The sequence below is a fragment of the Eptatretus burgeri genome, chromosome 16 (genome assembly GCF_056783735.1).
Source record: "Eptatretus burgeri isolate ZD-2024b chromosome 16, Ebu_testis_v1, whole genome shotgun sequence".
NCBI lineage: Eukaryota > Metazoa > Chordata > Myxini > Myxiniformes > Myxinidae > Eptatretus > Eptatretus burgeri.
The window spans coordinates 4832999-4905087 of NC_140976.1; the positions used below are offsets into that span (position 1 = coordinate 4832999).

At 41.1% G+C, this 72089-nt stretch overlaps 1 protein-coding gene across 1 annotated transcript; it reads left to right on the forward strand.

The window, feature by feature from the left end:
• The first annotated feature begins 9596 nt into the window (after window positions 1–9596).
• Window positions 9597–56903, forward strand: LOC147010364 (uncharacterized). Its single transcript, XM_085858869.1, has 13 exons — window positions 9597–9803; window positions 17055–17296; window positions 24313–24477; window positions 25129–25264; window positions 29525–29666; window positions 30158–30284; window positions 33554–33721; window positions 35743–35786; window positions 36451–36533; window positions 42327–42588; window positions 54402–54637; window positions 54771–54891; window positions 56294–56903. The coding sequence occupies exons 1-13, from the start codon at window positions 9681–9683 to the stop codon at window positions 56455–56457; spliced, it is 2013 nt and encodes a 670-aa protein (XP_085714995.1). The 5' UTR covers window positions 9597–9680; the 3' UTR covers window positions 56458–56903.
• The last annotated feature ends 15186 nt before the right edge of the window (window positions 56904–72089 follow it).

Genomic DNA, 72089 nt, shown 5'->3' on the forward strand with positions numbered 1-72089 from the left:
GCAGACTTCCTCTCCTGTCGCAGTCACCGTGTGGCCCTAAATGGAGTTCTTTCATCCCCTCTTCCTGTCCAGGCTGGAGTTCCTCAAGGTAGCGTTCTGGGCCCTGTTCTTTTTCTGGTCTCCATCAATGATCTCTCCGACTCTCTGGAAAATCCTCTATATCTCTTTGCTGATGACTCCACCCTCTACTGTACCATGGGTCATCCCTCAGACCGGCAAGCAGCAGCTTCTTCGCTCTGCAGATCTGGATAAAATCACAAACTGGTGCAACACGAGGAACATGTCTTTCAATCCAGACAAATATCACACTCTCACTATGTCGCTTCGAAAGGACCACTTAGAAACCCTCCCCGCCCCCATCCACTTTCTCAACAATCCTCTGGAAGAAGTCCTTTCTTTCAAGCTTCTAGGTCTCACTATCTGCCATGAGCTTTCCTGGGAAAGCCACATTTCAAACCTCGCCTCCAAAGCCAGTCGCCGACTGGAAATCCTCCATCGTGCAAAGTCCTTCCTCAGCCCACCTGAGCTCATGACCACTTTCAAAGCTTTTGTCAGCAGCCTGATGGAGTACTGCTCTCCCCTCTGAGCTGGTGCTCCTGCCTCCCACCTATCTCGGCTTCACGCTGTAGAAACCAAGGCATTTCGGATCATTAGCATCTCCCACAATGAGGCTGAGTCTTTGGGCCTCTCGCTCAATCACCACAGGTTGGTCGGTGGTCTTTCAGTCTTCTAACGTCTCCTCTCCAGCCTCGCCCCCCTGCTCTCTCTGCGATTTGTCCCCATCACATTTCGGCAGGGTGCTCTAGGTCCGCCATCAACCCCCTTCTGGTAAAACTACCAAATCACGAATCACTGCTCACCTTCACTCCTTCATTCCTCTTTTTTCCTGCCTTTGGAATAAACTCCCTCACTCTATTTAATCCCATTCTTCCCTCCAGGCCTTTAAAACAGCTGTTCACCACCACCTCTTATCATCCCCCATCAAAATCCTCGATCTTTTCTACCCGCGATAATCCACCCAAGCCCACCTCCTTCAAATTCCCTGATTTCCTTCCTGAAAGTCCCTGTAATGTCCATCTTCTATTCCCCATGTTCCTCGTCCCATCCCTCTCCCTTCTTCAGATCTCCTAATGTCTCTGTTCCCCACTGTTTTGTCCTTCCCACTCCCTCCCCTCTTGTCTCATGCTCCTCTTGATGTGCGTTGTGTGTTAGCTCTCACACGAGCCTCGACAAGGTATACCAAAAAAAAAAAGAAAAAAAGCGAGAGGCCATCGAATGAAAGGGGGGAAAGGGGAGGGGTCGGAGGAAGAGTGGTCGCAAAGAGAGAGAGAGAGAGAGAGAGAGAGAGAGAGAGAGAGAGAGAGAGAGAGAGAGAGAGAGAGAGAGAGAGAGAGAGAGAGAGAGAGAGAGAGAGAGAGAGAGAGAGAGAGAGAGAGAGAGAGAGAGAGAGAGAGAGAGAGAGAGAGAGAGAGAGAGAGAGAGAGAGAGAGAGAGAGAGAGAGAGAGAGAGAGAGAGAGAGAGAGAGAGAGAGAGAGAGAGAGAGAGAGAGAGAGAGAGAGAGAGAGAGAGAGAGAGAGAGAGAGAGAGAGAGAGAGAGAGAGAGAGAGAGAGAGAGAGAGAGAGAGAGAGATAGGGGTGAGAAGGATAGGTGTGCGAGGAATAGGGGTGGGGGAGAGAGGGGGTGCGAGAGGGATGAGAGAGGGAGAGGGCTGAGAGAGGGAGAGGAGGGGGAGACGGGAAGAAGGAGAGACGGGAGGGTAGAGTGCAGAGGGGAGGAGAAGAGGAGAGAGGGAGGGGGAGATTCTGGCAGATGTGGCGTCCAATTTCACGTCCATCTGAGAGACGGCACACATTGATGAATTAACCTGCCTGTGAAACACCAGGATGGCAATTCATAGCTGGGTCTGGATTCAAACCCAGTCTAGACATCTTAGAGCTGGCGTGCATACCTCTTGGCTTTCCTGCCATGATGTGCCAATTCATTGCGTCGTAAAAGCTGAAAACATTTTTTACTTATTGTAATCATCTCATATATTTTGCCTTCCTCACTCTGGAAATGTCCCCATGGAGAACCACACCACAGTATATGATGGGAAGATTAAGGGGGGAATGGGGAGGGAGGGAGAGTTTTTTTTTGGCTCCTCCCCTCATCCGGGGCTCATAAAAAGAGTTGTTCGGAGAGCGGTTGGATGATCAGAGAGCAGATGGAGATTGGAGAGCAGTTCAGAGTTGGCAGATCACTGGGGACAGGGAGAGGACGAGCCGGAGCAGCACTCGCCAGACATCGGACCTCACTCATCAGGGAGACAGGCGGTGCAGAGCGAGGGGCATCACAAGTCTGTGTGACCAAGTGTTGGGTCACGCGTCGCTGCTACGAGCCGGGGCTGCTCCATTCCAATCGACACTCATTATAGGATAGGGTCTTTCTTCTCATGCATCTTTCTTCGACCATCTATCTTTTGACTACTGTGGATGCAAAAGACCAATCAACGCAGGAAAGCCCGACCAACTGTTCTTTTCAGGGCAGGACCCAAGAGCAAACAAAAAGAGTGAACCAAACTGAATTGCACCTCACATTTTTCCTCTTGCACTACGCTGCACCCCTCATGTTGCATTACACTCGCACACCTTATACTCCCACACCCTAGACACCCTCAGTATTTCTGCCTCCTCTCCCTTTCATAAGCATTACGGGCTGCGTTGGTCTGCCAGCCAAGCCAGGTATCGATAGGTCTTTAATCCTCATCTGCTTCTTTCTCTCTGAGCTATCTCTAATTTTCCTCAGGTTGTGTGTGTGTGTGTGTGTGTGTGTGTGTGTGTGTGTGTGTGTGTGTGTGTGTGTGTGTGTGTGTGTGTGTGTGTGTGTGTGTGTGTGTGTGTTGGTGCCTATCATAGCATAAGTTAAGATTGTGTAAGAACTATCGGGATAACTCTGCACTGTCTCCTTTTGTTGTATTGTTTGGCTTTTGCCGCAACCCACAAATTCCTTTCTTTCCCTGCTGTACATTGCAAGAAACCCCATTTACTGTGCCACATAACTTTCCTCACATTCTGGTTTTAAATAAATGTGTTGTTTAGAAATGTTCCCAGCTCATTCTTGTCTTTTCTCCATTGGTCCAGCAGGGCCCGCACCCAAGCTTAGGCGGAACGTTATTCCCCAAGGATCCGTTCAATAGCCGCTACGTACTTGGAAGCTCCACTCGGTTGCACCTGATCCAATAGGTAATCTGAATAATGCAAGTACATACTGAGGGCACGATCCCCGGTAAGGAGGTCACATGTCCTTAGGCAAACAGTTGTTAGATGGAGGACCCTAAGTCACGTGGTTAAGTTATTGGCGTTCACGGTCGATCAGCAACCCACTGTGACACGAAGTTATTCGTGTGCAACAGCCTCCAATTCCAGAGAGGATCTTGAGACAGCCCCTCACTCGTGGTGCACCTGTGACGCCGGCGCCACAATAATATCAATAGGCTCACTAACTGTTAAGATCACTCAGGTTACTCGTAAAGGAAATCAATGGAAAGGTAATTATATGTTGACAGAATTCACTGAGTGTGTATATATATATATATATATATATATATATATATATATATATATATATATATATATATATATATATATATATATATATATATATATATATATATATATATATATATATATATATATATATATATATATATATATATATATATATATATATATATATATATATATATATATATATATATATATATATATATACATATACATATATATTTGTTGCGAATTCGCGCCCGCCGCCGTGTGAATGGCCACGTGACTCGAATCGCGGCACGTCGCCCACCGGACGGACAATTCTGTCGTGACCCTCTCGGACTAACGCCGGGAGCTAGTCACGGGTGGGCCTTTCGGCCTCACCACGATCGTGCCAATCGGCCACCTGCGTGGGATAGGGTTGTTCGCCAAACTCGACCTACCTAAGTACCGACGCGGAGGGTAGACCGGGCGATCGCACCTCGCCGCAGGTCAACTCTGTCGCTTAAGCGACCCGTTCCGTACTATCGGGATAACCGAGCGGTGTTATCGTCGGCCTCGACGGTTCCGATTAATTACACTGGTCAACAATTTTTTACTTTCTGAATGTTGTCTAGATTTCTACAAGTGAATTAGGGTATTCTGGCACTGCTGAATCAGGAAATGGCATCCGTTTCTCTCCATCAGGTCAGGTTTTTGTGCTAAGTTGATTTGAAAAAATCAGATCTTGTGACAAAATCAATTACATTTTTGTGGCATTATCAGCTGATTTTTGTCAACACATATCATCCTAAACATGTTTTTAAGAAAAAAAATGTTTTGCCAACAACATTTATTGATTACATGATAGAAACATCGATTACTGTCATCTGAATGGTGGGCATTGATAAAGGTAAGTACAAGTAAATTGCATGTTGCGTCACCACTGTTCAAACTTCAGGGCTTGAACTTCCATTTCTTCGAACTCCTGGAATGTTCAGCGGCAGGGAGGTCTCTCTTCAGATTCCAACAGTAGTCAGCCATCATGACTGCGTCCCAGCGACCCTGATACCTGGTCTCCATCTCCTTCATGTCCTGATGGAATCTCTCCCCCTGCTCGTCACTCATTGAACCCAGGTTCTCAGGAAACCGGTTCATATGTGAAAATAGGTAGTGCATCTTGATGCTCATGTTGCAGCCCAGGTTTCTGAAAGCAGTCAGCATGTTGTTGACAAGTTCTGCGTAGTTTCTGGCCTTATTGTTGCCAAGAAAGTTCTTCACTACCAAAACAAATGTCTTCCACGCTTCCAGTTCCACTTCGTTCATTGAGTTTTTGAACTCTGGATCTCTGATGAGCTGACGGATCTGAGAACCATCAAAGATGCCAGCTTTCAACTTCTCCATGGTCAATCCTGGAAAAGCCTGGCACAAGTAAGTGAAGCAGTCACCATCTTTGTCCAGAGCCTTGGTGAACTGCTTGATTAAGCCGAGCTTGATGTGCAGCGGTGGGAAGAGTATTCTGTCTCTGTCCACCAGAGGGTCGTTGATGACGTTCCTTTCTTTGCATGGCACCAATTCCTCCCGCACAGTTCCTTCTTCGTGTAATGCTGAGCACGGTCCCTACTATCCCACATGCACAGAAAACATGGGTACTTGGTGAAGCCAGACTGTTGTCCCAACAAAAAGTTCACCATCTTCAGGTCAACACAAATAAACCACTTATGCTGATCATAACCAATTTTCTCCAGCACGTACTTCACCGCTTCATACTTCTCCTTCAGTGTAGTCGAGTGAGCGATGGGTACAGAGGCAAACTGGTTGCCGTTGTGTAGCAGAACACATTTCAGTGATCACTTGCTGCTGTCAATGAACAGTCTCCAATCTTTGGGTTCGTACTGTGGCAATCCAAGCTTGAGCAGAAGCGCATGTCATAAATTGGCGCATGTAGGTATTGTACATTCTTCAGAGTTCGTTATTTCAAGAAATACAACTTTTTTGTATCACATTATTACAAAATCTGCCCCATTAACTTTAGTTTTGATCCACGAACTTTATGCTTTGCCTCACCAATTTTTGGAAGATTTTGAGGTTTTATGACTTCAAACTGATCCCTTTTCGACATAATCACCCAGAACTATCGTACCTGAATACTTCTTGTCATTAAAATAATTATTTCCAATCAAAACAATTATTTGACATGACATTTTACCCCCACCAACTTCTTCTAAAATGCTCCACACATGCGTACATGTGAACAAAAATGTAAAAACGACATGTGGCCATATCTCAAAAACTTGACCTGATTGAACAAAACTAATGTGAGTTTTGGATTCAGCGCATCAGATTCGTCCTAAATCAGCTTAAAAAATGCAGACAACAAATTTGTTGTTGACCAGTGTTATCGGGCGTATTAAGCCCACTACCAACCCTTTACGTGAAGCAAGATGGAGATTCAATTAAAGAAAAGACGAACCAAAACGGGAAAACAGTTCAACATGATGCACATTTATTCCGCGGCACACGGAGAGCACACATATACAATTAAAACAATTATGCACAAAAAGCAAATGTAACAAAAGAAACAATGACACAGAGATACTATCGAATAAGACCGACACACGGCAACACTTAACAGTTTTACTTTACAGACGGCGCCGACAACACATTTACTCAAAAGCAAAAGAAAGGGCCACCCTCAAAGACAAGGGGGGCAGACGGGGCCTGTGGGCCAATATTTGCGCGGGACCTGAAGGAGCGGTCAGGTCCGCGAGACCGGGTGGGTCCTACCCGCGTCTTTGTGATGAGCCGCAAATGTGGCAGCGCGGCGGTGCCCCGACTTCGTGCTCCTTCGCGGGTTTCGTTGGCACTGCTTGGAGTGCGGTGGGAACGGGGCCCCCTTTTCGCACTATCTCAGCGCGGGGGAAAGGGGGAATTGTTGATGCTCTGGGAAAGAGTATAGCTGGCTTGCTTGGGTCCCGTGACGAGCGATTCCACCGCGACCTCGCAGCAGACCGCCGTCTTCCTTGCCTCGGACCCGAGCTCCTCGGACTCTTCCCCCAATTCTCCTCAGCCGACTGCCGAAAACCACCGGGACGCCCTCGCCTCCCGACTCCACTCCGCTCTTCCAAAACTGACTCTGCCCAAAACTCTCTCCGCTTTTCTGCCACTCTCCGATCTTCCAAAACAGACTCTCCTTTTCTGCCACCCTCCGCTCTTCCAAACTGACTCTTCCAAACCGCCTTGCAACAACAACTCTGGCGCAACAACTCTTCTTTCTCTCTGCCCCAAAACTCTCTTCGCTTTTCTGCCACTCTCCGCTCTTCCAAACTGACTCTGCCCCGATTCGCCTTGCACTCAGCGCTTTATAGGCCGGCAGGAGAACCCATATGCAAATTTCCGGATCAGGACGAGCTCGGGGGTGGAGCCACGCTCGCCCATTGGATGGAGGAAAAGGGGCGTGAATCTCCCCTGATCCTAGAATTTGCATATCTCAATTCCACACAGACGCGCCTGGAGGCGGGGCCAAGCCGCCCCGCGCTTGCTGATTGGACGGATCAGAAATGGGCGTGTAGCATTCCTGATCCAAATTCTCCTCGGAAAGGCCGCATTTTGCACTCGCGGCTCGGCGCGTATCTTGAACGAGCCCAGGACAGCCCGACGCTCGGTGTTCACAGGTGGTGCGGGAATGGCCGCAGAAGGAGAGAGGTGAAGGTGGTGGAGGGTTTATGGTGGTGTTTTATGGCCATGGTGCCGTTTGGAATGGCGGTGATGCGATGTTTGCGGGAGCGAGTTGTGAAGGTAAAGATCGTGGCTGTTGGCGTTGTTTTTGTTGTGTGATGGTTGGAGCATGGTTGGTTCAAAATAAAGATAGAACAGAAAAACGGCTATCTCAAAGCGTCGCAGCCCAAATAAATCACATTTATTCCCTCTAAACAACGGGTTTGGGGCTAACTACACATGTACTTACAGAGATATCTCACCTCTGGGACCTGAATGGTGGTTTGCGAATTTCCACAACCGCAACAATATATATATATATATATATATATATATATATATATATATATATATATATATATATATATATATATATATATATATATATATATATATATATATATACATATATATATATATATATATATATATATATATATATATATATATATATATATATGTTACGACTCTGAGCACCACAAACCACATGTTACATACACCACAACCCCTCCCATCTACTTTCTCAACAACCCTCGAAGAGGTTCAATCACCAAACTCTTGGGTCCCACTATCAGCTATGATCTCTCTTGGGCAATCCACATTTCAAAGTTGGCCTCCAAATCCAGCCGCAGACTGGGCATTCTCAGTCATACAAAGTCCTTCCTTGGCACACCTGAGCTCACATCCACCTGCAAGGCTTTCATTCATGGCATGATTGAATGCTACTCTCCCCTCCATGCTGGCACCCCTGCCGCAGACCTTTCTCATCTTGATGTCGTGGAAACCACGACCTTCACTATCATTGGACTCTCTTGCAATGAAGCTGAGTCGATGGGACTATCACTTCGTCATCGCTCTGTCTTCTTCTGCCTCCATTCTGGTCTTGTACCCTCTGCCCTCTTCGTGCATTGCCTCCCCCCCCCCAAGGTATCTGTGGGACACATGCAGTCCACCAGCAACCCCCTCATACTGAAAGTGCCAAAATTCCCAACCACTGCTCAGCACCACTAATTTGTTCTTCATTTTTTCATGCCTGTGGAACCAACTTCCACACTCTCTTCAATGTCATTCTTCCATCCATGTCTTCAAGGCAGCTGTTCCACGATCATCTCAGATCGTCCCCTCCCCCACACCAATCGAAAACCATGATCTTTTCGACCCCCATTAAACCACCCCAACCCCTCCCATATTTTCCTTTTGATTCCAACTTGTCCACTCCTTGCGTTTCCCATTAAATTGTCACCATTACCCACCTCCCTCGTTTGTGCCCTCATCGATTTTCTCCCTCCGCTCCGCTGTTGGTATTTTCCCATTCTCATTCTGCTGTTCGTATTGTTATGTTGTGTCCTGATCCATTATGTGCTCTAGCTCTTCCACGAGCATTGACAATGAACACCACAAAAAGAGGAACAAAGGAGTGGAGATATTGAAGTTACTTGGACCAAAGATGAGACCTGCAGAACTGTCTCGAGCATACAACTTGAGAGATCTATTTTATACTATTCCCCACTGAGTCATTCGTTCCAAAACTGTTGTATTCATTAATTTGTTTATGAACACCTGATTGCGTGCAAACGTGAGTCATATGATACCAGATTATCAGGTGCGGAATTTTTACCAACCTTACACTGAATGACCGTTTGGGTTTGCGATAGAATTACTCGTCTCATGAAAGGGATGTTTTGTTCCACTTCCATGGTTGAGAGTTTGTACCTGTATCACCCCACCCCTGTGTCCTTCTCCCCCTCTTGTTACTCTCGTTGTTCCCCATGTCCTTCCTTCCTCCAGGTCTCCCATTCTATCATCTCTCCTGCTGTTGGTGTCTCCTCCACCCCCCACTCTTACCCCAGGCCCCCCATTTCCATTCTTCTTTTTGTTTTGTTTTGTCCTCGTTTGTTCTGTATTCTTGCTCTTCAGAAGCCAAGAATCTGCACACAACAAAAACCATTACAAAAGGTCATGAGGACAAAATGATGTGCATTCAGAAAGAGCATCATTTGAACAGGTTACCTATGATATTGTGTATGACATGCAACATGAGCCCTGGTTCTAGTGCTTGAGTTAATGTCTTTCAATGTGTTATAGGTATTCAGTGAATGAATGCTTTTGTGGTTTCAATGGGAAATTGCTCAATCGTTTGAGATTTTTATTTTTTTGATGAAGTTTTTTTTTTTTTAACGACATGGGTATTCCAGATTACAATGAGTTCTTTGTTGGGATTTCTCTGCTTTCTTTTTTGCATTAAATGTGCATATTTCAAAATGACACCATGATGATTAGATTCCAATTCGAAGGCCGGGGGGAGGAGAAAGAGAGATGGGGGTGTTTGATGTCAGGGTAGTAAAGGTGTGACCTGTCTTGTATAAAAGAGACCAAACTCTAATAACCACAGCTGGCTTGTCCAGACACCACTACTTCGTCTCTCGTTTTGTTCTCGCAAACTGAAGTAGCAATTGGAGTTATGGAGAGATCAGGGAGAAGCCTCGTTCTCCTTGTCATTGCACTGCTGTGCTCTGGTCATCTGGTCCTTGGAAGCCATTTTCGTGGTGGGACCATCAGCTGGGAACACATTGGTGGAAACAAGGTTTGAGATTTTTCTGAGTTTGGTTACTGAGTTAAAGTTCCGGTTTACTTTCTTGCAAACTATTGAGCGAATCACTTCATCTCTCAAATGTTTCATGGTTGGAGTCACATTCGGAATAACATTTCAAGAGATTTGAAACTTCTTTGTTCTAAAAGTCAACTTTCGATGTATTCACCCAGAGCCGACATGACGTCATGCAAAATAAAACATCACACATGTAGCTTTGCATAACAATGAAGTCGGGTTATTAACATCACATTTAAAGAACTTGTAAATTATAAAATGTGTTTTAAATCTTCATTAATCAGGAGGTTGCAATCAGTGACTCGTGTGCTCGGGGTCATCTTGGAAAATATCCCGATGAGACTTTTCTTTGTTAAATACTCTTGTTATTATAATTTTTATTATTATTATTCGGATTTTAAACATTATTTGGGTCCTCCTGGATCTGTGAACATCTCATTGGTTATAAATGTGCGAAAGGGAATGATTACATAATAAATAACTTTGAATGTTTTACATCCACAACCTCATGCAATCAAATTAATTAAATTTATTTTTCCCACAATGCAAATTGAAGTTTGTTTATCAGATATTGTTAATTACCTCCACCAACGAAGGTTGTAGGAGGTTCTATTTCCACTTGTCTGTCTGTGAGCAGGATATCTCAAAAAGTTGGGGACAGATTTGGACGAAACTTGGACGGGTTGTTGTGTGATGCGGATTAATCAATTCGATTTTTGTGATTATCTGAATCCAGATCTGGATATTAGAAATATTTTAAAGTGATTCTTCACCATTGAGAGAATTGGACAAAAACGATATATAGCGTGATGTCTCAAAAATTATGAACAAGTTATGACAAAACAAGGTGGATCAGTTGGTTAGGTGACAAGAACAAGTGGATTAGATTTTGGTTAAGGTCCGGATTCAGAACCGACCTATCAATGGGATTCAAAATGTAGACTGTTCAGCCTGGTGGAGGTATGTTCTCTCCCGAGTTCTGTTTTAGTTTGTTTGTGTGTCTATGAGCAGGATATCTTAAGTAGTGGACAAATTCGGACAAAACTTCATGGAGAGTTTGGGTGTGTAACAAGGACGAATCTATAAGCTTTTAGTGAAGATCCTGGTCTGCATCTGGATACTAGAATTTCTTAACTGATTCTTCACCATTGAGAAATGGGGCCAAAACCGACATATAGCATGATATCTCAAAAAGTTGTGGACGAGTTTTGACAAAACTTAGTGGATGAGTTGGTTAGGTGAAAAGAACACTCCGATTAAATTTTGGCTAAGGTCTGGATTCAGATCAAAATGTAAATTGTTTAACCTGTTAGTGGCATAGGTCTTTAAAACAGCTGTTCACCACCATCTTAGAGCATCTTCAATCCAAAACAACGGTATATTCGACCCTCGTTGACCCCACCCCAGTCTCTCCACCTTCAAGATCCATAATTGGGGGAGGGGGTGGATACGTGGAGTTGAGAGAGTGGGACGGAGGGATGAGGACTTGAAAAAGAAAGCAGTTGAGGACTCAAAGTTTCCTTTTACTTGCCGTAGTAGTTCCACTCTTCCCTGCCATTATTCCGTCAAAACACATTCCTGTCAAACTCCTTAAATATTCCATACTCTATCGGAACCCAATTCCCTTACAACAGCCTGGTGGAACCGGGTTCTCTGCTACTATACACAATCAAACAGAAAAAGGATTTTCATGTTTCCTTGATCTCAAAAATTGGGATTTGCAGAGTTTAGTCAGGATTATAAATGATGGATGTAAACCTTATTGAAAGTGAACATACCAATGGACACTGATCAGAACAGACAATCCATTATTCATTTCAGGTGAACTCCATTCATTGACGCACATCCTTTATCTACACACACAGTTACCAGGTTTGCACAATGAGGTCGTGACGTTGCTTGTCGAGATTTTCACCAAGGTGTTGGAGAAAGTGGAATGAAGAATCAGAGAATGTTCAGTTTGCACAAAAACAAATGTGCATTCTTTATAACTGCGAGCAGTTATGGTCGGGTACCAAGTCGTCCGGCTTTCATACAACCTTGCTTTGATCGGACACTTGACCCATGACATAATCTTTATTAAATTTAATTCAGAATGGGTTGTCAATCACATCTTTAAAGTTTCACATTGATTGAATAAGGTTTTTTTTGTTTTTTTTTTCATCTACAAGACCATGCGACCTGCGCTGTGAGACCATGTGACCGATGATGTTGAAATTTTCATCCAATATTCCCCATGCCCAGCTTAACATATTAAAAAAAAATTCTCTAAAACTGCTTAACGTATCCATGTGATACTTCACAAATATTATCCATTACCCTGTGTGCATTTACTGTATTGTGATGCATTTCATATCAAAGAGTTAAGCGGTTTCAGAGAATAAGGTTTTTAAGGGATCTATTTTTTCAAATTAATATGGCTGCCCGACCATTTGACCTATGACATCATAAATTTACACTGAGCCTCTTCTTGCATAGAGGATCACTTTTGTGAACTTTCATGTTCATCGGATAAGATTCGTTTTTTATACAATATGGCTGCCAAACCACGTGACTTTTGACATCATCGTTGTAATACGATATGCTGTGATGGTATTGGACGATATTTGTAAAGTTTCACATTGATAACCTAAGTGATTTCAGAGAAATAATTTTTAATACTTTCCTTCAATCCAATATGGCTGCCACAACATGTGACCGATGGTGTTTTAGTAATCACCCTTTAATCACCACGCATAGTAGATGATTTACATTTAGGTTCATGTCAATCGGTTGTCCGGTTCGAGAGAAGATGTTTTTTCAGGGTTTTAGGTTACTCCAATATGGCTGCCAGACCATGTGACTGATGAGGTTTAATTTTACACCCTATATTTGCCAAGGCTAATTGATCATGGGAATACAGTTTTGCATTGATATAGTCAGTCGTTCTGGAGAAAGAGGGTTTAAAAGCTTTTATTTTCAATCCAATATGGCTGCAAAAACACATGACTGATGTCGTCATTGAATTAATTATCTCAACCACTTTATCCCTGGATCTCCCTCAATAATTTTCATCCTGATTGGATAAAGCATTTGACGTACTTAATAATGACGTCATAATGAAGGCCAACCAATGAAATCATCCTCCACAAAACTTGTTCCCCATGGGGAGTACTTGACATGTACTTCGGAGATACAGAGGTCCAAAGTTTTTCATTTTGTCCAACATGGCTGCCACACCACATGACAACACCACATGACCTCATGACATAATAATAATTTTAAAATTTACATAAATAGTCACTCCTATGGTGAAAATTGTGTCAATCCAATATGGGGTTGCAGAGAAAAGCACACGTTCTGTGCGGACAAACAAACAAACAAACAAACAAGAAAAAGATGTCATGCAGAGCACGCTACTTGCAAAATCCACCCCCTCTCCAAAGGTTTCCATGGATATATCAAATTGGCCATTTCATTCAGATTTAAATTCACAATTTCAATCAAAGCTCAGGTCAATCAGGTGAAAATTGATTATTTTTCAGATTGAAATTGATGATTTTAGAAGTTTGACCTTTTGACCTCAAAAATAATTGCTTTCCCAATTCAGTAATGGACTATGGAAATCTTTTTCAACTTTCAAGTTAATAGGATGTAAATTGACGATTTTTCAGTTGAAAATTGATTTTAGAAGTTTGACCTTGAGTTGACCTTTGACGTTTTGATCTCAAATATAGTTGGTTTCCCAACTGAGTAATGTACTATGCAAGAGTTGTTTAATTTTCGAGTCAATTCGATGTAAATTGATGATTTTAGAAGTTTGACTTTCAGTTGACCTTTGACCTTTTGACTTCAAATAGTTTCCCATCCAGTAACGCAATATATAAATTTAATTTTCAAGTCACTCAGATGAAAAATGACGATTTTTGAAATTTGAAATTTGACCTCAAAATCAATGGGCTTCTCAGTTGAGATGACCTCTCCAACTTTCATGACGTGGTAAAGTTTCATGACGATCGGTTTAGAATTGTGACCTGTAGGCAATAAACAGACAGACAGACAAACGGATAGAATAACAAAATCGACGGACCAATATACTTCAAAAATCTTAGATTTTGCAAGTTACAAATGAAGAATCACTCATAGAGTGACACTTGGTGAAACGGGACGGTACTCGGTGGACCGCATACCTCCGCCAGGCTGAACAGTTTATATATTGTATCCAACTGATAGGTCGGATCTGAATTGGTAACTTAACAAAAATCGAATCGGCTTGTTCTTGTCATCTAACCAAATCATCCACCTCGTTTTGTCATAACTTGCATATAACTTTTTGAGATATCATGCAATGCATAGTTTTTGGCCACATCTCTCAATGATTAAGAATCACTTTAAAATTCTGAGATCTGGATCCGGACTCGGATCCTCACCAAAATTAACCGCTGTTTCTCTGTTTGTTTCTGTGACCGCTGTTTCTTGACAACCACTGGTCCGATCTAATTGAAACTTGCCAGGTATATTGCTGGGGCCCTGTGGATGTGCCTTTTCATGGTTTGATATTAATCGGACAAGCGGTTCCCAAGTTATGGCCATTTATTTACCAAACCAATGACAGTACATGGTGCTATGACGTCACGATTGACGTCACAATTCTTCTTCTTTTTTTTCTTTTTTTTTTGCACGTACGGGCCCGCACTAGTATTTACAATTGCTATGCACTCCCTGTATGTGTTCTCTTCATTGTAAAATCGTACCTTCAGAGGTCTGTTAACTTATGCACCACCAAATATGGGGTGGATGAAGAAGAACATGCGAGTTTCAGTGAAATAAGGCAAATTAAAACATTGTAAAATGTTATTAATAGTATTTAAAGTAAGAAGCAAATTAATTCAATTTTGAGGAATGTTGGTTCAATTGTGAGGCAATTGTAACAGTAGCCGAACACCGGGAATGATTCACACCACAGCCATGAGCTCAGTGAGCAACCATGATGGAACTATTTTATTATACATCCGCCAAAAACCAACACGTCATCAGCCCCTCATTAACATATGTATGAACTGTACTTCCACAACATCTCCCCCAACAAATAAGCCTGAAAAGCTTCAAAAACCCAAAACCGAATTAGTCATATGCAGAACAATTCCTGGCTAAATCGATGAATAAATGGCTATTTCTCATGTATCAAACTACAAACGATTGGCATTATTCTGGCCCAAGAGCCTCTTTCTTCCTTTAAGTGAAGATCAAGTCTTTCAACTGGTTTGACTTTTCTTCCAGAGTGAGTTTATTTATACTCGACAGATTTCCCAGAGATTTCGCTTCCAATATCAATTGGAGTTTCATTGACGGGCTCTTCAGGAACGTCTTCTGAATGTGGTGATGCAGAAGGTGAAGAAAGTATGGTAGTATCAGTTTTGAGGTGCCATCTGTTCTTTTTGGGTGTAGGGGCAGAATAGATGGTACCAAGCTGTTTCCAGGTCGACTGATGACCAGTTCTGACTGTAACTTTGTCACCGACCTGAAGTTTAGGGAGAAGTTCTCAGGGAGAATGTCTCCGATTGTAGTAGTAAGCGTCTATTTTTTCCTTGGTCTTGTCATAGTTGCTCTTCACGATATCAGGGTCGATCTTGTCTGCGTTAGGGAGAAGATTCTGGGACAAGGTTGGCATAGTTGTCTTCAACCTCCGACTCAGCATCAGACTCACACCAAATACAATCATTGGCTCAGCATCGACACTTCGACACTCCCTGAAACGTGGTATCTTCCTCATCAAGACCAGTCAAGACCTCAACTGCCCTCACACCACAACACCTTCTACAGTGCCTCATTTTCATGCACATTTTGCACTTTGCCTTGGCAGCTGGACAAGTCTGACTGCTCTGATGCGCAAAACCTCCACAGCGAGTTCACTTGGTCCTGGAACGAGGCTGAAACGTTTTGTGTGTTTTTTTTCCCGTTTGTCTGTTCACCTCTTCCACATCGGTTGAGTGGTCCTCTTTGAGACCCGTCTGATCTATATAATGAGTTCTCTTTCTCTTGCCACCTGAAATGCCATTTCTAGACGGAGATCTGCCCTCAGTTGTAATTCCAGGGTGAGTTTCTTGTCAGCAAGTCCCAACACGAGTTGATCCCCGATTTCCTCATTGTTGTCATGGAAACCACAGTGCTCAGCACCAGTGTACAGGCATCTCACAAATTTCTCCACAGACTCGTAAGCTCGCAGGAAGAAGATCATCGGTTTTGTGTCATTTATTGTCACATCTCTTTTCCACATATCTCGTGGGATTGTGAGATGGGCAGGTGACCATACTGGATGGGGGGGAGGGGGGAGGTGGGGAGGGGTTTTGAAGGCTTGAAGTGGGGAGGGCATTCTCCCAGGCAGGGGTTAAACCCATGTCATAAAAGGGCTTTGTCTGAGGTCATTCTTTAATTTTAAATTTAAATATATATATACACAGTTAAGCCCAAAATTATTCATACCCTTACCAAATTTGGAGTATTTTGAATCGTGTTACTTGAGGAATGAGTTTCTTCTGGCTTAAGTTACATAAGAATGTGACAAACGGCTCAAAGAATCACTGCAAGAGACATTTCAAGAAATACATTGTTTCGGGGGTATTTTATTGATAGCTTTACAAAAAAATGTGATGTCCAGGATTATTCATTCCCTTGCTTGGATCAGTTCAACACAATTCCAATTCAACACTCTGTGCGGCACATTACCGAGTGTTTCAAAATGATGCAAAAAACGTTTTTGAGCCTGTAACTTGTGTGCGTGCGTGCGTGCGTGTGTGTGTGTGTGTGTGCGTGTGCGCGTGCGAGAGAGGGTTTGTGAGAGGGGTGCAGGAGGAGTTGAGGCCTTGAAATCACATTTTGCACTCGGTGGAATTTCCAAGGGTCCCTGCGAGTAATATCGAAGAATATAGAAAATAATATAGAAGAATATTGAAAAATATAAAAGAAGCATAAACACAAGAAAATCAATATGGTACCAGCCGGAATGGGTCCCCTAAAAATAATCAAACAGAAACAATGGAGTTCCTTTGGGACCCTCGTCTAATTATCTTGTCATGGAACAGCGTAGAGAATCAGAATGAATCCTCTTTCAGTGTCCCCTATTAAGTAAAGAAAACCGAAAGATTTCCCCATTAAGCGTTTACTCTGGAACAAATCTCGGGTTAGTCAGGTTCACTTTCCTTCCTTTGCAATGACGTCATATTGAGTGTTCTTTGTGTTCTCCTGCAGGTGCATTTTGACTACATGGTCGGATGGCGTAGAAACTCTGGTGAAGGTGGAGATTGTGATGAACAGGATGTGAAGTCTCAAACAATGATTGCAGTTGGCGGCGAATGGAGATGTGTGCAAGGTTGCAATTCACAAGAGTCCCTGAAATACCGATGTATCGGTTACGACAAGCTGAGCAACTGGATGGTTGGAACTGGCACCTTTGAAATGAACGTTACAACAGTCGGAACCAGTATTGTTGAGTGAGTTTTTTTTTTAAACCATTATCTATCTCTAACATTTCTCTTCAATGACATTTTGTATTGTTTAATTGATATTTAATGAAGGGATCGTTTTGTTATCTACACAAATGAAACTGTCTATACAGTTATCTATCCTCAGCCCACCTGAGCTCCTGACGACATACGAAGCTTTCATCCGCAGCCTGATGAAGTACTGCTCACTCCTCTGGGCTGGTGCTCCTGCCTCTCACCTTTCTCAGCTTCACGCTGTAGAAACCAAGGCATTTCGGATCATTGGCATCTCCTGTGATGAGGCTGAGTCTTTAGGTCTCTCACTCTCTCACTGCTGGAAGGTTGGTGGTCTTTCTGTCTTCTACCTTCTCCTCTCTGGTCTCGTCCCCCCTGCAGTGTCTGCGATATGTCCCCCCATATTTCCGCAAGGTGCTCAAGGTCCATCAACAACCCCCTACTGGTAAAACTACCAAAATCACAAATCACTTCTCACCTTCACTCTTTCATCCCTCTTTTTTTCCTGTCTTTGGAATAAAATCCCTCACTCTGTTCAATCCCATACTTCCCTCCAGGCCTTCAAAACAGCTGTTCACCACCACCTTTTGTCACCCCCCCATCCAAATCCTCGATCTTTTCTACCCCCGTTAATCCATCCCAAACCCACCTCCTTCAAATTCCCTGCTTTCCTTCCTGAAAGTCCCTGTAGTGTCCATCTTGTATACCCCGTGTACCCCGCCTCATCCTTCTCCCTTCCACAGATCTCCTCATGTGTCTGTTATACACTCTTTCATCCTTCCCACTTCCGCCCCTCTTGTCTCATGCCCCCCTTGCTGTGCGTTGTGTGTTAGCTCTCATACGAGCCTCGACAAGGTATACAAAAAAGGCAATGTGCGTGTGTGTATGTGTGTTTGTGTGTTTGTGTGTGTGTTTGTGTGTTTGTGTGTGTGTGTTTGTGTGTGTGTGTGTGTTTGTGTGTGTGTGTTTGTGTGTGTGTGCGCGGGTGTGTGGGTGTGTGTGTGTGTGTGTGTGTGTGTGTGTGTGTGTGTGTGTGTGTGTGTGTGTGTGCCGTTGATTGGTATCTACATATGGGGTTTCTGAATGTGGAATGGAGTCCTCCAAGGGTGGGCTCAAAGTATCATTTTTTTGTCTCCAAGCGTGACATATCATTTTTTTTTTCGTGTTCAGTCATTAAGCATCACATATCATTCTCTTCACTAACCTTCATTTCGTTAAGGGGTCACGATCCATGGATCAAGCTGTGATGTTTTCTGTTCTCAACGTTTCATGCCGAGGGCTCTCTTCAGGATCGTTACTGAGCCCAGGACAGCTTCCAACTGCAGATTGTTTGTAGTAATATTCCCAGGGATGGTTCTTAATATCTCTCTGAGGTTCTTCGGCATCATTCCCACGAGGTTCTTCAGCATCACTGGAACAACTTTGGCATTGTTCAGCTTCCAGGATCTTTTCACTTCATGCTTAAAGTCTTGGTATTTGGCAATTTTATTGATTTCTGCATCGTTCATCCAAAATCACAGGTATTAACACCTCAATTAGCAATGCCTTCTTCTCTTCTTTTTTGTACCTAACTATTATATGTGGTCGCAATGCTTTGTTTTCGATGTTCACACTTTATGGGATCATTAGATCGTATGTGAGCAGAACTTCAGTGTGTTTAATGATTGCTTTTGGATCATGTTCCCACAAATTTTCTGTAATTGAAATATCAAAGTTTTTGCAGATGTGTCAGCGGATTACCTTACAAACTCTGTTGTGTCATTGTGTGTACAGGTGTTCTGACATGTTTTTGGGTTTTTTTTTCGTGTTCAGTCATTAAGCGTCACATATCATTCTCTTTGCAAACCTTACCTCCACCCCTCACCTGTCGTTTTTTTTCCTCCTCCCTCCCCCACCCTTCCCTCTCACTCTGTCCCCTCCTCACCCCTCCCCCTCCTAATAAAATGCAGCACTCTCCTCCCACACCTCTGTTGCTCTCTCTCTCCCTGTCCCTGTCCCTGTCTCTCTCTCTCGGGCTGTCTCTCTCTGTCTCTCTCTCTGTCCCTGTCTCTGTCTCTGTCTCTCTCACTGTTTCTCTCTGTCTGTCCCTGTCTCTCTCCCTCTCTCTCTCCCTCTCTCTGTCTGTCCTTGTCTCTGTCTCTGTCTCTCTCACTGTTTCTCTCTGTCTGTCCCTGTCTCTCTCCCTCTCTCTCTCCCTCTCTCTGTCTGTCCTTGTCTCTGTCTCTGTCTCTCTCACTGTTTCTCTCTGTCTGTCCCTGTCTCTCTCCCTCTCTCTCTCCCTCTCTCTCTGTCTGTCCCTGTCTCTCTCCCTCTCTCTCTGTCTGTCCCTGTTTCTGTCTGTCCTTGCCCTCCCTCCCGCAGTGAATGGCAATGTTTGGTGAGATGTCGCTCTCCCCACGTTCCCCCAAGCCTTCCCTTCTTTATCCTCTCTACCTTCCCTCCCCCTCTCACCCTACAACTGCCTCCTCTCTCTCTCCATCCCTCTTTCGTCTCCCACCCCCACCTTTTATTGTCCCCATCAGCTAAGTGAGGGGTTGTATTTGCGAGTTGTTCAATAAATCCAGGTATTTAACAAGAATTTGTCATGACACAATCTTTGTTTTCGGGGTGGATATGCATAATTTAACTTTTCCCCAATTTGTTTCACGTGGTACAAGGATGGCCATTGAATGCATGATAATGGTTATTCTACCACATGTTGTGTATGTCACATGTCATATACCATGTAGATGGCAGGGCAGTCGAGACACTCACCTCGAAGCTGTCTTGCCTGGATTTGAATTCCAACCCAGCTATAAACAGTCATCCTGGTGTTTCGCAGGCAGGATGATTCATCAATGATTCTGCCATCCCTCAGATAGATGGTAAGCTGGACGTCTCATGTGCCAGCATTTGTTGATGGATATTTCATATCCCACGTTTCAAGTTATTGCTGGCACCCCGAATAAATTCAAAAATCCTGCCTTAACATACGGAGGACATTGCATCAACAACACAGCTGTGCCTTCAGCCAATGATGCTACCTTGCAGTCCTGTGCCACACACGAAAGAAGCAATGTATCATATTGTTGTGGTTCTGCAAAACCGCATGCCTCTAAGGCAATGCCACCCAGCATACAGTGATCCACAGGCAGTTATTTCATTAGTATTCATGTAGTTAGTCCTCCGCTCCTGTCTAGTGGGTGAACGGGACAAATTGCGTTGCGTGGGACTCATAATTAGGTGTAATAAATACATTTTTGATCCGTACTCTGTTCTCTCCTCTAACCCTCTCCCTATAGCCATAGTACACAACAAGCATGCAAGCACACACACCATTCAACGGACGAATTGTTTAATCGGCTTACCACGATGCCTCCCTTGGCTCGGATCTTTCCCGTTGCACACAACACAACCTTCCCCGGGAATTTCCGCACCATTTTCCATTCAAATTTTGAATGAATTCCCAAACATCACCTCACCTTACTTCTCATCTCGCTCACACCAAATCTCACCACTTTGACCACAAATGCCTCCTGCACACAGGAAAAACTACTCCCACATCCCTCGTGCCACTGCATCGCTACAATTCGCCACTCTACCTCGAGCATCATATGGTGTCGGCCATTATTCTTGGTGCCACGGGATGCTTGACCATGCTACAGATGCCCTATAGCCCCACTGCATCTCACCGGGAACGTCCAGGGTGAGCGTCCAGAAGTATTGCAGCCTTCATCCAGTCATCAGACCATGGCAAGACAGTGAGGAGGGATCGTGGGAAGAATGATCCAGGGATTTGGTTCGAGTCCCGAATACGCATTGTGGCTCGTGAAGGAGCCGTGGATGGTGGAGCAAGTCCGCTACCATCCTACAAATGAACTACACTCGGTGCACGTTCGGAGCCGGGGTGCCAGCTCGAGGTGCGTGCTCTCCATGTTAATTCAGGAGCTCCGAGCCGTATAGAAGCTGGTGGGCATCTGAGCTGGTTTCCGGTCCCACTCGAGGAACGGGATTTGGGCCACAGGATGTCGCTTTCCAGTCCTCACCTTATCCTTCGCCTGGGGCTTATAAAAGGGGCTAGCGCAGAGCCGTTGATAGAGAGCTTCTTCTTCGAGTACATTATCCATGTGTGACTGCCATCCTTTGAGAGCATACAGTAGACTCCCTGGCATACTGTCGACGTGCCACCACCCCCGCAACCCCAGACAGGCCACAGACGGCGGACCAGTGTGAAGTGCACGTTTCCACGAATCCCGGCAAATAAATAAGGAGGAAATAATGTGCCGTATCACAAGGTGGGAACGCTCAGGCGGAGCATCCCACAGAGGTACACACTTACATATACAGATCTATACACAGTTAGGTTAGGGATCTTCCTTCTTACACATCTATTCTCCTCTCTCTGTAGACACCCCTCTATCCTGTCTATTGTGGATGCATAAAGAAGAATGCGTTACTGATTCGCAATCACATTTTCCTCTGGCACGACTCCGCACCCCTCATGTCGCATACATCACACCTCCCACTCTCACACCGTTGACACCAGTATCTTTCCACCTACCTTCCCCTAAGCGTCCTGGGCCGTGTTGGTCAGCCGACCGCGCCAGGTATTTAGAGGGCACTTATCCTCACCTTTCTCTCTCTGTCTTGGCTAACTTTCCTCAGTGTGTGTGTGTGTGTGTGTGTGTGTGTGTGTGTGTGTGTGTGTGTGTGTGTGTGTGTGTGTGTGTGTGTGTGTGTGATGGCGCCTGTCTTAAATTGAGTAAGATTGTGGAAGATAGTTGCAATAATCCTGCTCTGTGTCCTCTTTTGTAAGTTGGTGACTTTTGCCGCATACCACAAATTCCTTGCTATCCCCTGCTGTACATAAAATAAATCCCCATTCGATGCGCCACATACCTTTCCTTGCTTGGTTGTAAATAAATGGACTGTATAGAAATGTTCCCAGCTCAATTTCCTGTTTTCTTTCTTTGGTCCAGCATGGCCCATGCCCTCGTTTAGGGCCCTGTCACACCTTGACGTTTTAGCCAGCATATGGCAAGGTATCAAAATGTATGTAAAACGCTGGCGTACGCTGAACTATTGAGGTTTTTTTCCAGTTTTGTACGTATTCATAACGAGTTGGATGTATGCATAACGTATTAGTAACGTACACAGAACGTTTCGATAACATATAGATAACTTATATCAACGAATTCTGAGCGGGTTGTCGGCGTTCACAACCTATGCCCAACGATAGTCTAACTTATGCATAGCGCGGCAGCGTATCGCCGACGATCACGTGGTGTAGGCTATTAAAAGGCTGCGGCTCGACGATTCAAATCATAACCGCACTAGACATCGAAGTGTCAAGCCGCTGTCACACCTTGGCGTTTTAGCCAGCGTATGCCGACGTATGAAAAACTTGCCCAATATACTTGCACACGTCGAATACGTTCTGGGTAAGTTTTGTTTACGTTAAGAGCATGCTGAAGCACGCTGGCATACGTCGTAGTATGCCGAGTACGTCGACAAATTTTCAGCATGTTGAAAATTTTTCGACGTATGCCAGCATATGACACACGTTCCGCATACGCTGGCCTAAAGTTGGAGGCACGTTACACGATCGTTCACACACGTCGACACACGTTACTTGTAAGTTACTCATAAGTCGAAACACGTCGAGGTAATGGTTAGCGTCAGTGTTCCAGACTCCCTGGTTTTTTTTTTTTGTTTGTTTTCTTCATTATGACGGTGATGTTGACACTTCGATTTCTAGTGCGGTTATGATTTAAATCGTTGAGCGGCAGCCTATGAATTATATTATATTATAACCGCACAAGAAATCGAAGTGTCAACATCACCGTCATACCGAAGAAAAAAAATAAATAAATAAACCAGGGAGTCTGGAACACTGACGCTAACCATTACCTCGACGTGTTTCGACTTATGAGTAACTTACAAGTAACGTGTGTTGACGTGTGTCAACGATCGCGTAACGTGCCTTCAACTTATGCCCAGCGATATGCGGAACATGTGAGTCATACGCTGGCATACGTTGAAAAATTTCAAGCACGGAAAATTTGTCTAACAGCTCGGCGTACTACGACGTATGCCAGCGTACTATGACGTTTGCCAGCATGCTCTTAACACATACAAAACTTACCCATAACGTATTCGACGTGTGCCAGCGTTTTAGACAAATTTTTCATACGTCGGCATATGCTGGCTAAATCGTCAAGGTTTGACAGGGCCTTTAGCCAGGACACTATTCCCCAACGATCTATATCCTAGCTGTTACATGCTTGGCAGTTCCGCTGGGCTGCATCTGATCTGGTCAGGTGATTTTGTTTAAGTAAGTGTGTACCAAAGGTGTGTCCCCCGGTAATTAGATAACATGACCTTTGGGTAAACGGGATTAGATGGAGGACCCAAGTCACGTGGTCTAGTTATTGGCATTTGTGGTCGATTTGCGACTCACCGCGTCACAAACTTGTTCGTGTGTGACGGCCTGCGATTCCAGTGAGTCTTTTGGGAACCCAAGGTAGTTCACCGCAAGTGGTCTTCGCTCCCGACCCTGGGTCTGCAACAATATGTTGTGTATGTCACAACATATCATGTATTATATGTTGTGTATGTCATGTGTAATATGTTGTGTTCATCATGGCAAAAATGGACATGTTTGATTTCCCCAACAAAAGTTTGGTCCTTTGGTCGATGGGTAAATGCGAGAAACACCGTTCGCCATGATGGGTAAATGTACAATGGATGGGATTACCTGAATTAGAACTCAAGGGGTGGAGGAGTCTGTAGAGTGTCTGAACGAATCCAGGATGTTGTGGAGAACAAAGATAGACATGACCTCGAGAGACATGGGTCATGTAACAACATGTGGGTCAGTGTCTGCTCACTTAACATGAATATAAAAATACAAACTTTCTAATGGGGGAAAAATCGTGATTCACTCAGGCACAGATGGTTTGCACCTGTGTGTTCTCTTTTTGGGATAATTATCGGTGTTTCCTAATTTCATCTTGTGTAATTTCTTCCAGGTATAGTGGGTGTTGCTTCATCGGATCATCCGTGATGACTGCACCAAACAATCATACCTATTCCAGTGCCAATTGGAGAGTAAGAACGACCATTGATATCAGCATCCGTCAGGACATCGGGAAGCCCAACTCCTCTCCAGTAACCACTTCAAAACCACTGATCAAGTGAGAAAAGAAAATCCGTTTTGGGTATTTTTGTGAATATTGCAAAGGAAAGGACGTGTGAAGGGAGAGTGGAGAGGTGGTAGAACGTTATGTGAAGGGAAGAGGAGAGTTAGCAGAGGAAGTTGTTTTGTAAAGCGGAATGCACAGTTGGTGGAGGAGGTGTTTTGTGAGGGGAGAGAGGAGAGTTGGTAGAGGTGGTCCTATGTGAAGTGATATGTAGATTAGTAGAGATGTTTGTGTGAGGTGGACTAGAGAGTTCATTGAAGAGGCACACACGTGAAAGTTAGCAAAAGCACACAAACTCTAAACTCTTGGCTCAACCACCCACATCCATGTTGTGTGGTTACCTCGAGATATGACTTCTTGACTTTCACACACATCATCAAGTTAAGAAGACATGCGCTGGGCTGAATCAACTCTTATAGTTGGAAATTCATTCGAACTTTTACACTAATCTATTGTAGGAGTTTGGAGTTTTCATTTTGGAAATCTTTTGGATTTGTACAGATGAGAAGTTGCAGCACAATCGATTTGTTGTGCTCAGTTCTTAAGGAGAGAATCATGCTTGTAGCAATCATACAGTCAACACACATGCTCGGTACATATGAATCATACTTGTGGTACAGGAAGTTACATTGATTGGTTCCACAGAGTGAAGTCTGGGTGTCCATCTTCCATCCAACTGGCTGTCTCGGACCCTGACGGTGACGACGTTCGGTGTCGGATGGCTGTCGGACAAGAGTGCGGTCAAGTTTGTGGAATTGTACCTTATGGTAGTTTGGATGAGGTGAGTCCAAGTGAATTTCTCTGTGTTTAACCAAATCTTGAATTTTAATTTTCCATCCATCAATTTCTTTGAAAGGACATTCACACCTTTCTTGATCCACTCTCATGATATTATTACAATGTTATAATATTCACACATTCCTGTAAAGTTTTGTTGAATCGTCATGTCGGCCTCATGTCTCCTGCCGTACCGAGTGGTCGTTTGACCCTTACGAATGATCAAATCATGTTTGAATTTTCACTGCATTCACTACCATTTACAATCCCTCGAGTATCGATCAAAGAAAACCGAGAATGGTGGTTGCTTGTGTGGAACGGCAGGAAAACGTTTGTGATAAAAATGATTTTTCTTATTTCACAAGATAAGTATTTGGGAGTGAAGGGTGGATGAGAGGCTAATAAATAAACAGGATGAGCCAGGCGATTGACAGATGCAAAAAGGGGAAAAATGGGAGAAACACGAACTTACATATCAGAAACTATGTTCTGATGATGGTGCCAAAATAATGGATTCGAACAATTAACAAAGGCACAGGTGTAGACGTGAGCAGGTACAAGCTGATCTTAGCTGCAGGATGATTGCGTCATGCAGGCTGCTGTGGCACAGGGCTGGAGGTGAGAGGGAGGGATCGCGATGATCAGGGACGCTGATGAGGAAGAGGAAGAGCTGTTAGATCTTCACAAACTGGTCCTTCTTGGGGATCGATGAAGCAGAGCTCAATAGACAGATGGGTACCCTCCATGATCTCTTCTTAAAGTCCATATAATCCTGCACCGAGGCAGCTTTTAAGCCCTTGGACCGTTCTTTGATATGCTGCTGGTCCCATCATTGGCCACCCCCTGACAGTGCATAGTGCTGCCTTCAAGGCCATCCCACCCCTCTTGGCAGAGTCCCTATAAAAAGTTGCATTTCCATCCAACAGTCCTTCTCCGTCAACTCCCTTCTCCCATCTGACCAACAGTCCTTGGCCAAACAGCCCCGTGATGATATCTTTAATTTCCGAGTGTCACAGATCTCCCACCTGGTCTTGCCTGTACAGGAGGCTTTCATTACACAACACAACCATACCCTATTCTGCTCGAGAACGGATGGTCACTGTCCCCTCAATGCACATATTACATACGACTAATCCCTAACAAAGCCTTGTGTTGCCTCAGTGGCTGGGGCAGCTGGTTTCGAATCTTAGGGTCCTTCATTCACACCCTATTGGCTGCTGAATTAACACTAGATGGGGTTGACTCAGCCTGTCGGCCTTTTATTTTATTTTTTGATATACAGAGTTGAGACTCGTTTAAGAGCTAACACACAGAACGTACAACGGGAGCAGGAGACAAGAGGGGTGGGAGAGGGAAGCACAAAACACTTGGGAACAGAGACATCAGGAGGTCGGATTGACATCCAGACAAACCGCCGAGGTCGGTGAAATGAGTACCAGTGTACTGGTAGAGGGGCACAGCATCAGTGGCAGCTTCCAATAAATTATAGCTACCCAACAACAGAGCTGCCATATACAAGAACAGAACAGAATCCCTATCAGATCCCTCATACAGGCGTAGTTCTACCTCACTCGAGCAAACGGCCAAAGCTATTCTTCCACATTCTCTGTCTGGATCCGCTCCTAGTATATCGGACACATAACAGTACATATAAATGGAAAAATGGTTTTGCCATGTAGTTTGAACATTTATTTCAGATCATTTAGGGTGATCGTAGTTTCGGAAAGTTAAATTTGAGGAGAAAGTTTTATGTGTCACAAGGTTATATGAGAAAATTTGACACAGGAGGACATTTGGCACAAAAATCTGTCAATTCCACATGAATCCAGTCTATCAGTTGATTCCCTCAATTACTGCTTGGGGGGGGGGTGGAAGAGGACTTGTGGGGCATCAACAGGGATACCCTTTAGGTGTGTGTGTGTGTGTGTGTGTGTGTGTGTGTGTGTGTGTGTGTGTGTGTGTGTGTGTGTGTGTGTGTGTGTGTGTGTGTGTGTAAAAATATGATCGGGATTTGGTCCTTATGGACATGATCCAGTCATGTCAGAGATAAGCCCCACAAAATGAACTTGAGTGTTTTTTGAGCCACAATGAATGTATATTTGGGGTAAGCGTGCTAACCAAGTGATTCCACTGATTCTGAAACAATCCGAAGTTCCCCAAGGATCCATATTAGGCCCCTTGCTGTTTTTAATTTACGTAAATGATATCTCAAATGCATCCACTCTCATATAGTATACTCTTTTGAAGGCGATTAATACAAATGTTTTTGTTCCCATTCAAATGTTTCCACTCTTATCAGAATCCTAAATCCTGAGTTACCAAAACCAAAAAATGGTTTAGAAGTAACAAGTTATCTCGAAAGAAGAAGAATCTAAAGAAGACAATTTTTATTCATCTCAAGAGTTCTCCAATGCTAAATAATTTGCAGTATTCCAACATAAAAATTATTGGTATGTCACTTGAAAGGAAAACAAGTACAAAGTTTATCGCTGTAATTATTCATGAATATTTGACCTGGAACGACCACTGTTCGAGTTCGGTGTCGATATATGTATGAAAAACGAAGACCCACCCACATCTTTCACCTGTGAATGGAAGGAATAATCAATTAAACCCAAGTGGCTGGGATTATATAAATAAATCGAGTCCTCCCGTGCTCTTCCAGCCAAAGAAGCTGCATAAAGCAACCAAGAAAGCCCACCAAGGTAAACCCTTTGCTCTTTCAAACTCTTCCCAGAGTTCCTCCACAGCTGTAAAGACGTTCACAAATAGTACACACATGAGAATCCCAATGCTACACACCCTCTCAGCTGCTGGACTGGTTTCATTGTTTGTTAGCAAACCTTCAGCGACAGCGCAGACAGAAATGCATACCAACGAGGCTCCCAAGCCTATACCATGTGTAAACGTCAAAACAAGTCAATACATCAATGAAAATATGTTTACACATCATTTTTTTTGAATTGTGGAAATAATAGCCACTCCAGTGAAGGAAAACACAGAGTTGAATTGATAAGAGTGTGGGGACACAATAAAACAAATTAACAGGAAAGAGGAGGTGGTCCACGATGCACGTCGAGACAAACATGCCGGGTGTCAACTTAACTTATCTCTTAAGACGCCGACACGGAATTGAGAAAAATACAATGAAAGGGACAAAAAATAAGATGTAGTATGGAATGAGATGAGAGGGATGGAGGAGGCCTTCCCTCAGCCCAAGCTGAGGTATGTTTGTCCTTTGTGGGTCATATTCCTTGGGTCTGTCTCACAGACTTACTGTATGTCCCAAAGAGGTTCGCAAGCATCCGCGTCATGGCAGGCAGGTATGTCGACTGGAGGTGAGTTCAGATGAACTGGTTATCAACAATTGCCAGGAGTAGAATGCCAAGAAGTGATGATTGCCTCAATCACACCAATCTAGAAACATACTTCAGCCAACAGTACAAAGTCATAACTGACTGTGTTGGGGAAGAGGTGAGTTGGTGGTTCAAGTTAACTGATTTTTAAGTTCGTTCTCAGAGAAAGGTGCTTCATCTCGGTGATTAAACTATCTTGTAAATATAACGAGGCATAAATATAATTTATACAATAAGCAATTCTATTATACTGAATAATAATTAAAGATTACTTGAAAGGTCAATCTGTTTTGGACACCTTTACGAGGCAGATTGATCATCTTTCAACACAGAAAAGAGATATAAGGTCATTTAAAATGCAAATACATATTATTAAAATAGATACATGTTCAAGCACATAGAATTGTAATAATCATGTGCATTTGAGTACATTTTCCATGAAAGGTTTATAACAATACATTAATTTTTTATCAAGTTTAATTGGCTACATTTTATTATTATTACTATTATTATTTCTATCACCCTCCAACACATTATGCTAATTTTGGAGAAATTTGCATCCACAATCAGCAAATTTGATCGGTTGAGATGATATAAAATGCCATATTTTGCAAGTAGTGATAAATTAAAGGTTATTCTGCAACGCATGAGGAAATTTGGCACCTAAAACCATAGGTGGGAAATTGGGAAGCGGCGTGACAAGGTACCATTGGTTAAAACCAAACTGCCCTTCGGCATCACTTGGTCAAATTCTGTAGGTCACCTATGGAAAGGCACCAAAATGTGATTGTATTGATTCTTAAAAACGAGGATCTAAATATCTCGGACGAAGTGTCTAACCAATCTAAATTTGGAGCATATAAATCCTATTTCCCCTCGCCTGTTTCACCTCCTACATCCCTCCACAGACAACATGTATCTTGAACTTCAACCCTCCTCAAAAGACGAATGGCCTTTGGGAGCTCGCCCTCACTCTAGAGGACTTTGCGATGGTGAATGGTCAAAGGACTGGACCTTTCTCGTCCATACCACTACAGGTTATCCTTGAATGTGAGTTTCGTTTTCCATTCGTTTTCTTCGTTTTACATTTTTTCCTTCCCTGACACATTAAATTTGTGTCCTTATTCCCACAACCTTACAAAAGGCCATTTTCATTGTCCATTTCACATGTGCCTTCCTAACCAAGGACTGCATGAATGAGTATTCACTCTCTTTGAAAATCTTTGACCAGTTCAAATCTTGGGTCTGTTGGGTTTTCAAATAAATAATCACACAATCCTTCCATTGTTTTCTTTGTATTTCCTTAGGACAGTTCACTTGTGCAGTTTTTCTCTTTAACTTTCCCACTTCTCTTCTGTTTATTGTTTCTCACTCGATCCTCCGTGAGCTGTAATCTCTATTACCTATGGGAAACCCCTTGACATCCACTGGTAAACTATGGCCTAAATGACTCGGATTTTATCGAAAATTTGCACACTCTGATGTAAATAAATTAATTGCCAGATATGCTTTTCCTCACTGACCATATCCTTTTCCTGCAGTCGAACCGAATGCCACTTGTGCATCTCCAAAATTTGTCGGTTCCACACCAAACAACAATGACAAATTCATCATCATCAGTGGACAAACCTTCAGCTTCGACATTGAGATAGAGTCCAGTAAACCAAGGTACAGACAAGAGAAAGACTAATCCACACAAATGAAGTTTTAAAACATACTTGTCAACAACCTGGAAAGCTACAAGACATTAGAGTTTGATGTAAAATGTAAGCTAACCGAGTGTGACAATGAAGTACTTCCTCTCCCACCTTTTAAGAGTTTGATAACAGGTACATATATCCAGAACTTGTATTTTCAAATTGTAGTTGAACGTACTCCATTAATAAATGGATTGTTGCAGTTGATGGATCTTCAACCGTCAATGGGCCATGAGGCAGGTTAGAAATGACAAGAAGTTGCCACATCCACCCACAATTTGCTGCCAGTCGGTGGTTTCCGAACCACGTGCCATTCCAAATTTGCTCTCGAGAATTTCGCCAAGTGATGCTGAGGGGCAGTTTGGTTTTTTCTAAGGGCGCCTTATCACACCACTTCCCAATTTCCCAAATACAGGTTTACGTGAAAAATTAGCTTCCACATTTCACAGCTCCTATTCACTCAATGACCACAAAACAGGTTCTCATTAACAAAGGATTTATTCCAAAAAAAAAAATATATATATATATATATATACATATATATATATATATATATATATATATATATATATATATATATATATATATATATTTCTATATATTGGCAGGGTAGAAGGGAATATAGCATGACCAGTGCACAAATTTAAAAACAAACCAAAAGAAACTAGAACTGTACTCAGTAAATCGCACACCTTTGCCAGGCTCAACAGTTTTGTATTCCACTGATAGGCTGGATCCGGATTTTCATCAAAATCTAATCAATTCGTCTTTGTCACAAAACTAATCTGTCCATCCATCCATCAAATCCATCCCTAACTTTTTGAGAGGTCTTGCTCACAGACAGATAAACAGAGGTGAAAACACACCCTCTGTCCACCTTTGATGGAGGAGGAAACAATTAACCCTTAAGACCACAATGCCAACGACAGACTTTTTTTTAATGCAACATAATCTAGAGTGGGGGGGGGGAGAAGTGAGACATGCTTGCCCCTCACTTTAGTATTAAGACATGCCTGTGCGTGGCCTTGCGGTGCCTTGTTCATCCCATGATCTCCAGGCTTTGGCATCGTAGCATATCACGAACAGCTGTAAACTGTGCTGTGACAGCTGTTGGACCGCATCGCCATGGTAATTGAAATTTTGTGCACAGAGCAGGAGATTCCGAGAAAGCAGGTCCAGGGGTTGGTGTGGAGACAGATCCACAAGGTGGTTATGAGCATGGAAAGGCTCTGCAATGTCCACTGGAAAACATGACCGCAAGTTTCTGCCTGTGGTGGACATTTCCAACCAAAAGAGAAAACCCTTTTTCATTTAACATATCGTTTATTACACAAAAACACATATATGCGGAAAGAAGAGCTTGTCTCAAGAGTCCAAGCTGATCGTTACCTCTGAGCCAGAACACATGGCCTTTTATACAATTGGAAAATCAGTCGAGGTTAGAACATCACAGGTCATTTGGCCAATCAAACTCCAAGAAAGCTTTGTTTGCACATGAGGTCCTTTAATAAAAGAGAAAGCAATCTTGCACATAATTAAGCAGATTGTATTGTGAAAGAATGTTTCTCTTTGGTGGGGCATGTCTACACAGAAAATCTATATTTACTTTAGACAATGATAAGCATTTATCTCAACATGCAGACGTAGCATCTGGTTTGCACAGCTTTTGCAGAACAATTATGGGTCTATGACCTCAGCAGCTCAATGAGACTGCTGTTTGATATGAGGACAATGGGAAGAGAGAGTTTGTGTTTGTACAACTTTGCAATTGAATGGGAGGCCAGAGTTAATTAGACGAATGCCTCTGGGGACCAGACTCTCTAGCGTCACCAAAGTAGTTCTCCCCAATTTGCCAACTAAGTGGAAATTGTGAGATTATATTGTTACATAGTTAACTAACATGCTGTATCTATTTATTTTTAAAACAACGTTCAGAATGCAATGATTTAAAAGTATATTTTAGAGTAACAAACACAATAGATGGGTACATCTTTCCTTTAACTAAACACGGACTAATAAGATCTCTTACCAGGACTAGATGCACTTGGGCCAGTATGGGGATTATATATTCGTTATTATTATATTGATTAATCAATGATCCTAAGGTTTAATATGTAAAGGTATCTCAGTTTATCGGGAATAAACAAGACCATGGTAGAGTGAACTGAGATCATATTCCATCCACTCGTGGCCCGTCAGCATTGACTCTGCAAATTTCATGAGCTCTGATCTTGTCATTGTGGGAGACCTGATAATCATAATTATCCCACAGACAATTGAAGTCTATCTCAAATCTATGTCAGTGCCTTTGCAGATGATGTTTCCTGGCAAACCATTCCTTATATGGTGATAAAGTGACCTATACTTTAAAACAGATTTTATACTTCCATATTGTTTGAAAGCAAAAATAAAGAGAAGTTAGTACATAGTTTGTGGACAAAGAACACTTCTCACAATATGACAAATATTTGTTTCAGTGTGATTAATACAGAAACACCAGTGCTTTGCAATAGTCATGTGATCCATTGAGCTTTCTATTACCAAAATGTCCATGCTCATATTTCACAAGATGGAATTAATTATTTTTACTTTTTACCCATCACATATTTTATTAACATATCCAAGGAAATTGGACACCCCCCCCCTTCCCCATTTCAGACTTTGACACATGGAAGGATCTCAAAGCCTCCCACATTCGTTGAGGTCATCTGGAACCTATGCTGACTCACATTAATTTAAGGAAAACACATAGCAGATCACAATTGGGAAAACCACATGGAACAAAAAGATGAGGGAAATGGGGGTCAGAAAACAAACATTTGGAATGGAAGACAATGGGATCTCCACAATAACAAACTCGACCCTTCCAGTTATTCACTTATGATATACGCTTGTGCTGAAGAGGTACGATGAAATAACTATGATAAACGATTCCCCTTACACCCCTTAAACCATTCCCAAAACTATTTGTTCTCTCTTTTGCCAATCTCACTCTTGTCAGTCTCGAAAAACTCAGTTTAGGGTTCATCTATTTGTTATGTACAGACTGGGATGGAAATTCTACCATATCTGCATAAGCAATAAATAGATGAAGTTTTGTACAATGGTGAGGACTTGCTTACTTGGATAATTTGAAAACATAAAGTGAACTTTGCTAAGTTGTTTGGAACTGCAATTGCCTCATCCTCATACCCCTCCTCTTTCCACCCCTAACCAATATCCTATTTGTTTCTCTTCCAGTGAAAGCATCGTTTCGCTCAACACAATTAGCTCTGAGCCCTTAACACAGCAAAATATCACGAGAAACACTTCCTCTGTCCGTATATTCTACACTGGCCTGACGTTGACTTCTCAAGCGAATTCATATGGGGAAAAGCAGATCTGCTTCTTTGCTGGAGAATCCTCTGGGTTAGTTACTCATGATTCCCTTCCATTGTCTGTTATATTAGTCTTTATATTTATGAACGTGTTTATTTAGGCCTTTTATAGTTCCGTATTATTTTATTTTTGCTTTTGGTGTTTTTATTTATTTCATATTTCATTGCTTTAATTCCTTGTTGCCCGTTTTTGAGTCATTACTTTTTGTTGTTTGGCCTTTAGAAGTGGCTTTTTCTTTAAAAAAACAACAACAAACAAACAAAAAAAACATTTGTCACGAACTTTCAGTAAAAGCATGTAAGATTGTATGCAGTTTCAATAAATAAAGCCCAATGTTTTTTGAAGCCTGGGTATATTAATTGCCTGGGTATTATTAAAGTATATTAATTGAATAAACAAAGCCTGGGTGCTCTTGCAAAAAAAATCATGGCCTGCAAGATATAAAGTTATCTCCTGTCTCTGTTTGTGAAGCTACTCTGTGGGTCTTTGATTTCACATTGCAAAATGTAGAGCTTGTTAAACTGAACAGCAATTAATTGGCATTTGAAAGTTTTGCACTTTTTTAATTAAACTTAAATCAGTATAAGTTTATGCTTATTGAAGTCGTTGGTTTTTATTAGAAGCTATGTGGAATGTAAGAACATGTACGGGAATTCATCACAACCTTTTCTGTACTCATGAAGCATTTTTTGGACCTCTCAGCTGAAACATTTTAAGTTATAACCAATAAGACATTCTGCACATATCACAATATTGAGTCAACCCATATAATGTGTTACAATTAAGAGGATCCCATAAGGAATACACATTTTCTTTGCTTCTGTGTATTGTATCCATTTTCTTTGTTACATCCAATTTCTTTGTTAAATTATATTCGTTTTCTTTGTTACATCTGTAGAAGTATAAAATCCAATTCCTTTACTTGTGTAAACAGTAACACATTAAATAATAATAAAAAAACATAAACACTGCACGAAGAATCAAATATATACTAACCTGTGTCTATGTGTTTAAGCTTCACTGATTTTATGAAAGTTGTTAACAAAGAGCCTTTGTGGTTAAGAAGTTGTTGTGAATTATTGGGAAAGACCCCTGTGGTTAAAAGAGTTCTTGGTAAAGGACCTGAGTTTCCTTCAAACACCCATGTCCAAGGGCAGTGCTTGCCAGATTAATAAAGTTGATTGGTTTGAGGTTTGATGTTGCAAAGCATGTTTGCACTTATCACTTGCTTTGCTTTGGTGTCATATATTATTTTCACCAAAAAGGCTTATTGATCACAGTTACCACATGCACATGCCTTTTTAGTTTCTCCACATAAAAAGTATTTCTAACTTTCCTTATCTGTATACAAGGTGACCACACACCTTTGCTTTCTTTTGCATAAATTATGCTCTGAGTTGTACTGCAACTCATAGAGGATTCCACCATTTTTGGAGTGCCTCCCTCCATATGCATGTCTAAGTGTTTCAACTCTGTTAAAATGAATTGTTAAAGAACCTGTGAGTGAGTTTTCTTCAACAGTCCAACAGGATGATGCAAATGTAATACAGTACTTAAAATTGAAATGTTTAGGCTTGGTTTGATTTCCAATCGGACAGATTGGGACTTCACAGGTAGGGAATTGCATCACAAATTGTACCATCCATTGGATGGATGTTAAGCTTGGTGTCACGTCCGCTAGCATGAATCAATGGACATTAAATATCCCACGTTGTCTATCACAAAGAGGTAGCAAGGACGTGAGTTCTTGCTGCACCCTGAACAAATTACAAACTTTTGCCCAAATCAACATCAAAAGAATGTCAGGCCTGACCAATCGATTCTTCAAAGACTTCAGCCAAAAACATTCTCCAGTCCTACCCTGAAAAGGTATGAATAGTGGGTGCCATTATAATCGTAGTTATAGTGGTGATTGCAGTAGTCCTATTGTACTTTTTGTTGTTCCTCTCCATCTTCACCAGTTTGTCATTATGAAAATGTCTGTCGGTAAATAATGCAGTTGGAATCACGTGTATGTAAAACTATAACACGTCCATTGTGTGTCTGTGCAGACAAGAAACCGAGCTGCGTTGCATCATTGTCACAATTATCCAAGGTGAGTGGCACAGACCATCTGTCACAGCACAATATATTTATACATCTGTAAGTTGGGCATGTTTGCAGAATGCAAGCACATCCTGGGATGCATCAAATATGTTGACTTGATAAATATAAACTATATTGGATGACGTGGATTGTGCTTGCATTATGCAGGCAGCTAAATAAATCAAGTAAATTGTGAATGAGATCTTTGTTCAACAGTTTGCATGAAGGTATCTTTTAATGTTAAAAAATATATAAAAAATAGAAAAAGTTGCTTACATTCTAACGGGTTGCTTGGCAACGCTAATTTATGTTCCTTTTGATGGGTGTTCATGATAACAGGGTTTTTTTTCTGCAGCATACATACAGACTGCCTAATTACGTAACCTCCCATAATAATCCAAAACTGAACAACGACCATCACTTTGTGCACTGGTTCTTCTTCACCATCATCATCACGTATTGGGGGTTGAACCTGTTTAAAGGTCCCAGGAGATGTATTTCAACTGGGCATTATATTTCACCACCAGATCGACACAGAAACAGGGACACTGACCTCCCAGACTCAAAACTTATCCTCCAACCATTTCACCACCGAGTCTCGTTTGTGTTCTGTAAGGAAGCAGAATGGCCCATTTTAAAAGATGGTAACATCACCTTGTTTGTCTCCTGTGCAGATTGCGTCCCCATCAGCTACTCGTACAGCCCCAAAGATTTGAAAGCAGATATCATCACGTGGTCAATTACCTTCAACAAACAAGTAAGCAAAGTATCAGCGCTTGGTACTGTCATTCAGGTTGTGGGGCCAGTTACACACCTGGAAAATGCAGTTTTCCTTTTCCCACGACGCTTCTGTCTTGTTTTGTTTTTAAGATCGAGGTTTGAGGTGACGCAGTGAATGAACTGCCAGTTAAAAATGGGTTTGAGCAAATCCAAACAACTGCTCTCAGGTTTGTTCATCCTGATTCCTGGCAAACTGCCTCAACCTCAACACTGGTTTCAAATTTGGGTTTCAGAAACTACACCATTCTTTACACAATTTTTTTTATCCATTACAATCTCATCAACATAATATCTCCAACCGTTATTATACCTGCTCTGTTATATGGGAGAGGAGAGTTTGTGAGACCAGCATTCCAAACTGGAACAGCAAACTCTCGAAGTGATCCAACATCTATCTATACATTTCTAAAACTCTCATCTTGTATGTATGTATGTTCCCGAAATACAGCCAAAATAGAACAAGATAGCACAAAAATTTTAGAGCCACCTTACTCACCATTCTCCTGTGGTTTTGCAGTATCAAGTTTTGTTCAAATCGGGCAATGAAAAAAATTATTAAAAACATCAATTCCCCATTCAGTCAAGTACTCTTCGGGAGTATTTGATCAATGCAAACAACCTCAGCGGTATAGTTCGCTGGAGCTATCTTTTTTTTTTTCTTTAAATGATTTTTTTCATCAACCGCTGTCACAACGGGAACCCAACGGATTCACGGGTCGTCTAGTACCTTTTATAAATGGAAAGCAAATCTTTCATGGCTAAGTTAAGCGTTTTGAGGATCTTCATCATAAACAACTTTCCATTTGAAACAAGTGAAAAAGATATAAAATGTAATTGCCCACGTTATTTTAGTCATTTTGCTTTGTGGAGTTAACGAGCGAGCCCATATTTATGTGCAACTAAAATGGCCACCACCCTACCAGTCGGCCACCTTTGATCATATTACAAAATAAAGCGAGGGGAGCATGTACACCATCATCGATTGTGCTTGTGCTAATTTTAAACAAAATCGAACCTTGCATGTCTGAGAAATGGTTGGGGACACATTGAAGTAACAAAATGGCTACCAGGCGGCCATCTTGGATCTGTTCTGGAAAAAAAAATGGCTTGCCTTTGTAAGCCATCATTCTTTATATTTGAGCCAAGTTCGAACATGATCGGTAAATGCATGTCTGAGAAATGGTTGAGGATGTGTTTGACACAGGGTTTATTTTCAACTAAAATGGCCACGTTGGACATCTTGGATTGATCTGTGAAAAAAAAAAGATAACGTGCATGTGTGTACCATCATGTGTTGTCTTTGTTGCAAATGCAAATAAAATCAGTTCATAGATGTCCAAGATATGGTTGCGGAACATACGCATGCAGACATGAAAACCGAGACCAAATCCATAAGCCCCCGTTTTAAGTCCAACGGGGATAATAATAATAATAATAATAATAATAATAATAACTAGAACTGCCACTTTATAACTGCTGGCAGTGATGACCGGGTACCCTGTCCGTCCGCCTTTGATACAACATGGGACTTTCTGCAGATGACAGTCGCAAAGTTTCGCATTCATCGGGAAAGTGGTTCCAGAAAAAACATTATTGAAGAGTGATACAAACAGAGGCCTGCTTCGATATGGCATGGGACTGAAGAGCAACGAACCGGGCAGCACAAAGCGTTCAATTTCCTTATTACTGGCGAACAGATTCAAATAATTAAATAATTCTGGCTGCGAAACCGCGTGACCGATCAGGTTGAAATTTTAAACTTTTGTTACGCATGTAGGCTATATTACAAACGTGAAGTTTCATATATATAGAAGCAGTGGTTCCAGAGTAAACATTAATTAATATTTATCCTTCAATCCAAGATGGCGGCCAAAGCATGTGACGTATGATGTCATAATTTTCACCACATGTGCAAACACGATCGCAGACGATAAGTGCAAATTTTCGCTTCGCGAGGTTAAGCAGTTCCAGAGAAAACATTATTTAATATTTTTCTTAAAACCAACATGGCTGCCAAACCCTGGGCCCAATCCCGTGGAAATTTCATACCCTCATTCCGCATGACTGTTCCACCATAAATGTGATGTTTCACATTTATTGATGCAGTAGTTCCAGAGTAAACATTAATTAATATTTTTCCTTCAATCAACTATGGCTGCCAAACCTTGCGTCGTACCTCAAAAGGGGGTGAGAACTTTTTATTCGTCATGGAGAGGCGGTCATAGTGGTGGAGGTTGGCCTGGATCTGTTCAATGGTTTCGGAGAAAAAGACGTATAAAGATATTATTTTTCAATCCAAGATGGCTGACGAACCATGTGACCTATGACATCACAAATTTATATTCTGCTTCCAACTGGGTATTGGAACAGGTTTGTGAAGTTTCGTGTAAATCGGTAAAGGTGCGTTTTTCTATCCAAGATGGCCACCAAACCATGTGGCATATGACGTCATACTTTTTACCACGTGTGCACACACGATGGTAGATGATAATTCCAAACTTTCGATTCATTAGGTTAAGTGGTTCCAGAGAAAACATTATTTAATATTTTTCTTAAATCCAACATGGCGGCCAAACCGTGTGACGTATCAATTCAAAATTAACAAACTTATATCAACTACGTGTCCCGAATATAGTTCTGAAATCTCGCCTTCATCGGACCAGCGCTTCTGGAGAAGAAGATGTTTGAAGGTTTTAGGGTTTTTTCAAGATGGCCGCCAAACCATGTGACCGATCAAGAACAAATTAACAAACTTGAGAAAGGACCTCATGAGGAATATATGTATGAAGTTTCGTCTTCATCTGTCTTGCCCTTCTGGAGAAGAAGATTTTTAAAATTTATTCATTTTCAATCCAAGATGGCTGCCGAACCTTGTGACCTATGATATCATAAATTTAAATTCTGCTTTCCATCGTCGACCCGAACAAGTTTGTGAAGTTTCGTGTAAATCGGATAAAGTCTATTTTTCTATCCAAGATGGCCGCCAAACCATGTAACTTCTGAGGTAAAAATTTTTTGCCATGTATGCAGACTTGAGCGAGGAAGGCACTTGCAAATTTTCGCTTCGATGGCTTATGAAATACCAGAGAAAACATTATTTAATATTTTTCTTAAATCCAACATGGCGGCCAAACCATGTGACCTATCACTTTGAAATTAACAAACTTGCATCGCATACATGTCACGAATATAGTCGTGAAATCTCGCCTTCATTGGACCAGCGCTTCTGGAGAAGAAGATGTTTGAAGGTTTTAGGGTTTTTTCAAGATGGCTGCCAAACCATGTGACGTATCAACAACAAATTAACAAACTTGAAAGAGGACCTCAGGGGGAATGTGCGTGTAAAGTTTCGCCTCAATCTGCATAGCCGTTCTGGAGAAGAAGATTTTTTTAAAAAAACACTAAAAACAAGATGGCGGCCGAATTACGTCATCGATGACGTCAATAAAAAACATTTTCGTCAGTGATTTTTGGCGTAGATGATGCTCAGAATTTTTCAGATTTTTCCCATATGGCGTTCTACTTGACGAATTTTCACCGGTATATCGCTTCACCTATGACGTCACGAAAAATCACACGTGTTCCCCATAGGGAGCTTAGTAAAATGTATCAAGCGAAAAATTTTTCCATTGCACGGTTTCCGAGATACAGATGTCCAAAGTTTATCGCTTTTTTCAAGATGGCGACCGTACCACGTGACCAATGACGTCATAATTATACCGTGATTGTGCGATCAAAAAAGATACATACTATGGTGAAAATTTCCCGTCGATCGGACTTAGTGTTCCAGAGAAAATGATTTTTAAAGCGAAAAAGGGTGCAAAATGCCGGCGGAAAAAGAAAAATAATAATAAACAGAAGAAAAACAATAGGGTACCCTGTACTCACAGGGTACCCTAATTAATAATATCCAATATTTTGGAGTGATCGACATTCTGAAGTACAGTAGTTTGGATAGTAAATCGAGGCATTGGTGGAGGTTCTTTCATGAAATAAACATCCATAAGGGCACACACATATCAGTATTCAACTTAATGATATTTTTAATTGCCCGTTGAGTAAAAACATTCAAAGTAGATGGTAGTGTCGTATTAGGTTGCCTGACCCCCCTGAATTCTCAATAGGTGTCATGTCAACAACATAATTCAGGACTCGGATATAAACATAGTCCTCAAGCTGAGTCATTGCTTCATTAATTTGAGCCAAAAACCAGAGGGCCCGATTTGGTACCATGTGATACTCCTCCCTCGAGGGTTCGATTTACCAACAAGGTTTCCTTGTTTCCAACACATTCAACTCTTTTATCGAAGAAACTACAAGTCCAAGGAATTAAGGTAGGCCCGACACCCATTTGTGTCAACTTTGTCATAACCACATTGTGATTTATCAGATCCAAAGCTTCAGAAAAAAATGTGACAACCACCAAGCTGCGACTTAGTTGTTTATCAGAAGGGGGGGGGGAAGATGACATCACCGGTCATGCAATTGGGCAGCAAATTTTGTTTAAAAATTTTTTTTTGAATCTTCTTCTCTGAAATGGCTGAACAGATCGATGCAAAACTTTACACATATGACCTCATCGATCACATGGTTTGGCAGCCATATTGAATACCATAAAACCTCTAAAAATCTTCTCCAGAATGGCTCGACAGATCGAGGGGAAACCTCACACAAATGTTCCCCAAACCTTGATGATACCAGGGTATTCACGAATAAATGTCACATGGTCTGTCAGCCATATTGGATACCGTAAAACCTCTAAAAATCTTCTCCAGAATGGCTCGACAGATTGAGGGGAAACCTCACACAAATGTTCCCCAAATCTTGATGATACCAGGGTATTCATGAATAAATGTCACATGGTCTGTCAGCCACATTGGATTGAGCGTAAATCTTAAAAAAAATTCTTGCACTTTGAACTGTTTCGTCAATTGACGTGAAACTGCACAGTTATGATCTCGCAGTGATGGGGAATACACGTTTTCAATTTCAATCTGATCAGACGCATGGTGTGGCAGCCAGGATTATTTAAATTTTTTGAATCTGGGTTATTTTTTATTTTTGTTTTTTCTTAACTTGGTTGGCATAGTCCTCAAGTATAGTCAAATATTTCAAGGCTAACTTCGCAGTGCCTGGGTGGGTTTGAGGGGTAAGGAGGAGCAGCTGAACCCCATATCCTATCCAGGTTCCTCCTGATGACTCCAATGCAGGACTGGACCTCTTTGTTCTTCCATTTGATTTGAATTTAATCTACTCATCCCATTCTGATTTCAATTGAATCATAATAATAAATGTCAAGGGTCAGGATCAGGTATTTGATCAAAGCGGGGATGCATCAAGGTGGGACGTCTTGATACCCTGTCATCACTGCCAGCAGTTTTAAAGTGATAGTTTTAGTTATGTCGATTATTATTTATGTAACATACCAGTACACAAAACACACCACACAAAACAAGTCCTGGCGATGGTCGGTAATCTCTGATTGCTCTTTTTCTTGTTTTTTTTTTGACTATTTGAAGATTGTTGTTTCTTCCTCTAAATAGACACCTCATTAAAAAAGGCATGAGTAACAGGGTTTTCAGGGCACCAGAAACACAGTCACATGATCTGGTGTCCTTTCAAGGATGCAAACGTAAAAACGAAAGATCTGACGGTGTATTTACTTGACTTTACAAATGTTTATGGTTCCATTCCCATCCATTACCTGATAAAATTGGATTAAGCAATGTCAGTAACTGTGCCTCCCTCATTTTACCCTCCCCATCCTTAGCTTCCTCTGAACTCAACATCAGGATTTATCAGGTTTTGGGATACTCGCTCATCCCGCATGATTGTGAAAGTCGCTGCATCTTCAGCAGACATCCAAGCAGACCTCATGACCCTTACCTTCAGGCTTTCCCGTAGTGCCTTGCCAAGTGGACAGCCAGTTTACATCACAGTGGATGATGGAGTGGCTGAGTCAACAGATGGACTCACGTGCAAAGGATACAACTTCACAGACCATCCATTCACCATTCCACGAACAGTCTACGGTATGGTGACTCTTGCATACAAACAACCACAAGGACATTACTGGGTCGATGTCACGAAAGATTGAGAGTGCAGAGTAGGAAATATATACAATGATGTATCTATCTACTGTGTGTGTGTGTGTGTGTGTGTGTGTGTGTGTGTGTGTGTGTTTGTGTGCGAGCGTGTGTGTGTGTGTGTGTGTGTGTGTGTGTGTGTGTGTGTGTGTGTGTGTGTGTGTGTGTGTGTGTGTGTGCGAGCGTGTGTGTGTGTGTGTGTGTCTGTGTATGTGTGTGTGTGTGTGTGTGTGTGTGTGTGTGTGTGTGTGTGTGTGTGTGTGTGTGTGTGTCTGTGTGTGTGTGTGTCTGTGTGTTTGTGTGTCTCTGTGTGTGTGTGAGACGTTTTTTGTGGAGTTCGACTGGAACGTTCTGATGTGGTTTGTGATACACCGAAATGATCGTCGTGATCTCCTGAGTTAATTAGGCTCATTAACTACAACGAACCCGGAATAATTCCCACGTTTCAAACACATGCCATGTTAAGGTGAATAGAACAGCTTCGTCGATCCTTTCGTGGCATGACATTCTATTTACAAAAGAAATAACAAAAATAACGATGACATTGCAACAAAGCATATATTAATTAATCCTCACTATAATTAGTGGACTTGTGTTTGTGTGTGTGGGTTTGTCTCGCTACTCCTCCTACAGTTCTTGGCTGATTACATCCATATTTACGACATAGGATCAGCATGACCCCACTTAATGTGTTGGGGGGGGGGGGGGTTTAGATCCTCGTGGAGGATCTCTAAGTCTTACTCACGTTGTTGTTCTTCATCTTCTTCTTGTGGACCTTTTTGTTTCACAGCCTCCAGTTTTCATCGAAACTTCCTGAAACTTGGCATATATATATATATATATATATATATATATATATATATATATATATATATATATATATATATATATATATATATGTATATATGTAAAAATACCCTGCGCAGACAGTAACCATCTCTGATTTTGAAAATTCCTCCAAAAAAAAAAGTTATGACGTCAAAATATCTCCGCCAGTGGAAATCGCCTAAAAAATTATCTCCGAAACTTGGCAAACTTTTTGAATTTTGTTTGCGGGAATCAAGCCGGGCATTAGCACAGATAATTGATCGCAAGCCTGATACATCGCAATGACTTCATATTCGTTTTTATGACGTCATCATTAAGAGGACAAGGATCTTAGCTCATTTGAGCTTGTTATCTTTGCCGGTGGTCTTGGGGGGGGGGGGTTGAGGGGTTGGGGACACAAATTGTCTATGTAAATGTGTATCCTGCAGCGCCACCTCCAGCTGGGGAGAGTATTACAAGTCTCCACCATTTACAATACACAATTCCTGTGATTTGTTGTTATGAGGTGTTTGAGGTGTTTTGGTGTTTTTGATTCTCCACCAAAACACCATGAGGTATTTTGAATTAAAAGCAGTCGATACGTTTTTGCTTCATGCACGAAACCTGGGTTATTTATTTTTGCCAACACAGAGCTGTCAGTTGCCTATACACCGCCCAAATAAAGGTATGCGTCAGAAGAACATGTTGCATGCTGGGAACAAGATCTCCTATATGGCGGGTACTCTGCCATTATTAATAAATATAATAATATGGAATAGGCAATGCCTAAAAGCGAACGTAGAATTCTTCTTACATTCGCTTCTTAAATATATCAAATTAAGCAGTCTTTTTGCTATGAAAAAATAAATATTACCTTAACATTATCTTCACAACAACAACTACACGGCCTAGAACAGGATCTCATCTGAAAAAAAAAACTCCTCAACATTACCTTCACAACGACAACTACACCGCCTGGAAGAGGATCTCATCTAAAAAAATAAATATTACCTCAACATTACCTTCACAGCAACAACTACACCGCCTAGAACAGGAACTTCTTCTTCTTCTTTTTCTTCTTTCGGCTGCTCCCGTTTGGGGTTACCACAGCGGATCAACCATCTCCATTTCGCTCTATCCTCCACATCTTCCATTGACACTCCAACCACCCACATGTCTGCCCTCACCGCATCCATGAAACTCTTCGTTGGCCTTCCTCTTCTCCTCCTGCCTGGCGGCTCCATATTCAGAATCCTTCTCCCGATATACTCCGCTTCCCTCCTGTGCACATGTCCAAACCATCTCAATCTCGCCTCTCTCACTTTGTCTCCAAACCATCCTACCTGCGCAGTCCCTCTAACGAACTCATTCCTTATCCTGTCCATCCTCGTCACTCCCAACGAGAATCGCAGCATCTTTAACTCTGCCACCTCCAGCTCCGCTTCCTGTCTTTTTATTAGTGCCACCGCCTCCAAACCATACAACATAGCTGGTCTCACTACCATCTTGTATACTTTCCCCTTAACTCCTGCAGCGACCCTTCTGTCACAAATCACTCCTGCAACTCTTCTCCACCCACTCCATCCTGCCTGCACTCTCTTTTTCACTTCTCTCGCACACGCTCCGTTACTTTGGACAGTTGATCCCAAGTATTTAAACCCATCCACCTTCCCCACCTCAACTCCTTGCAACCGCACCATACCACCACCCTCCCTCTCATATACGCACATGTACTCCGTCTTCCTCTGACTGACAATCATTCCCCTTCTCTCCAGTGCGTACCACCACCTCTCGAGGCTCGCCTCAGCCTGCTCCCTACTCTCCCTACAGATCATGATGTCATCCGCGAAAATCATAGTCCATGGAGACTCCAGTCTGATCTCGTCCATCAACCTGTCCATCACCATTGCAAACAGGAAAGGGCTCAGAGTCGATCCTTGGTGCAATCCAACTTTTACCTTAAACCGGTCCGTCATTCCGACCGCACACCTCACCGCTGTCACACTGTCCTCGTACATATACTGCACGATCCTCACATACTTCTCCACCACTCCCGACTTTCTCATACAATGCCACATCTCCTCTCTTGGCACCCTATCCTAAGCTTTCTCGAAATCCACAAACGCACAATGGAACTCCTTCTGGCCTTCCCTATACTTCTCCATCAACATTCTCAAAGCAAACATTGCATCTGTAGTGCTCTTTCCTGGCATAAACCCATATTGCTGCTCACAGATCGTCACCTCTCCTCTAAACCGAGCTTCCACTACTCTTTCCCACACCTTCATGGTGTGGCTTAACAACTTTATCCCTCTGTAATTTCCACAGCTCTGCACATCACCCTTATTCTTAAAAATTGGAACCAGTACACTTAATCTCCACTCCTCCGGCATCCTCTCACTTTCCAAGACTTTTTTTTATTAAACAATCGAGTTAACAACCCCACTGCCATCTCTCCGAAGCACTTACATGCCTCCACTGGTATACCATCTGGGCCAACCGCCTTTCCACTTTTCATCCTCTTCATAGCATTCCTCACTTCATTCTTACTGATCCATCCCACTTCCAGATGCATTATCTCCACCTCTTCCAACCTTCTCTCTCTCTCTCATTTTCTTCATTCATCAGCTCCTCAAAGTACTCCATCCACCTTCTCAACACACTCTCCTCGCTCGTCAGCACATTCCCATTTACGTCCTTTATCACCCGAACCTGCAGCACATCCTTCCCAGCTCGGTCCCTCTGTCTTGCCAATCGGTATAGATCCTTTTCCCCTTCTTTTGTATCCAACTTCTCATACAGCTCGTCATATGCCTTTTTCTTACCTTTGCCACCTCTCTCTTTGCCTTTCGCCGCCACTCCTTGTACTCCTGCCTACTTTCTTCATCCCTGACAATCCCACTTCTTTTTCACCAACCCCTTCTTCCTTATACTTTCCTGTACTTCCTCGTTCCACCACCAAGTCTCCTTATCTTCCTTCCTCTGTCCAGATGTCACACTTAGTAACTTCCTAGCTATCTCCCTCACCACTTCTGCTGTAGTTGCCCAATCATCCCACCCATCTTTACCACCATCCAACACCTGTCTCGCCTCCTCCCTAAATTCCACGCAACAGTCTTCCTCCTTCAGCTTCCACCATCTGGTCCTTAGTTCAGCCCTCACTCTCTTCCTCAACCTCACCTCTAAAGTCATCCTACAGACCACCAATCGATGCTGTCGAGCTACACTCTCCCCTGCCACCACCTTACAGTCTCGAATCTCTTTCAGGTTGCATCTCCTGCTAAAGATGTAATCCACCTGTGTGCACTTTCCTCCACTCTTGTACGTCACCCTGTGTTCCTCCTTCTTCTTGAAATACGTATTTACCACTGCCATTTCCATTCTTTTTGCAAACTCTACCACCATTTACCCTTCCACATTTCACTTGTTGAGACCGTACCTACCCATCACCTCCTCATCCTCTTTATTCCCTTCCCCAACATGCCCATTGAAATCTGCTCCAATCACCACTCTTTCATCCTTGGATACACTCTCCACCACTTCATCTAACTCACTCCAGAAATCTTCTTTATACTCCATCTCACACCCCATATGTGGGGCATATGCACTGATGACAGTCATCATCAACCCTTCAATTTCCACCTTCACACTCATCACTTGGTCTGACACTCTCCTCACCTCCAATACCCTCTTAACATAATCTTCCTTCAGGATTACCCCGCCACCATTTCTACTCCCATCCACACCATGGTAGAACAGTTTGAAACCACCTCCAATGCTCCTAGCCTTACTCCCCATCCACTTGGTCTCTTGTACACACAGTATGTCCACCTTTCTTCTCTCCATCATATCAGCCAACTCTCGCCCTTTGCCAGTCATCATCCCAACATTCAGAGTTCCAACTCTCACCTCCACACTTCTACCCTTCCCCTCTCCAACTGCCTCCGGACTCGCCTTCCCATCTCCTTCTCCTCCTTCACCCAGCAGTAGCACAATTTCCACTGGTACCCTGCTGACCAACGGTACCAGTGGCGGTCGTTGGTAACCCGGGCCTCGACCGATCCGGTATGGAAATTCGTTTTGTTGTCTGCATTGGTTTTTATGCCGGATGCCCTTCCTGAAGCAACCCTGGTCACCTCTTATGACACACAGGGATATGGTACACCTATTCTAACCGGGGCATACACCGGTCCTCATTTCGCCGACCTCAGAAGGATGACAGGCTGAGTCAACCCCCTGGTGTTTTCGACTTGGTATATATATATATATATATATATATATATATATATATATATATATATATATATATATATATATATATATATATATATATATATATATATATATATATATATATATATATATATACAGTGGCCCAACGGGGCTTGAACTCAGGACCTTTTGGGTCCCAATCCGCTGCCCGAACCACTGCGCCAACACCAGGATTTAGTATGGAACAGGATCTCATCTGAAAAAATTAATATTACCTCAACATTACCTTCACCACAACAACTACACCGCCTAGAACAAGATCTCATGTAAAAAAAAATAAATATTACCTCAACATTACCTTCACAACGACAACTACACCGCCTAGAACAGGATCTCATCTAAAAAAATAAATATTACCTCAACATTACCTTCACAACGACAACTACACCGCCAACAACAGGATCTCATCTAAAAAAATAAACACAAGGTTGAACGTAGAATTCTTCTTACATTCACTTCTAACTTTACCTATAACTTGTTCACAACTGTATACGCAATTTCCGGTTACTTCGGGCTGGATTCGGGATCAGCTATCAAATAACGTAATTCACGATAAAAAAATATTTTTTGATGATGCGGGAGATATCTTTATTAAAATCAGTGGAGGAAATATACACCATGTCTGATATTTGGGTCTTTCATGTCTCCGACGATGCCTTTATCTCCCGGCATGCATCATTCCCCATGACAAAAACCGGAAACAAAAAAAAACCAGAAGCAAAAATAAAACGGAAGCAAAAGGGTCATAGGCAACGACATGGAATCAAAATTGCCATGGTATTGTGTTGTTGTTGTTTCCTATTCTCTCATGTGCATGCGTTAAGTAATATTCACAAGATAGAAATAAAACCCAATCGTGTTTATACACCGCACAGCGTTTAAAAACAACTGGAAGCAAAAGGGTCACAGCTAACGACATGGATTCCAAATAGCCAGGGGTATTGTGTTGTTGTTGTTGTTGTTGTTGTTTCCGTTTCCGTTTCCGTTTCCGATTCTCGCATGTGCACGCGTTAAGTATGAAGCTCACTGCGTTCGCTATTAACAACAGTCGTCATAGTCGTATCATTTGGTAATACGAATAACAAACATATAATCTCCACCCTGGCACAAGCACATCTGGGCTTGGAGAAAGGCAAACCAATGCTCAAGCAGTACATTAGGTGGGTATGCTACAAGGCTGTGAAGACCAATGAAAATTTGGTCCAATGGACCAATGAGCTCACTCGTACCTCAAACAGATGGGGATTTGAATCTCTTATTTTTCCTTTCAGCCAATTATCATTTACTACTCAATCAATTTGGCAAAATATCGTTGTGCAGTACACACATTACAGAAACCTAATAAATTACTCATTCTCCAACTTACCAGGACAAGATGTATGGTAATTGTTGTAGTAATCAACAATAGACCTTCTCGATCGGCTTTATTCTCACAAAACCCATACGCATATCTACAACAACATAAATATACATAGAGTAAGAATAACAAAATACAATAACTTGTACACATAATACTGAAGGCAAATACCACATACGCATCACATAATAACGAAGTTAAACTCCATACTCTAATACCAATTACATTAGTCAGAGTACATTATTCCTAATATAGTATATAACATACCATTACTGTTCCAGCATGACTTTCCACGGAGTACGTGGTATACGTGTCAACACCAGCCATTGACCTTCATATACAGTGCTGCCACATCCGCCCAATTACCGTTGCCGCCAATTACAGTATGGCACTTATTATCACAACATTCACCCCCTTCCGAGATATCTATCTCTATAAATCTAGTCTAATAGGAGGACGAATGGTGCGACCGGATCTTCTTGGCACTGGAGGGTTATCCACAGCATCTGATTGCTGTGGAGTTGCAGGAACCATATCAGGAATGAGATCATCCCCATCTGAGCAGGGTGCGTCTTGGGGACTACCCTGGGGAATTACATTTTCTTCAGAAGCCTGAGGTAGAATTTGGGGTTCACTCTTGGATGGGGTTCCAATTGGGGCTAAGTGTCTAACAGAGACCGTAGTTTCCCTGCCATCTGGGTAGCGAATATGGGCATAGTGGGGTCCTGCCTGCTTGGTGGAGGTCGACTTCATCCACAAGGGGATCAGTTTTATTCATGCGTACGTGACGCTTCAGCAGGACTGGCCCAGGATTGCAGAGCCAAGTAGGCACCGAGGCTCCCGAGGAAGAACGACGAGAATAGTTCAGAAGTCTTTCATGAGGGGTAGCATTGGTTGCTGTAGACAACAGTGAACGAATTGAGTGGAGAGCATCAGGCAGAACAGTCTGCCAGCATTTGATGGGTGGATTACGGGATTTTAGAGCAGTTGTGATTGCCTTCCAAATGGTACCATTGAACCTCTCCACTTGGCCATTCCCTTGAGGATTATAGCTAGTAGTTCTGCTACCAGCGATCCCCCTACTGGCAAGGAAGTCTTGTAATTCCTTGCTCATAAAGGAGGGTCCCCGGTCCGAATGAATGTAAGCCGGCATTCCGAAAATAGCGAACAGCTGACAGAGGCACTTGATAACCGTGGAAGTGGTCATGTCGGCACAAGGAAATACAAAAGGAAACCGTGAATATTCGTCCACAATGTTAAGAAAATACTGATTCTTATCTGTACTCAGAAGAGGCCCCTTGAAATCTATATTGAGACGCTCAAATGGCTGAGTAGCTTTTATGAGTCTCGTCTTATCTGGTTGGTGATACTTGGGCTTGCATTCTGCGCATATTCTACAAGATCCAACAACCTGCCGGACATCCTCGACAGAGTATGGCATATTCTTAGATTTCACAAAATGGAATAAGCGGGTAACCCCTGGGTGGCACAAGGCTTCGTGGAGGTTAAACAGTGAATGTCGATCGTGGCATGCCATCCCACAATAAGACCTGGAGAATGTATCAGAGGGAATGTTTTCTTGACCAGGACGATAAACAATGTCAAAATCATAGCAAGATAATTCCATCCTCCAACGCATGAACTTATCATTCTTTATCTTATTTTTATGCTGCTTATCAAACATATAGCTCACTGATCGTTGATCTGTCTTTATAGTAAAATGTCGGCCAGTCAAATACTGTCTCCAGTGGCGAACTGTTTCAATAATAGCCTGGGCCTCCTTCTCAATAGAAGCATGACGACATTCGGGTCCCTGAAGGGTTCGGGAAAAGAAGGCTACCGGACGTCCTGCCTGGGTGAGGACTGCAGCAATTGCTACATCCGAAGCATCGGTCTCAACTTCGAAAGGTACGGATTCGTCAATCGCCCTCACCACTGAACCTTCAATGTCTTGCTTAAGTAGATGGAAAGCCGCTTCTGCTTCCCTTGTCATGGGAAATGTAGTAGTGGCACACAGTGGGCGGATCTTGCTTGAGTAGTCATATATCCACTGTGAATAATAGGCAAAGAAGCCAAGGATGCGTCGGAGCGATTTCATGTCCCGAGGCACTGGCAAGTCCTGCAAGGGTCGGAGTCGTTCCGGATCCGGGCGCATTTCCCCTCCTTCCACTGCATATCCGAGAATACTGAGCCTGTTAGTTGAAAAGATGCATTTGTCTTCATTGTAAGTTATATTCTTTCTCTTAGCAGCCTCAAGAAATTTCGTGAGATTTGCATCATGCTCTTCCTGAGTCATGCCGCAAATAGTAATGTTGTCTAAGTAAGCAAATGTTCCAACCAGTTCTTCTTCTTGGATGAATGAATCCACGATACGTTGGAAGCAAGCCACTCCGTTGGTGACGCCAAAGGGAACCCGAGCAAACTGATAAAGGCATCCACAGGCCTCAACTGCGGTGTATGGCTTATCTTCATTTCTGATGGGGATTTGATGATATGCACTATGGAGGTCAATCGTACTAAAAACACGGTATTGAGCAATCTTGTTAACAGTGTCATCTATACGAGGCAGAGGATACCCGTCAAGAAGTGTAAATTTGTTGATAGTTTCTGAATAGTCCACGGCTAAGCGTTTCTTGTGAGTTTCGTTCTTAACGACAACAACCTGTGCACGCCAAGAGGAGTTACTGGGCTCTATAATACCTTCCTTCAACATACTTTGAATTTCCTTTTCAATTAATTTACGATCATCGGGAGAGTACCGGCGTGATCGAGCAGCAACAGGATAACAATCAGCTGTCAAGTTGGCAAACAGTTCTGGAGGGTCAACACACAGTGTACTGAGTCCACAGATAACAAGAGGAGGCAAACTACCTCCATATGTCAGTGTAACACTATCATGCAGTCCCTGAAAATCCTGGCCCAAAACTATATCTGAACACAGCTGAGGGAGTATGGACAGACGCACATCTTGGTAGCACCGACCGTTTACTTTGATATTGACCCGACAGAACCCTGATGTCTGAGCGGTGAAGGAAGTGGATGCCATGGAAACATTGCCTTGGGTGTGATGTACACTTAAGGAATGGCACTTAACGAGGTCGGGATGGATAAAACTTTCTGAACTACCACTATCAATAAGGCCATCCAATTCCACTCCATTGAGCGTGACCCTCACAACCGCCTTTGATAACACCCCTGGGGCAGCGGCAGAAGACACAGCCGCTAGCGTTGCCTGATCAGAGGAAGTTGCACAAGCACCAGAAGCTACTGATGAAGTACTACGGCACACCTTAGCAAAATGACCCTTTTTCTGGCACTTATGACACACAGCCTCTCGTGCTGGACATTTTACACGTGGGTGTTTTAAAAACCACAAAAGAAACATTTAACACCCGTAGCAGCCATAAAAGTTGTGGGTTCCACTTCACCGGTATTCTGATTGGATGAGGCAGCACCCAATGAACGGGAGGGTTGAATAACACAATAAGATTCTGAATTTCTTTGGGCTGAATCTAGAGATCTAGCCTGATCAAACATGGTAGCTAAATCTAAAGTCTTATTCTCTAATAAATGTTGTCTGATCAGTGGTGACTGCAGGCCGCTAATGAAGGCATCCCTGATGGATTCTTCGCAATGTTGAGTTGCTGTTACAGCCCCAAAGTTACACTCTTTACTTAACGTTTTCAGAGTCAGAAGGCATTCATCTAAGGACTCTCCGACCTGCTGGCGGCGAGTTGCAAGACGATGGCGTGCAAACACTTCATTAGTGGGCTTTACGTACTGTGACTGTAAAGTACGGATAGCCTCATCATAAATGGTACACTCTGATATAGTTTCGTATAGTCTTGGTGAGACAAAATTTGTCAGCAGACTCATCTTATCCAGATTATCCTGTGGTAGAGCTCCCAGGAAGTTTTCGAACGTCTTCAACCAGTGTTTCCATTTTTGTGCCGCCGTGGGTGAACTGGGATCCGAATCCAGCCTCTCTGGTCTCAGCAAACGCTCCATTCCAGTGTAGGCCTTGGCGCTCTTCTGGTCCAATCCAACCAGGTAAGTTTTGTGAGAATAAATTATTGTTGTAGTTATCAACAATAGACATTTTCGATCGGCTTTATTCTCACAAAACCCATACGCATATCTACAACAACATAAATATACAAAGGGTAAGAATAACAAAATACAATAACTTGTACACATAATACTGAAGGCAAATACCACATACGCATCACATAATAACGAAGTTAAACTCCATACTCTAATACCAATTACATTCCTCAGAGTACATTATTCCTTATATAGTATATAACATACCATTACTGTTCCAACATGACTTTCCACGGAGTACGTGGTATACGTGTCAACACCGGCCATTGACCTTCATATACAGTGCTGCCACATCCGCCCAATTACCGTTGCCGCCAATTACAGTATGGCACTTTATTATCACAACAGTAATGACTGTAGTTATGCTAATGAAGTAACCAGACAATCAACCCCTCACACATTCAGCACATTTTCTCAAACAAGATGGAGCATTTAACAATGCAGAACTTTGGTGGAGTATATAGATTGCAGTAGATCTGAGAACTAGTGTGGACTCACTCACTCACTCATTGACTGACACACAGCATGGTTACAATAACTTTTTGTGTTCTTGCAGAACGTGTGAGGTTGATACATCACCCAATTTATTCCCACATGTGTATATGTGATGATAAATACGTCGGTAATGGTTTGTACGTGGTACAATTTTGTGCACAAGCTTGGGGGCACGAGTTGAGGCCTTTCGGTATTCCCCAAGCCACAGGCTGTGTGGGCAAACACACACTCAGGAACGGACACACATGCGACAACATTGACACAATCAACATTCAAACTACTCAATTAACATCTGGTTCAGTTCGATGTAAAATGTTACGGTTACTTTGGACAACTTTCTCGAACTCTGCTTAAGACAGTTTAAGGAATGATATTAAAGAGTTCACCCCAGAACACTGGATTAACGTTGGTTTGCATGTGGACTCACTTACTGACACACTTGCACACACATACACAGGTGAGGCTAAATATAATTCTGGACTTCACACAGTGGTAAGTGAGTTTAGAACACCCATTTGAACCCAATTGATCTCTCCCCAAAACACCCCAACCATCACCCCCTGCTCTTTCATCATCCTTCACTTCACTGAATGATTTGTACTGGAACATGTCCTGTCCCCACATGAAAGTTCAGTCTGATTTCATCACATAAACGTTGGTACATGCTGAGTTCTAACCCCAAGCTTGACATTGCGTTTCACCACTTAACCCTCACCCATTGCAGCTGAATGCCATGCCAGTGCTGATCCACATTTCAGAAACTTTCAAAACTACCATTTCTCATCCAATGGCACCGGAACGCTGCTCTTGGCCGCACACTGCCCGGCCGACCAACAACGTACCTGGGAGGTGTTCATATACATGGAAAGCGAACCCAATTCCCTGGTCTCATCCACCACCCGAGCTGACATCATGGTTTATGGAAAGATCATCAGTTTCATCCATCATAAGGGCACTGAGGTACTTATGGGATTGTACCCTGGGGTAGATACTGAAACACATTAATTATTATATTTATTTTTCCCTCTGTTTCCCCCACTTTAAGTATCCTCAGCATTGACTGAAATGATGAATTTGATTTCTCCATTCTCAGGTTGATGGAGTTCTTGTTGAGCTGCCGTATAATGACCCAAGTGGGGACTTCCACATCTTTTATGAGAATTATCCTGTTTCTGTGCTGCACACCAAGAATTATTTCACCATCAAATATAACGGTACCTGACACTCACAACTCAACATCTTCAGACACCAAGTACTCACATCACTTGAAGTACTGTAACTGATTTGGTCTCCCTAATGGGTGATATGACATTGCCAGATATTAACTTCTAAGATGCTGAGCTGAGGCTTTCTCCAAACTTGGTAACTCTGCAGTCTTATGTGCTAATGATCAATTGATTTAGCCATGTGGTAGTTTCTGCATGCATGTTAAGTTCTATAGAGGAATTTGGTTCTGCTGTCGGGCGATTCCGCAGCGCAAAACGCACAGTGACATCATTGAAAAGCATAACAGGTTGAATAAATAAAAACCGGGATGGAGACATAGGAAGGAAACGAGGAATAAAAGATATGTGGACCCACAGAACTTGATAGATATGGTCTCCACACCGAAACCTTAAACTAAATTGATCACTGGTTCAGTGATGCAGGTCACACAAAAGAGTGAGATACGATGGATGAGGTCGAGGTTTTAATGGTCTCTCCTATTGTGGGACGTTTGGAGGTCCAACATGAGTGTGCTGGATGGGCTGTGCATCCGTGCCGACGTTCTCGATGCTCTTGCTGCCATCTCTCCTCATCCGGGTTATCCAGGTGTCGAATCGACCACTCAATGCGTGATTTGAACTGGCACAGACTCTTGGCTTCCCTCATTCCCCTTTTTTCTCCCCTATAAGCCAACTCTCGGCTCACCGATATAGTCACTGCCACGTATGCCCCTGCCGTGAGGTTTCCATCCCCCCTTTCCTCCCTGCCCCCCTGCAATGGTCTCGGATACACCCCAACGGTGACGAAGTTTCTCACCCACACATCCTGCTTAATTGTCTCGCTCATCAGTTTTAAGAGAGCAATGCGTGACCAGCACATCTTCACACCCCATGTCGATGGAAAGTTTGGGGCTCAAACACGTGCAGTGGCTATTTTAATGTGGTTCAGTGGGGCTGATATGCACAAAACCACCAAGTTGATGTGGTCTTGTCGGACAGATGAGAAATAACAATGGAAATGATTACGAATGCTTATTAAAGAGGGGAAAAGGGGGCAAACACAGGGTCCAGGGCAACACATGTAGTTTTAGATTCACCCGATCATGCTCACTGGAGTTACAAAACACTAAACACAATCGAATAATTAACCCTCATTAACCCTCAATTAATTTTCTTAACTAACAGTAGCATACTACCAAAGCTGATCAATTCAACTGGAACTTGAACCCATACATACAATAGAGTTCATGAAAACTCGACTTCCATCCCAAATCGAAGTGTGGGATGGGAATTGAATGTTAAAAATTAATAAACATGACTGATAAAACACTCGATTGAGCACACTCACATCCCCACACCCCAACCTGACTTCATCCTGCACCCTAATCCCACGGACTGTCGTTCTCCCCAGGCTGGCGACGCGTGCAGGTCGAGCTGGAGAGTGAGGAACTTTATTATGGACAGATGTGCGGACTATGTGGGAGTTATGACGGAACCCAAGGAGGAAACACTCGACTTCCAGATGGTTCTGTAGCACCTGACCTCAACACCTTCTTGCAGGCCTGGACAGAATAACCTTGAGCAACAAACCTCATCTTCTTTGTTTCTCTTCCCAAAGCTTTTTTTCTCCCCCTCACGCCGATACCTCTGATGTCCATCTCTTTTATCCTCTGAAGAGTTGAACATCTTCAATGTCTCCATCAATTAATTTTACCAAACTTCACCCCCTCACACCCCAAGCTTGTTCACTTTTCTTTTGCTGAACAATCATTAAACTGTGTACCTTTGTGAGGGATGTTTGATTTTCCACAATTTTCTATAATCATCCCTGAACATGTAATCAGATCACTCAATTCCACACTACGAGTATAATATTCAATCACATTCCATCATTCATGGGTTTCTTCATCACTTCACCTTTGTGACACATTCATGTTTCACTTTCTCTTCTTATTTTGATTGTACTTATGGTGTTTAATCTTCATTTGGTGAAAATAAAAAAATTGTTTTCTTGTGGTTAATTGTGTTTCTCTTGGCAAGCTATCGTGTTAGAACATATTTAACGTTTATTTATATTACACTCGGCATTTTTACCCGTCACTTTCTGACATCTTATGAAAAGACACTCACAAACATACTGCTCGATTCACTCAATCATTTGCCTGAGGTCTTCTTCCATCCGCGAGGAAGTCAGCTAATATCACCTTCATCAACCATCATTGTTGCTGATGGTGCGAGCAAAAATCACTTCCATTTCGCTGTGAATCTCAGTGTTGTTACCTCCACCACCAAAGGTAGGAGGAGGTTATGTTTCTCCCCTGTTTTTTTGTCTTGTTTGTTTGTTTGTTGTTGTTTTTTCCGGATGCCCGGATGTTGTTTTTCCGGAGGTTTTACGCCGCATGCCCTTCCTGTCGCAAACCCTGGTCGCCTCTTACAACACAGGGATCTGGTACACCTATTCTAACCGGTGGTATACACCGGCCCAGTACACTGGTACTCACTTCACCGACCTCAGAAGCATGACAGGCTGAGTCAACCCCCTGGTGTATTAATTCAGTGGCCCAACGGGGCGTGAACTCACGACCTTTTGGATCCTAAGTCGCTGCCCTAACCACTGCGCCAACACCAGACTTGCAGACATCCATCCTCAAGGATAGAAATGTATATCATAGAGTTGATGTTGCCAAGACACTCCACAAGCTGTTAGGGTTAGGTACACATATTGTTGTGGGCCGGTGTTCGGTGGCGAGGATGACCGCGAGAAAGAGCAGTCCGGCCGTCTCCCACCGAACACCGGAATTGAAAGGTCATAATCCTTGGATAACTCCAAAGGTCACGGGTCCCTTAGCGGACCATGGACGCCAATATTTTGACCGCATGGTGTAGGGTTAATTGTCTCGATCTCCAACATACCTAAATAACCACACAGTCGAGCTACCGGGGAAATCACACACTCGGCCGACTTTGTCCGAACCGAGTCGCGATCACCGACTCGGATCTGGCGTAACCGAGTGGAAGTTACCAAAGCCGTGCCGGACCCAATGACAAATCACCGGCCCAAACAGCCTCACTAATTCTCAATACACACCGTTCTGGGTCAATAGGAGAAAGCACAGAAAACGAGCTGGAACATTTAACACGGGGGTTTTATTATAAACAATAATCGGGATAACAAAGAGCAGAGTTATCAGAATAAAAGAATGCAAACAATGTATAATGAAAAACACTGAATCAATACTACTTGAAGACGGGGCCCAAGGACACACACAGCCAAAAAGATATGGACCTCAATGGCCGCGGCCTTTATTTGCACCTGTCCGCCTCGTGCGGTCTGGTCGAGCTTGTCCGGTGGCGGGACTCGAACCCGCCGCCAACAATGCAGCACCAAGCACCAGGGACCAGGAACGACGCCACGGACGCCAGCCAGCATGGGAACGGACCAGACGAGACGTCAGCAGGCAAGACGAGGCTTCCTCTCTTTCTCCTCGTTTTCAACGACGGGGTAAACCTTTTCTTTCCAACCGGGGCGAACCTTCCTTGCTGACAGCTCACCACCTCATCTTATGCTTCCCATCCCCCGCGGATCGAGGGAAACACTCTGAGGTACTCGCCTCTGGATTGGACAAGGGGATGTCGGGCGACTCGTGGCCACCGTTGATTGGACGAGCTCACGGTGGGGGGAGAGGTCCTCACCCCTGTCTGTGACACACTGCACGTGGGCGATGGATGGCGATGGTGCGAAAACGAAGGATGAAGATTTAAAGATATAAAAAAAACTCGAAGCGCACACACGAAATTCCCATCAGACATAGGGGGGATTCCAACGATAAACAAATACCGAAATAAATAAGCTTCAGGACTGCTGTCTGTTTGTGTGCAAACGGCTGCCAGATTCATAACAATATATTATATATATTATATATATATATATATATATATATATATATATATATATATATATATATATATATATATATATATACATACATACAAGTAAAGGTGCCCGTCTTCGACGGGCATCACTGGCAACACATAGTAAAAGACATATAGCATGAATGTATTTAAAATAATATATTATATCATTTTTATCCATTGATTATCATTCAAGTTTTCCACTTTGATGACATTACCACGTAGTTTCGTGACTACACAACGTGTACCATTCGTGAGTTCCAGAGGATCCATAGAGCGCATTAAAATTACAGGGCACCCTACTTTAAAGTGATCCAAAAGGCCGGATCAGTTTCGTCTACATATTCATATCTTGTAGATTTTAGCTGGTCAGAAAGTCATGGTTTTGTGAAGAAACTACGGCACGTGGAAAGTGCAAATTAGTCAGGTATGAACTCAACTGTTTTGTCCCCAAATGGAGCGTGATTCTATGAGCCGAACTCATCTTAGTGGTCCTCTAAAAAATGGGAAACATTTTTATTTCTTTTTTGTGCAATAATTCCACCCATTTTGCAAATGGAGAACATGAACTGTTTAACTACCATAATCATCAAAACGAATTTTGAGGGGCCTCTTAAGGATGACAATAAGATCATTACTATATATGTCAAAGCTTGTTTCATTTCATGCAGTAACAAAAATCTGATGGTGGAACAAATAAAGGGGCGTGCCGAAATATTAATATAGATAACTACCATAATCATGAAAACGAATTTTGAGGGGCCTCTTAAGGAAGACAATAATATCATTACTATATATGTCAAAGCTTGTTTCATTTCATGCAGTAACAAAAATGTGATGGTGGAACAAAGAAAGGGGCGTGCCGAAATATATATATATATATATATATATATATATATATATATATATATATATATATATATATATATATATATATATATATATGTATACACGTAAGTAGGGTGAATATACTGATTCTGGCTCAATTTCCCCCATGTTAATGAATGGGGGATTCTCAGCGATTCATATTTTTTTCCCCTAAAAAATAAACGTCCTTTTTATCCCAACCTGTTGAATTCTCTCCTGTTGAAATATCTAAAACTTGTAAGTGAATGGAGATTTTAATAGCATCCCCTTTTAGCTGAGGAGCACTTTTTTCAAATAACCAATGCATATTGTTTCGCTCACTCATTGAACCTATAACGATTTGTTCATTCTCAAATTCCTTCAATCGTTTAATTTTCTTTGCACAATAATCCCCATCTAAAATATTTAAAAATAAAACATTTGAATCTTTATATTTTTCAAGATACCCCTTTTGTGTCATTATGAAATTATATACTTCTCTCAATGCTCTCATCTGACTACCTCCTGAGTTGCATATCATTTTGAGATTGTAGTAAATTATTTTTCCATTGCTCAATTGATAACCATCAAAGTTTTCAGTCCATTCAATGATATTTTTTTTTCTTTACATCCTCTAACTTACTAGTTTTAAAATTGTTTTGCTTATTTGTTTTATTTACCTTTTTTTAGTTATTTTTTCAATAAGACTGATTTGATATTTTTTCACATTCATTATGTTTTCCATTTATATACCAAGACTGAGATTTTCTCCACTCTTTAGTTTGATTAATACTTGGTTCGACCATTTATATATTGTGAAAAAGACGGCGGTAGCCCTTAAAACCCCTAACCCAAATTCTATTTAGTTAAAACTTGTATCCATATGGAACACAATCTATTCTGTACACTCTATCATACAATATCCATATGGAACACAACCTATTCCATTATCTAAAATAAATCTCTTATCATCAAAGGCTCCTAATGCCTTTTTATTTACTTCTTCTCTATATATCTTATGTTTATAACTCCTTATTGTATTCATTTTCCTATATTTAGGTCATTTCCAATGACCTAATAATATTGGTGAGAGAAAGGGTAATATGGGTCCATCCATCCGTCCGTCCGTCCGTTCACAATGAAGTTGAAGTGGGAGATCTGGTCATTAGTGATCCTGATAGAGGTCGATGAGACGTACACGATGGTATGACTTTCAAGGTCAACGAAGGTCAAGGTCAAGGTCACAAGGCCTTTGAAGTTGCGAAAATGACGATTTTCTAATTCTATCTCCTCTGCCATTTCTCAAGCGATCTTGAATTTGATTGTGGCATATGAAACTATGGGACAATATCTAAATTTGGACAGGCCGGATTTTCGATATTCACTTTCGTTTTCGTGTCACTTGACCCTCAAATTTGGCAAAAAATGCGAAAATGACGATTTTCAAAATCTATCTTCTACATTTCTCAAGCAATCTTGAATTTGATTGTGGCATATGAATCTATGGGACAATATCTAAATTTGGTCGGGACGGATTTTCGAATTTCGCTTTAGTTTTCGCGTCACGTGACTTCAAAGTTTGCAAAAACTGCCCTACCTTCAGGAGGCTATATGTTTTCTCGCAGAGATGACCATCACTCCCGCACGGGTGTATTTTATCTTCTTTTTTATTCATCAAACAATTATAATGATTTCTAAAAGTTATTGATTTCTTTATTAGATATTTCTTTATTCCCTTTAACCTTTTATCAATCTGATCACCATACTTATAAGCATATGCCTTTGCTCTCAATCCAATAAACTCACTCATTACTTTTCCACCCAACTCATCCTTAAACTTACCAATAACCTTTTCATTCTTTTTTGAAAATAACTCCCTCTTCTTACTAAAATTACTTGTATCATATACTCAAATATTTTTCTTCATATCTTTATAAACATCATCAGTTTTTATATCGAGAATAAAACTATCAGTGTCCATATACAACAATGAAACATTTTCACCATACTCTTTCTTTAAGTCATGAAACAAATAATCATACATCAATATCTTTGATAAATCAAGAACTGCTGTTCCAATATAAATTGGTTTATCCATTACAATACTTTCCTTTTCCATATGAATAGCAGAAAAGTTCTCTGAAAAAAACACTTCTCTCTTAAAACTTGGTTTATTTATCAATCTCGAAGCTTCTTTCCAAGATGTTGCAAATCTAATGTTTTGCCTGTTTCGAACATTTTCCATAGTCTTTCCAAATACAGCATTATTCATTAATTTATAAAAGTCCTTCTCAAAATTTGTTTTTGCTTTTTTTCTACTTTTTGTATTAAAATCAATATAATCCTTTAACCATCGACTTTGTTTAAATTTCAAAATCCTATGAATTTTCCTCACTCTCAACCCAGCAGATAAATATTGTCTCAAGTGCCTTTGATGTAAAACATATCCCTCTTTATCATAGAATGTTGTTAATAACTTTTCTGTTGATTTACCTTTAATATTAAAACTTTTATGATAATCACTTAACCATTCTTTCTTTGGGGTTTCTTTCTCACTTGCAATAGGAAGGTCTTTATGCTTATTATGAAGATCACTCGGGTACCTCAAATCAACTTCAAAATAATAACCTTCTTTTTCCTCATTCAATTCCTCTTGAGAAGAAATAACAATATTCATCAATGCCTTTTCATAATCCTTTTCTTCCACCCACTTCAATTTACCATAAGGCAGAGATTGTAACATTGCCCATCCATACAAATTATTAGCATCAAAATACATCAAATAATTACTATCTTTTTCACTATCATAATTTGGAAGATATTTATTATTTGCTTTAGCATATCTTTTGAACATAACTTGTGATATTCCACCTCTCTTAGACTTCTCAATCATCAAAAGCATATCTACATCACTGTAGATGAATCTATATCCATATCTTGTTTTGTCCATATCTAAATCTATATCTTGTTTTGTAATTTTCAACATTGCACTCCAAGCTAAACCAGGAGCTGTGAAATATTGGGCACGATCTCATCCATAACAATTTTTATTGTGACAGAGTGGTCTAAAAGCTAACAATGAAACATCTGTTTTTAGATACAAATCATGTTATTCTGCAAGGTTCTTTATCTTAAATATTTTCCAAATTTCTTATGCGTGTAAATATTCCTTATCACTTATCTCTTCTTCGTAAAGGTTATTATAGAAACTTTCTTTTGAAGGAAGTTATGTTTCATTAAATCTCATAAATGAATTAATATAATCATAAGGATAAATTCCATTATTGTAAGAATTTTCTCTTTACTTTGAATTTCATTCCTTGTTTGAATTTCCTCTCGAGTTAGAATTCCCTCTTTAATCAGAATTTCATCTATAATCAGAATTTCCTCTTTAGTTAGAATTTCATTCATTGTTCGAATTTTCTTGATAATTAGAATTTCATCTTCAGTAAGAATTTCTTCATTAATTTCCTCATTAATTCGAATTTCCTATTTACTTTGAATTCCCTCTTTAATCTGAATTTCTTCTTTAGTTAGAATTCCCTTTTTAATCAGAATTTCATCTATAATCAGAATTTCCTCTTTAGTTAGAATTTCATTCATTGTTCGAATTTTCTTTATAATTTGAATTTCATCCTCAGTTAGAATTTCTTCATTAATTTCCTCATTAATTAGAATTTCCTCTTTACTTTGAATTCTCTCTTTAATCTGAATTTCCTCTTTAGTTAGAATTTCCTCTTTTGGAAAGAATGAATTAAGATTTGGAAAAGAGCCCGTGGAGCTTAGATTTGATGCTAGGTCGGCTAGTGGTGTTCCCATAAAGTTGTAAGAATCTAGAAACCTAATATGAGTTAAAGGTTTTGTGAATATCATTTTTGTAAAAGAAATATACTTTTGACTTGTGTTTGTTATGGCAGAAATATTCCCTGGTGTTTTTGAAAGTTCATTTATAAATAGATGTGTATCATAGTTGGCACTGTTGTGAAGAAAGACTGGAATAAAAGAAGGAAATTTATAATTAAGATTACAACAGGAATGAGCGGGACCTCTACATTTACCAGTAAGATGACAATGATCTCCAATGTTGACCTCTCCCTCAATTTCCTCCGCACAAATATGGCAGATATTGTTCTTTCTAAATTCTAATTTTTCGTCTTTGGTTAATTTCATCGGTTCATTTGTTTCTTTCTTCAATTTAGTTAGTCTTATACAATCCTTTTCTAATCGTTTTACAAACTCTTGTGAAGCTTTTTTCCACTATAATGTTCAAGTTTATTATACTTTTCTCCAACAGATGATTTGATATAATAACAGAAACCACAAGGAATATGTTTTTGATATTTATTTGGATATGATTCTTTTGGATTAGGAGAAGCAGTATTTATCTTTTGAAGGATACATTCAAAATCAACGTATATCACAAATGGGTGCATGATAGATTTATTATAATCTTCAAAAGAAATATTTTCACCAGGTTTAGGCATTGTAATTACAGCTGATTTATGATTACTACAATATTTTGAATGTTGTTCTAATCGTTCTTTTGCATGAAATGAATTACGACATCGCTTACAAGGATATATTTTGTTTGCTGTTCTGAATACCTGAGAAGAGATTAATCTTGATAAATTATTGATGTATGTATAATGTGAATTCTTTCCAACACTAAAATATAAAAGATCAATGTGTGTTTCTTCATTTTTATAGTTGTTTGAAATCTTTAACACCTGAACTTTATTCTCTCTAGTTAATCCATATACATTAAGAGAAAGATTCTTCTTTTTCTCAAATTTAGAAGTATCTGTTAGTGCCATTGGGAATTTAAAATCTTTAATGTCCAAGGTATTCTCATATTTCATGTATTGTTTTACTCTTTCTGAATTACAATTTGGTGGATGTAAGTGAGCAAGAACAGACCAGAGAAAACATTTATTATCATTGTTCTTAATATTAACAACTTCCTTCTTTAGTTTTATTTCTTTTGGTAATTCAATATAAGAAGAAGCCTTAAAAGGGTCTGATTTTAAAATGTGTATATCTAAAAAGATGATTTTTAAAATATTAAATCCACTTCCTACCACTGTATTATCAACATCCTCCTCTTGTCTTGATAGTTCTTCATCAACCCCACTATTCAGAAAATCTTGAAATGATGTTATAAAATGAAGGTCTGTTATCATATAAGGAGTTTGTTCTTCATCTTGTCTTTTCATATTCATTTTCACTCCCATATAAAACTTTAAAGTTTTAATTTCTTTTAATGTCTTTCATAACTTTTTCAACATCAGGTTTCACTCTTTCAATTGATTCAGCTATTGATGATGGGCCGGGTTCTCCAAATTGAAAAATACTTATTTTAATATGATTCTTAAAAGCTCCATCAGTGTTTTCAATATAATAGTCTCCCTTTACTTTAAAGTCATTCTTCTTGTGTTTTTGTGATTGAAGGTGCTTCTTATAACTACTCTTCAAAACATTCTTTGAGCAGATATCACAATGTTTTGTTTCCAACTCAAGAGGAGATATTTCTTTGAAAAGATTAAATGTGTGTTTGTTGGTTTGAAGGTGTTTTTTATAATATTTATATTCGTGATTACAAACATCGCAGTACGTTGTATTCACCATATTTATAAAATAAAACTTTGCTTGAACTAAAATTTTCTTGATGAAAATTTCGTTTCATTTATAGGTGAATCTGTGTTTAAAACCATTTTATCCTCCAACTTTTTTCACTTAATTAATACAATGTTTCAAGACACAAAAGACAAGTTTCAATCAAACTCTTCATTTGTTTAAGATGCTGACAAATATGTCAAGGATGTAAAATTGAACAAAGATAAATATAACAACTATTGGATAAAACAATTATGGTGAATAACATGAGTTCTTGAATTTCCTTCAGTGGAAGGGCTTTTAGTATACCTGGAAGAACATCAATTAAAGTATCTCTAACAAAAGTTTCTCCTCTCCTTTGAGCAATATATTCAAAACTAGAAAAAGCAATGAAACAAGAAGTTTCAAAAAATACAAACCTTATGGATGAAGCTTTAGAAAGAAAAGAAAAGACCATCTGTAATATAGAAGGAGAAATTTGATGTTTTTTCAACAACCCTAAAGATGTAAATCCTGATGAAATAAAGGATGTTAATATATCAGGTGAAATGACATTTCGTTCAATAGTAGTTAAGGATCATTTTAAAACTACCTTTAATTTTAAAAATGTAGTTGAATCTGGGAATGAAAAAAAGTATATAGATATCAATGGTAATATTGTATCTACTAATTAAATATGTCAATATTCAACTGAAGATTTTGAAGATTATTCGAGTGATTATGATAGGTATGATACCGAAAGTTTGTGTTCAAATGATAGTTATGAAAGTAGTTTTATCGATGATTCTGAAGATGAGTTTTAGTTTAAGTAAAGTTTTACTTTATAAATATGCTAGATTTTGAGCCTCTTGAATTCTCTCATTCTCCATATGACAAATTTCAGAATTGTCCCACATGTGATAGAGTGGGATTAAACACAGAGTGAAAAGCCTATAAACAATGTATATTCTGTGATTATCATCTAATTAATGATGATAAAAATATAAAAAGGAAAATAATTCTTTTAGATTTATACCAAAAATGAATTACTTTACAAGATTGATGAGAGAAATGAATGTAAAGTATGAGGGTGATAACACACGTTTCCTTACAAGGGAAGAAACTGAATGTATTAGAGAAATGTTCAAATGATTGTTGTTATATATTATACATGGATGTGATTTTCAGGGAAATATCAACACACGATATTGAATAAATAAATCATGGATCATCTTGAAATTAAACCTGAACTTAGTATAAAATATAGAGTTTCTAAAAAAGCCAATAATAAATTAAATAACCTGTTTTCCAAATATATAAATGAATGATTTTTTACCCATTTGGGAAAATAAGATAAAATTGAACAATCATAAAAATCTTTCAAAATCATTAAGATGTCTCATAGTTGGTTCAAGCAGATGCGGATGACTCCCAACTTTTTAGATTATGATAATTTAATAATTTTCACAGAGTCGAGTTTTCAACCAAAGTATCAACTGCTTTCACAAGGTTTTAATGCTGGTCTTCAAAAAGAAGATATAATCGGTTTATTTAAACTTCAAAAAAACCGAAATGATTATCACATTGAAGATATAATACAACTATTTTGTGATACACAGAGATTTAAAAAGAAATCAAAACCGATAACTTGTATTCTTAGTGATAATACGGATGATATACCATCTCCCCAAGATTTGGATAAATCAAAAAAGAACCTCGTTATCTTTGATGATTGTGTTAATGAGAGAAACCAAATGGTAATGGACAGCTATTACACAAGAGGGAGACATTCTTCTTGTAATTTTATTTGTCTTAGTCAATTGTACTTTCAACTTCCTCGTCGTTCCATCAGAAACAATGCCAATACTTTTTTTTACATACAGTTTTTGACGGATCGGGCTGAGATTTTTTGTCAAGGAGGTTGATTATAGTGCAAATAAAAGCCTGAAAGCCAATTTTTGATTTTAGAAAAAATTAATTTTTTACAATTTTTCAGAAATTTCAAAGTCCTGTTGCTGGGCAACGGTGGTGTCCATAGCAAAGGTGCTCAAAAGTATAGAACGAGATCCTGGTTTGAATCTACCTGTCAAGTTTTATCAAAATCAGTTGACTCCTCTCGCCTCCAGAGCTGTCCATTACGTGCAAACATACAAACATACAAACCTACAAACATACAGACAGATGGAAAAGTGAAAATAAGGGTACTCTAGCGACCAGCCAACAAGCCGGTAGGTGACATGGGTGGTCACCCCATAATTGCATACTAGTCATACAGTTTTTGACAAATCGGGCTGAAATTTTTTGACAAAGAGGTAGATTATAGTGCGCATAAAACACTTGAAGCCGATTTTTGATTTTCGAAAAAATAATTTTTTTAGGATTTTTCAAATATTTCAAAGTCCCGTTGCTAGGCAATGGTGGTGTCCATAGCAACGGTGCTCAAAAGCATAGAACTCGATGCTAGTATGAACGTACCTGTCAAGGTTTATCAAAATCGGTTGACTCCTCTAGCCTCCAGAGCTGTCCATTACATACAAACATACAAACATACAGACAGATGGAAAAAGTGAAAATAATGGTACATGAGCGACCATCCAACAAGCCGGTAGGCGACATGGGTGGTCGCTACATAATTGCATACTGGTCATACAGTTTTTGACGGATCGGACTGAATATTTTTGACAAAGAGGTTGATTAAAGTGCGCATAATAGCCTGGAAGCCGATTTTTGAATTTCGAAAAAATAATTTTTGGGGGATTTTTCAAAAAATTCAAAGTCCTGTTGCGAGACAACGGTGGCGTCCATAGCAATACTGCTCAAAAACATAGAACTAGATCCTGGTATGAACCTACCTGACAAGTTTCATCAAAATCGATTGAATCCTCTGGCCTGCAGAGCTGTCCATTACATACAAACACGCAAACATACATACAGACAGATGGAAAAAGTGAAAATAAGGATAGTCCAGCGACTACCCAACAAACATACAAACACACAAACAAACATACAGACAGACTGAAAAAGTGAAAATTAGGGCACTCTCGCGACCACACAACAAGCCGGTAGGCGACATGGATGGTCACTTCATAATTGCATACTTGTCATACAGTTATTGACGGATTGGGCTGAATATTTTTGACAAAGAGGTTGATTATCGTGCGCATAAAAGCGTGGAAGCTGATTTTTGAATTTCGAAAAAATAATTTTTGGGGATTTTTCAAAACTTCAAAGTCCCATTGCAAGACAACGGTGGTGTCCATAGCAACGCTGCTCAAAAGCATAGAACTAAATCCTGGTATGAACCTACCTGTCAAGTTTCATCAAAATTGGATGACTCCTCTGACCTCGAGAGCTGTCCATTACATACAAACATGCAAACATACATACAGACAGACGGAAAAAGTGAAAATAAGGGTACTCTAGCGACCACCCAAAAAACATACAAGCATACAAACATACATACAGAGAGACGGAAAAAGTGAAAATAAGGACACTCTCGCGACCACCCAACATCCGGAAGGGGACATGGGTGGTCGCTACAAAATTGCATATGATGAAAGAGTTTTTCACGGATCGGCCTGAAATTTTTTGAGAAAGAGGTTAATTATAGTGCGCATAAAAGCCTGGAAGCCGATTTTTGATTTTAGAAAAAATTAATTTTTTAGGATTTTTCAAAATTTCAAAGTCCCGTTGCTGGGCAACGCTGGTGTCCATAGCAACGGTGCTCAAAATCATAGAAGGAGATGCTGATATGAATCTACCAGCCAAGTTTCATCAAAATCGCTTTATTCCTCAGGCTTCCAGAGCTGTCCATGACATAGAAAACAAACAAACATTCAAACATACAAACATACAGACAGACGGAAAAAGTGAAAATAAGGGTACACAAGCGACCACCCAACAAGCCGGTAGGCGACATGGGTGGTCGCTACATAATTGCATACTAGTCATAAAGTTTTTGACGGAACGGACTGAATATTTTTGACAAAGAGGTTGATTAAAGTGCACAGAAAAACCTGGAAGCCGATTTTTGAATTTCTAAAAAATAATTTTTTGGGGATTTTTCAAAAACTTCAAAGTCCTGTTGCGAGACAACGGTGGTGTCCATAGCAATGCTGCTCGAAAGCATAGAACTCGATCCTGGTATGAACCGACCTGTCAAGTTTCATAAAAATCGGTTGACTCCTCTGGCCTCCAGAGCTGTCCATTACATACAAACACCCAAACATACATACAGACAGACGGAAAAAGTGAAAATAAGGGTACTCTTGCGACCACCCAACAAACATACAAACACACAAACAAACATACAGACAGACTGAAAAAGTGAAAATTAGGGCACTCTCTCGACCACCCAACAAGCCTGCAGGCGACATGGATGGTCGCGACATAAGTGCATACTCGTCAAACAGTTTTTGACGGATCGGGCTGAATATTTTTGATAAAGAGGTTGATTATAGTGCGCATAAAATCGTGGAAGCCGATTTTTGAATTTCGAAAAAATTATTTTTTGGGGATTTTTCAAAATTTCAAAGTCCCGTTGCGAGACAACGGTGGTGTCCATAGCAACGCTGCTCAAAAGCAGAGAACTAGATGCTGGTATGAACCCACCTGTCCAGTTTCATCAAAATCGGTTGACTCCTCTGGCCTCCAGAGCTGTCCATTACATACAAACATACAAACATACAAACAGACTTAAAAAGTGAAAATAAGGGTACTCAAGTGACCACCCAACAAGCCGGAAGGCGACGTGGGTGGTCGCTGCATAATTGTATTCTGGTCATACAGTTTTTGACGGATCGGGCTGAATATTTTTGACAAAGAGAATGATTATAGTGCGCATAAAAGCCTGGAAGCCGATTTTTGAATTTCGAAAAAATAATTTTTTGGGGATTTTTCAAAATTTCAAAGTCCCGTTGCGAGACAACAGTGGTGTCCATCGCATCGCTGCTCAAAGGCATAGAACAAGATCCTGGTATGAACCTACCTGTCAAGTTTCATCAAAATCGATTGACTCTTCTGGCCTCTAGAGCTGTCCATTTCGTACAAACATACAAACATACAAACATACAAACATACAGACAGATGGAAAATTGAAAATAAGGGTACACTACCGACCATCCAACAAGCCGGTTGGCGACATGGGTGGTCGCGACATAATTGCATACTCGTCATACAGTTTTTGACGGATCGGACTGAATATTTTTGACAAGGAGGTTGATTAAAGTGCACATAAAAGCCTGGAAGCCGATTTTTGAATTTCGAAAAAATAATTTTTGGGGGATTTTTCAAAATCTTCAAAGTCCTATTGTGAGACAACGGTGGTGTCCACAGCAATGCTGCTCAAAAGCATCGAACTAGATCCTGGTATGAACCTACATGTCAAGTTTCATCCAAATCGGTTGATTCCTCTGGCCTGCAGAGCTGTCCATTACATACAAACAGATGGAAAAAGTGAAAATAAGGGTAGTCCAGCGACCACCCAACAAACATACAAACACACAAACAAACATACAGACAGACTGAAAAAGTGAAAATTGGGCACTCTCGCGACCACACAACAAGCTGGTAGGCAACATGGATGGTCGCTTCATAAGTGCATACTCGTCATACAGTTACTGACGGATCGGGCTGAATATTTTTGACAAAGAGGTTGATTATAGTGCGCATAAAATCCTGGAAACCGATTTTTGAATTTCGAAAAAATAATTTTTTTAGGATTTTCAAAAATATCAAAGTCCCATTGCTAGACAACGGTAGTGTCCATAGCAACGCTGCTCAAAATCATGGAACTCGATGCTGGTATGAACCGACCTGTCAAGTTTCATCAAAATCGGTTGACTCCTCTGGCCTCCAGAGCTGTCACTTACATACAAACATACAAACATACAGACAGATGGAAAAAGTGAAAATTTGGGCACTCTTGCGACCACCCAACAAGCCGGTAAGGGACATGGGTGGTCGCTACATAATTGCATACTAGTCACACAGTTTTTGACGGATCGAGCTGAAATTTTTGACAAAGAGGTTGATTATAGTGCGCATAAAAGTGTGGAAGCCAATTTTTGATTTTCGAAAAAAGAATTTTTTTCGGAATTTTAAAAAATTTCAAATTCCCGTTGCTTGGCAACGGTGGTGTCCGGAGCAAAGGTGCTCAAAAGCCTAGAACTGGATCCTGGTATGAACCTGCCTGTCAAGTTTCATCAAAATCGGTTGATACCTCTGGCCTCCAGAGCTGTCCATTACAAACAAACAAACATACAAGCTGGGAGGCGACATGGGTGGTCGCTACATAATTGCATACTTGTCATGCAGTTTTCGACGGACCGGGCTGAAAATTTTTGACAAAGAGTTTGATTATAGCGCACATAAAAGCATGGAAGCCGATTTTTGATTTTTGAAAAATATATAAATATATATATAAATATTTTTAGGATTTTCAAAAATTTCAAAGTCCCGTTGCTAGACAACGGTAGTGTCCATAGCAACGCTGCTCAAAAGCATGGAACTAGATGCTGGTATGAACCGACCTGTCAAGTTTCATCAAAATCGGTTGACTCCTCTGGCCTCCAGAGCTGTCAATTACATACTAATATGCAAACATACAAACATACAGACAGACTTAAAAAGTGAAAATAAGGCTACTCCAGCGACCACCCAACAAGCCGGTAGGCGACGTGGGTGGTCGCTACATAATTTCATACTAGTCAAACAGTTTTTCACGGATCGGGCTGAATATTTTTAACAAAGAATATGATTATAGTGCGCATAAAAGGATGGAAGCCGATTTTTGAATTTCGAAAAAAAAATTTGGGGATGATTTTTCAAACATTTCAAAGTCCCCTTGCAAGACAACG

Excerpts from the sequence above, each read along its gene's own strand:
- LOC147010364 (XM_085858869.1), top strand. The coding sequence starts at position 9,681 with ATGGAGAGATCAGGGAGAAGCCTCGTTCTCCTTGTCATTGCACTGCTG. Across the intron at positions 25,265-29,524 it reads CTTATGGTAGTTTGGATGAG|ACAACATGTATCTTGAACTT; the intron begins GTGAGTCCAAGT and ends ATCCCTCCACAG. Across the intron at positions 29,667-30,157 it reads ACTACAGGTTATCCTTGAAT|TCGAACCGAATGCCACTTGT; the intron begins GTGAGTTTCGTT and ends CTTTTCCTGCAG.